The 56,010-nt window shown below is 49.6% G+C and overlaps 2 protein-coding genes across 5 annotated transcripts in view; both read right to left on the bottom strand.

The window, feature by feature from the left end:
* Positions 1-5,900: 5,900 nt before the first annotated feature.
* Positions 5,901-43,710, bottom strand: tmem131l (transmembrane 131 like; the record flags this gene model as incomplete). 3 transcript variants are annotated; one of them, XM_084454291.1, is made up of 34 exons in its annotated part: positions 5,901-6,311; positions 7,078-7,232; positions 7,430-7,506; positions 7,706-7,838; positions 8,166-8,272; positions 8,529-8,607; positions 8,760-8,978; positions 9,402-9,571; positions 9,808-9,923; positions 10,208-10,853; positions 11,017-11,166; positions 11,505-11,690; positions 11,849-12,035; positions 12,243-12,385; positions 12,571-12,698; positions 12,877-12,946; positions 13,355-13,464; positions 13,613-13,682; positions 13,814-13,937; positions 14,272-14,341; positions 14,664-14,837; positions 15,072-15,228; positions 17,189-17,291; positions 17,760-17,865; positions 17,972-18,030; positions 20,057-20,198; positions 21,354-21,431; positions 23,613-23,714; positions 23,967-24,083; positions 25,199-25,322; positions 27,551-27,616; positions 39,685-39,731; positions 42,771-42,844; positions 43,587-43,710. In XM_084454291.1, 34 exons carry the CDS (start codon positions 43,708-43,710, stop codon positions 6,003-6,005), a joined length of 4,722 nt encoding a protein of 1,573 aa, XP_084310417.1. In that variant the 3' UTR covers positions 5,901-6,002. The 3 variants fall into 3 exon arrangements, with proteins under 3 accessions (XP_084310417.1, XP_084310415.1, XP_084310416.1); XM_084454289.1 differs by having other exon boundaries at positions 7,096-7,232; XM_084454290.1 differs by having other exon boundaries at positions 7,769-7,838.
* Positions 43,711-45,778: 2,068 nt separating this feature from the next.
* The window catches only part of mnd1 (meiotic nuclear divisions 1 homolog), a 13,014-nt gene continuing 2,782 nt past the window's right edge, over positions 45,779-56,010 (bottom strand). Inside the window, exons 4-9 of one of the 2 annotated variants that reach the window (XR_014630920.1) lie at positions 54,709-54,857; positions 54,211-54,285; positions 53,732-53,846; positions 47,771-47,815; positions 46,515-46,681; positions 45,780-45,921 (exon numbers count right to left, since the gene is read on the bottom strand). Coding sequence is in view for 1 of the 2 variants with exons in the window: in XM_084454324.1 (XP_084310450.1) it covers positions 46,575-46,681; positions 47,771-47,815; positions 53,732-53,846; positions 54,211-54,285; positions 54,709-54,857 (491 nt within the window). In the remaining variant the exon portion in view is untranslated. Of the gene's footprint in view, positions 46,682-47,770; positions 47,816-53,731; positions 53,847-54,210; positions 54,286-54,708; positions 54,858-56,010 lie in introns of both variants that reach the window. The other variant, XM_084454324.1, reaches the window with a different exon arrangement.

Genomic DNA, 56,010 nt, shown 5'->3' with positions numbered 1-56,010 from the left:
TTCAGCTCTTCCCCCCGAAAAAATTTATCTCACTAAATCAAACAAGTGCATCCCACCCAGTGAGTATGCACCCACACTTATGCACATGTGCATTACAAAAACAGTATGGAAAAAAAAAACATAACTAATGTGTGGTTTAATTATAACAGATCATTCTCTACATACTACACATGTTCCCCCAGAATTCACCTCAGTAAAAAAGATATTGGGGATACCTCTTCAAAATACAGGAGAGTGCTCGGTGATATCCCTTGAGCATTTTCAGATATTAACCCCTTCATGTACGAAAATGCCAAAATCACACACAAAAATAGAGACTTATGATATTGCATGATGCATTATAGGATTAAATGCATCAACTGGAACTTGAGTTGTGTGTCGCAGCTAATAACTCCTGCTACAAAAGTTGTTTTACAGGCCTGGCTTGAAAGGGTTAATACTAGTCATTTGGAATGCAATACATTTCCCATCACCCCTTGTATGATAAATAAAAATCTATATAAATCTCTATTTTTGTGTGATTTTGGCTTTTTCAGGCATGAAGGGGTTAATATCTGAAAATGCTCAAGGGATATCACCGAGCACCCTCTTATATTTTGAAGAGGTACCCCCAAGCTAAAAGAAACAGCAAAGAAAAAAATTCCACCCGACAAAACAAGGTTCAACCCCATGGCTCCCGGACTACTTTACGAGTCTCTGTCTCCCTCCCCCTGTCTCCTTCTCTCTCTGTCTCCCTCTCCCTTTCTCCCTCTCTCTGTCTCCCTCCCCCTCTCTCGGTCTCTCTCCCTCTCTCCATGTCTTCCTCTCTCTGTCTGGGGGAGGGAGACAGGGAGAGAGGGGGAGGCGGACACAGAGAGGGGGAGGGAGGCAGGGAGAGAAGCAGACGGGGAGGGAGGCAGGGAGAGAGGGGGAGGCGGACACAGAGAGGGGGAGGGAGGCAGGGAGAGAAGCAGACGGGGAGGGAGGCAGGGAGAGAAGGAGACGGGGAGGGAGGCAGGGAGAGAAGGAGACGGGGAGAGGGAGACTCAGTTTTTTTCTTTTTTTCAACCTTGACATTTTTCCATATCCTTTTTGTCCCCCCATGTCACTTCAGGGGCTCCGTACTTTTTGATAGTCATTCAATAAAATATTTAGTAGTGTTCCTTGGCAAGGTAGAGTGGGAATGATACATCAGTCAACTTGATCGACAACAGTACAATGACACTAATTTCTGAAACCATTGTAGAAACATGTGTTACATCGCCCCTCTGCAAAGTGTGTGTGTGTATGTGGGATTGAGGGCAATTGATATGTACTTACATATCCTTCATTGTGTTCCTCGATTAAGACACTCAATGTCGGGAAGAGGGTGACAATATTCTTGGCAAGATGCATCTTGTCATCACTGGATGGGTAACTGAAAATAACAGACAACTGTTACCAAAGCTTTTCTGATGACAATTAACATGAATAAATCCTATCGCTAACTCCAACCTCGACATTGACCATAAAATACTCATTGCGCATGGTGCAGAGAACCAATTTCATTCCATCGTAAAGGGCCGTAGGCAGTGTTTTCTAGTGGTGACACTGAATATTACATTGAATTCAACATGGCAGCCTCCATGGAGGGACCCACTCCTATATATAAAGTGCTCATTCTAAGGTCAGGAAAATGCAATTTAGTTTCATGGGATTATACATACATAAATTCAATTTCTGCCAAATCCGTAAATATTATTTTCACCACTAGATGACGCAAAATACACACTGAACCTTTAACTCTACAAACACTTGATACAACAACTTACAATCCTCTTCTCACAACAACTTACAATCCTCTTCTCTCGACAAGATCGCTGACCGCAACCTTAACAAGAAGCATCCTGGTTTTTGTGCATATGGTGGCAGATTCTTGATATTCTTTGAGGATGTCTGGAGCCTTTGTTTGGACCAGTGATTTGAGTGCCTCCAATCCACTGCCACCCAGGCTCTGGTCAAGGGCAGGTAGGAGAGGATGGTGGGGAGTTGGCGCATGGTGGGCAGGCACAGAACTTGTCCGTCCTGTCTGGAGGTTTGGCAGGAGAGCAGGCTGGATTTAACACAAACAAAATAAAACATATAAAACATCAGTGCAGTTTAAAATCCCCAAACTGATAAAACTTTGTTAGATGCAAGACTGCACAATTATTTGAAAAATTAGGGAAACTGTTTACAATGATTCTCAACCTAATTGTCTGTCCCAAAACTGTATTAATTGAGAGCATTACCTGATATATCACTTCAGTCTGTGCATCCACTATCTCAGAACCAGACTTGAAAAATATATTGAATTTATCAAAGTCATTGACGTCTGTGTTTCGATCTGTATCTATAAATTCGTTAAAGTCTGCATGATACTTGCGAAATATATCTATCTCTACAGCTGAAGGTATTTCTGATGTACATGTCAATTAATTGTGCAGTATTGTGGAGTTGAAAGACTCTTTTGAAAATCTCTCGGCCATCCACCCAAACTGTCGCAAGGACTTTATTTTCATCCATTTGCTGAGAAAGAAAAAAAAAGGTTTCAGTTAATATACACCATGTTATGCGGAGCTAGGGCGCATTTTAGCATGTCCCCAAACTAGGATCCATTTTGCATTGAACGGTGACATGCAGAAAGATGATGAACTAACATTACCACTGGCCCCACGGGCCACCAAGCGCCTACATTTGCCTACCTGGCTCACTTAGTAATAATCTTATCCACCATTGGAAAATCATTCTTGTTATGTTACATTCTGAAAATAGTTAGTCTAGTACCTTTCTCTCAACATAGTTAGTCTAGTACCTTTCTCTCAACATAGTTAGTCTAGTACCTTTCTCTCAACATAGTTAGTCTAGTACCTTTCTCTCAACATAGTTAGTCTAGTACCTTTCTCTCAACATAGTTAGTCTAGTACCTTTCTCTCAACATAGTTAGTCTAGTAACTTTCTCTCAACATAGTTAGTCTAGTACCTTTCTCTCAACATAGTTAGTCTAGTACCTTTCTCTCAACATAGTCTAGTACCTTTCTCTCAACATAGTTAGTCTAGTACCTTTCTCTCAACATAGTTAGTCTAGTACCTTTCTCTCAACATAGTTAGTCTAGTACCTTTCTCTCAACATAGTTAGTCTAGTACCTTTCTCTCAACATAGTTAGTCTAGTACCTTTCTCTCAACATAGTTAGTCTAGTACCTTTCTCTCAACATAGTTAGTCTAGTACCTTTCTCTCAACATAGTTAGTCTAGTACCTTTCTCTCAACTCAACAGCCTTCCCGCCCTCGCGCTGCAACAACGATGACAAACCGTTTTAGATTTTCACACAAAAAAGTGACCGAATGCAAATGCTTCTGTCACGCCAAATAGTCCGGCTGCCAAAATATGTCCGGGCTAAGAAGTCCGATTGTCTTAACTAACATGAGCTATAACCAAATCTCTCCCACGGACGTTAACTACTTGGGAGCTGGTAGCTAGTGCTAGCTAACTTACGTTAGGACCTTGCTAGCTGGATAATGTTCGTGGACGAGACTAGCTACACATACCCATGACATGACGTTGCATTAGCTATGGTTCTCTATCGGCACAACTTGACCACAGCTAACACTACTAACGTACCATGTTAGCCAAAAAATTAACTGACACGGCAAAGTTAGTAGCTAGCTATCTAACGTTAGCAAGCCGGCCAGCTACCCGATGATATAGTCTGCATGAAAACGACAGACTGAAACAGGGTTACGTTAGCTAGCTAGCACTAACTAGCCTAACACGTTTCACAAGTCACTCTTAACCATCAAATCTGGAGGGTAACTAGCGAATTACTCCGGACAAGTCGACATTTTTGGTTGATGCCGCATTTCCTAACATCTCACGACTGTGAATGAACCATATAAAATATACAATAATTTTTTTTTTTATCTCAGCTCCGATTCTCCTCTCATCACCATCGGTTCGTCCTGCTGTCTCGTCGTTGTCGTCTAGATTGTGTGAGACGGGAGCGGGAGGCTACCTGCTACGTGATTGGCCAGTAATTTACACATGCGGGTGTGTTAAAGAGGAAACAGAAAAAATAGGCCTTACCTCATGGATGTATTATGGTGCATTCGTTTATAACTGGGAGGTGGCAAATTGCGACTTGCTACTAGGAATGATTAAATAAAACACCTCATGAACTCGCACTTCCTCGTCGCAAATTCGGATATGTTTTTCAGCCCCCAGTTGCTCGAATGCACTAGATATAACTAGATAACTGTGATATAATGGTATATAGATATAACTAGGTAACTGTGATATAATGGTATATAGATATAACTAGGTAACTGTGATATAATGGTATATAGCTCGAATGCACACAGGTCGGAGGTAGGTATTTTGCCACTTGCGACTTGCCACCTCCGACCACAAACGAATGCACCATTAATACCTAACCTACACATTGTTTTGCAGAAATTGACACAAAATGTGTTATTTCACTATCTTCATATTAATTGTATAATGAAACAACACACCACATGATTGACAATAATCTACACATGCGAGTGTGTTGAAGAGGATACAGAAAATAACACATCATTTGCAGTAATTGACACAAAATGTGCTATTTTGCTATCTACACATTAATTGTGTCAGAAAACAACACATCATTTCTAAGAGTGTACCAATATATTAACAGAATTACATTTTATTCATATTAATCCTTAAAAAAAATAAAATAAAAAATATGTATCCCATGGTTCACTATATTATTGTCCAATTGATTGGTTACGGGCTTCAGCCAATAAGTGATCAGCAGTCAGCCATCTTGTTTAATCATACCTATCCAGATGAGTTTGATCTAATGCAACAATCACCGAGATAGAAACAGTTAGCAGATCTAGCTCTAACATTGAGCCTATGGGGAACCAAGTTACCGAAATTGTAATAATGTTGAGCAATAATGTTAACAATTTAGCCTGGGTTCAAATCCTACTTTGCCCGTGAGTGCACTTATTATTATTAATAATGATAGCCTGAAATTATAATGTAATAAAACTCGATGTGTCTGAGTGAGTTGGCCGTTACTGTACACTGAAGCTTGTATTCAAATCCCCCTCAGTTGATGGACATAGTTTTTTTCATTATAACAATGATGTGTAATTGTGTTTGATTGTAATAGCCATGCCATTGTCGTGCAAAGCCATGGAGAGCTCACAGGATAAGAGCTTGATTTGTCAATTGAGACTAGGTACCTTTAGGGCGATAGGTAGCCCAGTGGTTAGTGTCCGACCACAAGTGAATGTAACTTTGCTGGTTCAAGACAGGACCAGGCTGCTTGGCAATCATTGTCTACCATTGTGCCCTTTAGCAAGCTACTGTCCTGACATTAGGTGAAATCATTGTAACTGATAAATTAATGAGTTAGAACTGTGAGTGGAAAGTACAATTTGCGCCACAAAGGCTCTAATTCTGCTCAAATGACCTTGTAAATCAAATACCAAGGTTTTAATGGAGGGCATGCTAAATCTGGTCATATGTTGTATTTTGACACCCTACTGTGACAGGCCAACTATGCCAGATGCAGTGCATACTGGTTATTCCCATAACTACCTTTTCATAACCAATACTGCAATTACTGCTGACTGGTTGTAGTCTTTTTCAGACTTTTTTTCTTCTTTTTTTTCTCCATATTTTTTTAATCTCCATTTATCCAATCAAGGTTTAATACTACATTAAGTAGAAAAGTATATTATGGAAAAAGGCAACAGAAACGTTATCAAGTACAAAACTTTTTTTTTATTTTCTATGATCAAAACTGCAAAACATCTAGAAAAATATACAACAAATGCTGAACCTTTCACAACATTGAACGTTTGAAAAAAAGGAACATAAAAGAAAAGGAATATTCACATTTTTTTCCCCCATTGTCGATAAAAACACATTCATTTTGTTTCCTTTCTTTTATATAGCATTGTTTTGTTTTTGTTTAGTTTTTTTGTCGTCGCCGCGGTTTCACGCCGTTCTTCACACGTCTCCGCAGTAGCCCGAGTCGCTGGAGAGCTGCGAGTTGGAGCTGCGGTTGGATGAGGAGTTCCAGATGTCCAGGTTCATGTGGGGGCCGAAGGGGTTGAAGCTGGAGTACTGCTTGACCCGGCAGCTGCCGCCCGGCTCCCTGCTGAAGGGGGTGTGAGCGGGGGCCACGGGCGACACCGGGGAGATGGGCGCCGAGCGCTCGGGCTGGAAGTGGTTCTGGTAGGGCTCGCTCTGTGGGGTCCAGATGGATCCGAACAGGCTGGACATAGGGGAGAGGCTTCTGGTACCGGGGAAGTATGGCTGAGAGAGACAGAGATCGAGAGAGAGAGAGAAACATGTAAGACCAAAATGCTGAGATGTACAGAATGCTCTGTGATACATGTGATGTGTACTTCTGATTGGAATCATACAAATGGTAAATGGACTGCACTTATATAGCGCCTTTCCACCTTAGCGGCACTCAAAGCGCTTTACAATGGCCTCTCATTCACCCATTCACACACACGTTCACACACCAATGGCGGTAGCTGCCATGCAAGGTGCTAACTGCAATTGAGCAGCGCCAATGACAGTCTTATCTCTAACACCTAAATCCTGTGAGCCAGACTAAGCTAACCCTAGTCTTGAAGGGGACTTTGAAAACGGTAACACACAGATAGCAGAAGGGGAGGAGTCTGGATTGAATCTGATTGGGCCAATCAGGAGAATCTCCCGTTGCCACTGATTGAGGCAGTGAGATTCTCCCACCTCCTGATGACAAGGCTTTCTGTATCACCAAAATCTACATCCGGTAAGTCAGACAAGGCTAACCCCAACCTCATTAAACCACTGAAGTTGCCGTTTCTCCTTCCTGCCCTGCCTTATTTGCATCATTTGCATTCTCCATTTGCATGGAAGGCAAAAACATATATTTTGATCCTGTTCAATTGAAAATGTATAAAATCATTTAAAAAAAACAAAAAAAAACATGTCAATATAAAGTAGAGCTGTGAAATATTTCTTTACAGTAAATTTGACAACGGGTCTAGCAGTGATCCTTTAAACGCTATGTAGTCCCGTGGGTCACCTGCAGGGGGCAGCTCACCTTGCTGCCCACGCAGCCGGCAGTGTCCCAGGCCGAGGGCCCCTCTTGGGGACACTCCTCACTCCAGCTGGCCTGGTGGCTGTAGGCGGGGCTCTGGCTCTCCTGGCACGGGAAACTGCTCTGGAAATTGGCATTACCTGAGGGGGAGGGGGGGTCAAATATTAACTTTGCGACAACGGTGAAAACGCACACTTTCTTTATTTTAACCCGCCAGCTACTCGAATTCCTAAGGTCGGCCCTTAGCTTTGACCAGAATGACGCATAGTTAGAGGCCATTGTAGATAATGCCGGGATGCCTGCTGCTAAAATTAGTTTGACGCGCAGAGACGCCCACCTCCTGGCATGTAGTTGCCCTGGTTACAGTAGTCGTAGGGGCTGTTGCATTGGCTGTTGGCGTTGCTCCAAGGAAACCTGTCAGATAAACGAGGGACAACACAAACAAACAACGCGTGTTAACAAAACGGTGCGTCAAGCACTCTGAAGAAAGATCTGAATTCAGTCAAAAGCTCCCGACGGTAGCAGAGCAACCACTCCTCACCACCAAACATCAAAGCCGTAACCACACAGGTGGCATAAGTGTCACCCTGTGGGTAGAGGTGGAGAGGCGTACCCGTTGTAGGGCGCGGGGACGGCGGCCTGAGGTACGTAGGGGAGGGCCTCGCTGGCATTGTACCTGAACTCATTGGTGAGGGGGACCGAGGGGGCGGACCAGGTCTCCTCAGGAAGGTACTGACCCGCAAGGTCTACAGGACGGAGAGAGGGAGGGAAAGAGAGAGGAGGAGGGAGGGAGGGAGAGGGAGAGAGGGAGAGATAGAGAGGGAGAGAGGAGGAGGGAGGGAGGGAGAGAGGAGGAGGAGGGAGGGAGGGAGGGAGAGAGAGAGAGAGAGAGAGAGAGAGAGAGAGAAAGACTGCTTAATATTTACCTAGCTACCAGTAGGTAGACAACAACTAGTTAGTTAGGAAGCACACATATAAATCCTGCTTTAAACCTTCTCAGAGCACAACCATTTTCCATATCGATTCTAAATAGTGTGTGTGTGTGTGATGCTCTCCTGGTGACCCCTCCTCACCCATGTTCCTGTCCACTCCCGCGGCCACGGCGGCGAAGCTGGGGGTGAAGCTGGGCAGCGGGGGGTCGGGGCTTTGGCACGGCTCTTTACGGCACAGGCTGTTCACACTGCAGGAAGACACACGCACGCATGCACGCACACACACACACACACGCACACGCACACGCACGCATGCACGCACACAGCTGGAGAGTCAGTCATAATAAAACAATATAAAACTGTCAAAGTTTGTTTCATATACTTGGATTTTTCAACACTGAAGATTAGATCGAATATTCAGTATGATTTAATATAATATTTGAAAATCTGTTCAGTGTGTGTGTGTGTGTGTGTGTGTGTGTGTGTGTGTGAGTGCGTGCATACCTCTGGGCCTTGTAGGTGGAGTTCATGTTCTGGTAGCAGTCCCGCTCTGCTGGGTAGAGGCTGTACTGCATGGAGTCCCCTGACACACAAACCAGGCTAAACGTCACACTCCCCCTCATAACTCTCACACCAGCCGGCAGAGTATTCTACAGTATTAACAGTGTATTAACAGTGTATTAACAGTGTATTAACAGTGTATTAACAGTGTGTAGACCGGTGTGGCGTCCATACTTTTCCTGGCTGTGGCAGTGCAGTGATGCGCGCGTCCGCTGGCGTCCTTGTCCCCCTCCACGCTGCTGGCGCTGCTCCAGCTGCCCCAGCTGCCCCGGCTTGCCCGCACGCTGCCCGACGAGCTGCCCGAGTCCGAGCCCGACTCACACACGCCCGGGGCCCCGCCCCCGCAGCGGCGCTCCGCCGCGCATTTCCTCCTGGGCCTCGCCTGGCACGCGCCTGGGGGCAGACACCCGGGAGAGAGGCGTTAAAGCACGGGTCCGGACGCTCATGATTCGGGTTTCCGGTAGTCCGGCGAGAAGCAGTGCACTGACTTTGCCTGCGTTAAAATGCAATTATTGTGAGTCGCTTTTGATAAGAGCGTCAGCTAAATGACTGTGATGTAATGTAGTTCAACACACTAAATGACTGGTAATGTCATATCCATACATATTTTTGCCATCTGGCGCCATCTTGTGACTACTAAGAGTAAACACATGCTCTAATGGCCCAGCACTTTGGGGACAGTTCCTAGTGGGAGGCTTGTGACTGAAAGAGAACTGAATTTAGATTAAAGGTGTATAGGGATTTTTAAAAATTTGGGTTAGGTTCAGTCTGGGTCAGGGCCCAGTGCGGAACCTGGGAGGCTGAGGGGGTACCCACCGTTCTGTTGGAGGGGGCTGTCGGGGTCGGGGCCCGGCTTCGGCGCCTCCGGTTTCCAGTTGGCGCAGCGGCTCCTGGCAGCGCGGTTCCCGTTCACGTTCCGTTCCCCGGTTCTCCACTCGGGCTCCTTCTCCCTCTCCGACATCACTACCACGCTGTGCTCAGGCGCTCTGCGGCGACCGGGGGAGAAAGTGACACCTTTAAACGCCTTAATTAGCTCAGCGGGAAATACTCTGGGTTATATTATATGGTGACCTCTATCGCTTCAAGCTGAAGGGTTATTAGTTAGTATCGTAACCATGCTGTACGGCGAAATGGACAGAATGGCGTGTTATGACAGAATGGCGTGTTATGACAGAATGGCGTGTTATGACAGAATGGCGTGTTATGACGTTATGACGCCTACCCAGGAACGCTCTCTGAGGTCTTTCTGCGGCTCTTCTTCCCCTTGGCTGTCCCAGCTGGGGTGGCCGGCTCCGTTTTCTCTGGCTTCTTCCGCTGGGCTTTCCCCTCTTCTCTGGGCTGAGGACAGGAGAGAGAGAGAGTGAGAGAGTGAGAGAGAGAGAGAGTGAGAGAGTGAGAGAGAGAGAGAGAGAGAGAGAGACACAGGGAGACACAGAGTGAGCTTCAAGAGGAGTCCAATACAAGGAGGCCACTGTTGGATATTTGTGAGTAATAACTAGATATGCCGTTTAGGACACATCAGACACAACCGTCTAATCAGATCAGGCGTTAAACCAATCAAGCTGAACTCAAGTGAATGGATGAGTGGTGAGTAAAGACACGAGCGCTGACTCGTCCCTCACCTCCAGCTCAGGGATGTCGTCCGTCTTCCCCGCCGTGTCCCGTGGACAGGCCTTCTCCGCGGGGCTGCACGCCAGCAGGCCTGGCCTGGGGCCCGGACCCACCGTCATGTTGTCGGGGAAGCCGACGGGCGTTTCCACGGGAAACATAACCGCGGCCAGCCCCTTGTCCTCCCTGGCGGTCTGCGGGGCTTCCTTAAAGTGCACTGGCGCTGCTGCTGCTGTTGTTGCTGTTGTTGTTATTGTTGTTGTTATTGTTGTGGCCGTCGGCTTTTTATCCGCCGGGCTGGTAAACGCGTGCTCGTTGTTGTTGTTGTTGTTGACGCACACGTCCGGGTCGGGGGCGTGGTCATCGGGGCTCAGGTCCTCGCGTTCCTCCGCGGCGGCGGCGGCGGAGACGGTCGCCACGGTGACGGAGGAGGAGCTGGACTTGCTGTACTTGGTGTAGTAGACGGAGACCTTGTGTTTTTTCTGGGGCTGGGAGGAGGAGGAGGTGGACGAGGAGGAAGGGGAGCCGGAGGAGCCCTTCTTGGAGGAGGACTGAGGACGGGGGGCGGGGCCGTTGGCGACCGCCGGCGAGCCACGCCCCTTGCCTTTATCGGACGTGTGGCAGGTGTCCACGTACGTCTTGCAGCTGCCCTTCATTTTGCTGTACCGAGGTGAGCAACGACAGAACAATAACAGATTACACTCCGCACCCTTTCTCACCAAGTATACTACTAGTACTGGTAGATCAAACACTATTTTGAGGGCACTTTGTCCACCAACTAATCCAAAAGTGCACTACGCATCTGGCAGCGAACAGCCCTTACTTGACTCCGTTGGGTGTGATGTTGACGGGGGGTCCGTTGTCCCGGGACAGGACCGAGTTGTGGTTGCCGCGGGGGGCGGGGCTGGAGAACTCGGTCAGGATGAACTGGGCCTGGTGGAACGCCATCAGACACACGCCCAGCAGAGAGAAACTGGGGGGAGGGGGGAGGGACGGTTACTCACAGCGACGCCATCACCACAACAAACACACGGTTTGGGGAATAACGCTGCAGATGAATGAATCAGTGGTGTTTCACTGCGGCTCTATGGTTTTGTTAGCATGGCTTGCTGGGTGATGAATGGCTCGCTTGAGGTGGGGTGGGGGGGGAGGTGGGGGTGGGCGTGTCCACAGACAATATCCCGACTCTGAGGGCAGTAGGTGTAGGTGTGGCGGTAGTAGCCGACGATAGGCGGCGTAGCTAAGTGACTGGTGAGGGTGAGTGTGATGGCGGCACGCCTGGAGGGGTCGGGGTGGGTCGTGTGCCCGTACCAGGTGAGGACCAGCGTGACCACCCAGAAGGTCTCCTCCCAGCTGGGGCCAGGCACCGCCTGGGCGCAGAGGGGCAGCATGTGGTGCGGCAGCGTCACGTTGAGGGTGAAGGGGAACGAGGAGCCGCGCGACGTCACCAGCGTCAGGTCCCGGATCACCCAGGAGGAGGTGAAGTCCGGGGTGAACCTGAGAGAGGGAGGGAGAGAGAGAGAGAGATGGGAGAGAGAGAGAGAGAGAGAGAGAGAGAGACTTGAGTCATCACGGCACATATAAAAACACTGTACCCGAAACCGACCGCTGTGTTTTTTTCCCGCCAAACGGCACTGGGCGGAGTCGCCACTCACGCGATGGTGATCTCGGAGGAGGAGTTGTGGTCCAGGCTGAAGGAGCGGCATTGCAGCACCTCGAAGCCGAAGCCCTGGCACTTGTAGCCGTTGATGTTCATGGAGATGACAGTTAGGGGCAGCTCGCCGGCGTTCTCCACCTTGAAGCTCTTCCGGATGGCGAACAGGGGCTTGTTGGTGCGCAGCCCTGGAGGGAGGACGGGGTGAAAGGTTAGCGTTGGCGGGCGGTGACCCGTGGATGACCTACTGAGTTATAAAGAGGTCCTTTATATTGGGTAAGGGGGGGGGGGGGCTCGTTAGTTGATCGTGGAGAACACAGCCCATGATCGTGAACCTTCTCTCGGGTTCGACGCCCGGGGGGGGGGGGGAAAGGGTCTACTAGCGGGCGCCTCACCGTCACGACACTCCATGAGGGTGGACTGGGGGACGTTGAAGCGCAGCGAGGCCCCGGGCCCCGGAAGCTTCCCCCCGACCCTCAGCAGCTCCTTGGCCCCGTGGCCCTGCACCGTCACCATGTCAAACACCGTCAGGTTGTTCCTGAGACACACACACACACACACACACACACACACACACACACACAGTCACAAAACGCTATCAAACACAGGACCGGTCGTATTCTAATATTATATGGTACTATTATACACTATATTGCAAGGCATTGTGGTGCATCATTGGCAGGTGTTACTCCTGTGTGTGTGTGTGTGTGTGTGTGTGTGTACCTGATGAGCAGGATGGTGGTGGTGGGCTTGTGTTCAGAGGGGGTGAAGACCACCGCCACGTCTCTGGTCTCCCAGGGCTGCAGCAGCAGACGCAGGACCCCCTCTCCCCTGGAGACCCCCTCACTGTCCTGATGGAGGAAAACACACACACACACACACACACACACACACACACACACGCACACACACACAGGTGCTTCAGATTTATTTTGATCATGCCAACACAGTACTTTAGGATAACATCAGAGCTGCCACCCATCGTGTACTAACAGGACTTCATTCCCCAGAGTGCAGTGCGCCCCTCACCTTGGGGTGTGCTGCCAGCAGAGTGAACTCGGTGGTGCTGATGTTGACGGAGAGCGGGCTGATATTGAACCTGACAAACGGGAGAGGGGAGTTGAAGTGGCGAGTCAATAACAACGACTAAAGCCTCTGGAGGCTAAGTGGCTCCAGACATAGATGATAAGTAGGAGACTGATGCCAAATAATGTCTCATTCTAATACGTGGAGATTCGTGCTGTCAGCAGTTCTCTCCTCTTATTGATTCCTCATCATTTATTGCATTCACATCACATCGGCAACATAAAGACACTTAAAGCAATATGGTGATTTCAATGGAGGCCCTCGGGGGCCGACCTGCTTTCGCAATAGACGTTAATACACATCATCTTTTCATACGCAGATGAAGGGAAGTCGGTGAGGGAAGGAGGCCAACGCAGCCTATTGAGATGCAGCCAAGGTGCACCCTGCATCGCGTATTCAGCAGAGGGGCGGGTCGGGTTACCATTTGGTGAGGATGTCCAGGGCGTCCAAGGGGGCGGGGTATAAGGAGAGGGCGCGGATCTCCACGGAAACCACGGAGGAGGAGGGGTTCTTCAGAACGAGCCTCTTCACCTGAGGGACACACACACACACACGCGGTCCCCAAACGGTCAAACCACAACCGGACTGAAGCAGAAGCAGGAGCGGTTATCAGCGGTCTTCAGGTCCGGACCGCGGTGGGCGTGAGCTGTGGCGTGCGCGTGGCCGCGGTGTCTCTTACTTTGCTCTCGTTCACGGGAGTAGCGCCGAACTCCAGAGCCGACGACGTCTCCACCGGGAGCCTGGGCCATCTGCAACGAGGACAGCACAGACGACAATGACCTCCATGTGTATGCGTGTCTAGCGCGCTGTAATCGAATTCAGAGTACATGATGCGATTACTGACTAAATATGATTATGTATATGAGGGTGTGAGTGTCACCTGCAGGGCAGCTGGTCTTTTCGGCTCTGCCATCGCGAGCAGAGCTCTCTGGCCAGTTGGCTGTCCACAGCCCAGGAGGAGGGGAGGGAGTCTGGGAAGAGCGAGCGCTGCCACTGGGCACGGCCTGGACGACACATAACGCAACCGTTAAGTACACACACAGGACAAGGCAGCTACATCTACCACAACAGAGACAAAATACTGAAATGTGTAGGCTAGCGAAGCACGCTATGCACATAATGATCGATCGTTGCACGCACGCACGCACGCATGCACACACACACACACACACACACACGCACACACACACAGGACAAGGCAGCTACATCTACCACAACAGAGACAAAATACTGAAATGTGTAGGCTAGCGAAGCACGCTATGCACATAATGATCGATCGTCGCACGCACACACACACACACACACGCACACACACACCACTAAGATTGACAGACGTACCTGCTTCTGACAGTCTGAGTGGACAGGGTCGTCCACACACCCCGTCCGCCCCGCCGAACACCACCTCCCCCTGTTGGTGGACAAACACACACACTCACACACTGTTGTATGTTCTATAGTTCATCCTTCCAACTCTATATTCTGTTTTAATATGCTGCATAAAAAACAAACTTGTCACCGATCCTTTCATGACCAGATTGGTCGTCTTTAAAATAAAATAAAAAGTCAGATTTTTACATTTTTTCTTCAGCGGATGCTTCTGCTAAATAAACTTGTCACTCTCAAAAATAACAGCATCAGAGTGGCACAGCAGGGGGGAAGGAGGGGGCTGTAACCCTCGTTTTAAGAGTTTGAGTTCCGATGGGGCCCGACAACGTCCGTCCTCTACCTACCTTGGCCGGGGTTGAGTAAAGGTGGAGAGGCAGGCGCAGGGCCGGGCCCAGGCTGCTGGTCAGCGTCAGGGTGGTCAGCAGGTTGACCGGCACGCTCTTGTTGAGCAGCTGGAGGGAGACGATGGGCCAGCAGCCGGCGCGCGGGACGCTCACGGGCCCGCTGAAGTTCACCACCTGGCACACAGGGGGCAGCGGTGAGCGACAGGGTAGGACACCCCAGAGCAAAGGTACTTCAACTCAACCGCTACTACCAGTTCAACTGCAAGATTGTCTTTGTATGCGCACGCCGTGCACGTAGCAGTCCCCTAGCCAGACATGCTACATCCGCCGCGGTCAATAGCGGTTTTAACCTCCTGCGGGGATTTGACCGTCCACGTGTAACGTTGAGCGTCTGAACGTCGGGGGTACCTTGAGCATTCCCTGGGAGTCCTGGGCGAGGGAGGCGTGGGTGAGGGTGAGCGGGAGGCGGAGGGGGTTGGTGAGCCACACCTCCACGTCGTCTCCACCCCTCTGTCTCTGCCTCAGCTGGAGGACGGCGGACAGCTCCGGACCAGAGCCCCGCCCCCTACGCAGAGAGCAGGGAATACGAAGCGCTGAGTAAGGCTGATGGTGACTGATGGCTACGTCATGAGTTACAGCAGGCTTCTCTTTTCTTATTAGTCAATGGTCACACATTTCATTGCTACTTTGTTATCGGTTTGTAAAACTCTTGAAAGCTTCAAAATGATATAGATAACATTTTTATGTAGACTAATGAAAAAAAAAAGTAGGAACCCTATTGTTAGTTAGTATTTTCGACTATTATTCTTTTCCTAAAAATGGTCAAATAACTCAAAAAGTCCTTGACCAAAAAAGCTCAGGATTTGCATGTTGAAACTAGAGTAAAGTAGTGCATGTTTCCATATACTGTAGGTTAACAGTTAAGAGATTGTCATTTTTGTACAAAAAAAAAAAAAAAAAGGACATTTTGACCATGTACTGTAAACTCATTTCTTCCTCTCTTATTATGGAATGTTCAGTTTTTATAGTGGTGGCAGTTGGTGATTTGAAAATATTCACACATTTTGTAAACTGCTGTCACTTACAGTTATAACAGTTCATACACATACATAGAAATGTTCACAAGATTGTGCTGATTCGTACAATGTAAATATCTAAGATGTCCGATTTATAGTTTTCGTGGTATGACCATCTGTTTGACAACCATGCCTCCCATTCAATAGAATGGTGCTCTGAATGTGATACTCAAGTGCATCATTGCTGCTAATGATAGCCTAAGGTGATGGCCTCATGTGACGGGATGATGGCGCCTCAGTCTGTATGGCTTGATGGTGGGTAGGGTTTATTTCAAAAGGGGGCCTCCACAGAAAATTTGCCTAGGGCCTCAAAAAGCCTAGAGCCCTGACTCTACTGTTAACTCTTAACACTACTGTTCATTCTTCCACTAGTTGACTAACACTACTGTTAACCCTTATACTACTGTTAACTCTTATACTACTGTTAACTCTATGGTTTTCTTATATCTCTATATATTTAACTATAAAAAAGTTCTCATGCAGCTGCACGGATAAGCCTAGCAGTAGGTTTATGAGTTGTAGTAGCAGTGGTACTTGTACTTACAGTATAGGTGTTTTATATTGATATTCAGGCAATTCATGTGAAAATGGCAGAACTAGAAGCTGAACTGCATTACCTAAAAAAGTTAATAAGAAAGCTTTACATTCTGAGCTTCTTTAGGTAATGAAGTTCAGCTTCCAATTCTGCCATTTTCACATTTTGGCCATCAGGTTTTTTAGCCTCCAGATTTTTCAGCTGTGCAGTTTGAGGTTTTAGACTTTTCACATTTAATGCATTTTCAGCAATGCTTTTGCGATTTCTTTCAGTTGCTCAGCATTCACACACATTTTCTGCAGGAAATGCAATGTTCTAGTTATTTCTTGCTTAAAGAGTGAAGAGACATTACAGTACATACATTTTTACTCATATTTAGATGCCATTTATACTGTTCATACTTTATTCTCATTAGATACCATTCATACTTAAGTTAGTTATTTTTGATGTATTTGTATTAATATTAGTATCTAGTACTATTAAACCTATCTAAACTACGTATTATGCCTGCTGTCAAGCACACACATTTTCGTAAGAAAATGTATCTTTTCTAGTTATTATTAGGGGCCCTATGCTATGGTAATAGGAGCCGTATAGTAAATTTTTCCTGAAAGTGCTCAAATAACTAACAAATAAAAATGTGAATTTCTGCCATTTGGTGCGTAGTCCAAAATCTGTCTGTTACTCTGTCCTCCTGTCTGTCAGTACTTCTCCCTGTCTCTCAGTCTGATCACGGTTACGGGGGCGTGTCTGCAGGACCACGCCCCATCACCACTTGCGCTTATATTTATTTTTATGATTCGTCTACATAAAAATGTTATCTACAGTACATCACCTTAAAGATACAAAGAACCCAGCTGAAGACTTCCCCCAGGAGCAAAAGGAGCCGCGCTCAGACAGGCGTGCCGTCTTACCAGGGAGACGTGTGGAGTCCAGGGAGGCTGTGGACGCTGTGGCTGCCCAGGACCTGCAGACTGATATGACTGGAGCACCTTCTCCCCTGGCCAGGCATCGACCCTGGTCACACACACACGCACGCGCGCACACACACGCACGCGCGCACACACACACACGCGCGCACACACACGCACACACACACACACACACACACACACACACACAGCGGCCTGGGTTAACCACCAGCGTTGGCTCTCCCTTCTTTTATATTTTATAAGATGAATGTCACCCTCCTCCACCCCACCCATCTCCAACTTGCAGAGTGTGAAACGGGAACTTCAGTTAAACCACGCTCCTTCTGGTAAGCTCAGGATGCTGCTGTTGCTATGCTAACATTGTGTACTATTTTTGCTGGCTGGTTGTAAACCACTTGAACTGGGGTACCAGTGGGTGCCAGTTGCTACCAAGGAGCTTTTACAACACGCCATTCCAAGCTGTGGACTAAATCAAACTGTGATGGCCGTGCGTGGAGATGTAACGCTGCAGTCTGAGGGAACGCGTTTCTGCGGCCGCGCCCGTTGGACCGACCTCTGCAGGCGAGCGTGGCCACCTGGGTGAAGTTCCTGGTCTCGGCTCTCGGGAGAGCCTGGGTCATCTCCAGACTGGCGTCCACCTTCGATAGCACCTGCATGTCCTGGACACACACACACACACACACACATCAGGTTAGGCTGATTTATAGACCCAATATGTGAGGGAATAAAACTATTGGAAGATTTTTTTTTTTTGCATCAATGTACCTTCACATACAGCTTCTTGCCTCCAGAATTTAACATATAAACTGCTATTTTTGGCTCCCCTGTTAAAAACAATATAGATTGTAATATTAGACAACAGAAATATAATGTAGTTCACCAACACTGCAATACACTCTCCCACCAGCAGATGTCCTATACGTGAATTAATTCAATAACTGAGCAATAGGTTGAAATGAAACAACAACAATCTTATCATAGCCACCCCATAACTGGAGAGCATGAAGCCCATGACAACCCCATATGGCTTTACCTTCGACCCCCCCTCTCCCCACACACACACACACACACACACACACACACACACACACACACACACATGTACGCGCACGCACACCACAAGACGAGGAGCATCCAGGAGCCAACACTACAAACAGAGTGTCTCAGATTTCCTGTCAACTGGAAGAATGAGCTACCTTTAAATACCTGCAGAGCAGCAAAACGGCACTGAACTTGATTGCAATCAGTTATGTACTGTAGTGTATGCCGTCATAAAAGACCCACCGGCCCCCAGCAGCACTGCAGCAGTTATTGAGATGAAAATGCCGAGTTGACACTCCAGACGGGCTGGTTTCTTTGGCTCGGTGCTTTTCCTTTCAACCTCCCTGTTGCTCTGCAAGTGGGACCGGGGAGGGGGGGGGGTGAAGTGCCTGCTCCAATTCCCCCCCTTCCTCCTCACATTGATTATACCGTGCTCTGCGGCTTGCCAGTTTTGGCAGGAAGATCACCTAATCGTCCCGGGCCATCAGGTTCATCTGTGTGCAGTGCCTGACGTCTGACTACTTTTTTAAACCGAATAACCGCTCCAAATCAAGACCTCCTTTGTTCTGCTTCCTTGTCTGAAGTAGCGAACTGACATCTGCTTCACACAACGGCTTAAAGCTTTAATACAGTACATGCTCTAAGGAAAACACACATTTCTCAAAAATGTGACTTTATATGAAAGGACTTTTATCTTTTTTTTAAGCCCAAAGGCCTGCAGATATTTCCCTGCCTGTGTGAAAAAGAACCATGGAAACGCTCCCGGCCCAACCTCATTTAGATATGGAAAGTTGTGGGGGGGGGGGGGGGGGGGGGTTGCGGAGTAGAGAGGAACACAGAGCTCGCTATGTCAAATGTCTACCCTCTTCGCTCTCCAGCACAAACAATGTTTATCTGATCCCCAATGCACCCATGTCTGGTCAGCCTGGGATCTGGAACAAGGAACACAGTCTGAGCTCGATATGGGGGAGACACGCTCCGTGTGGTTACAAGAGGTTTAGGGTCAACCAGCCCCTGTGAGCTGGGCCAACACTGGAGCTAGCCAACACTGGAGCTAGCCAACACTGGAGCTAGCCAACACTGGAGCTAGCCAACTGTTTTCCTTCTGTCTGACGGTAATATTAGGGATTAAAGGAACTATAAAATCATCCTAGAGACAGGAGGACCCGTAGCAGCTATCTTTCCGGATCAGTATTTCCTGTTCCAGAAGGCAAACCCTAAAGAAGCCAGTCACGCGAACGTGCCGTGCGGCTGACATCATGATCCTCGTTGGAGAAGAGGCTGGACATCATCGGGGGGGCGGAGCTGGACTGGAGGAGGGTCGAGCTGAGTCATGGTGGCAAAGGACGAGCTGAGCCTGTCTCTAATGACACCCAGTGCCAACGCAAGGCAACTCCTGGCGAACTCCTACTACTGTGGTGCCACTACAACCACTACTGCTGCTGCTACTACAGAAGCTAAGTTATAGTCTACAGAAGCTAGGTTTAGCAAATTTAGGTTTGGCTAACGTTAAACTGGGTTCGGTTAAGCTGAGCTAAGTTCAGGATTTGAGGTAATGCTAACTTTAGCTAACGCATTTGGCAAGGAGGCAACGTTAAGACAAACCGTTTTTTTCAGCTCTTTTGAGTGTCTCCCAAAGAAAAGTGCTCTATTATGAATTATTTTTTAGAATTATTAACGCTCCTCTCTTACTTCACACACACACACACACACACACACACACACACACACGCGCACACACGCGCGCACACACACACACACACACACACACACACACACACAGACACACACACACCCCATGATTCTTACCCGCCGTGTCGGGCGCCGCCAGCAGCACCAGGATGTGCTCGGTGACGTACGGCTTGAGCTTGTCCAGGCCGGCGGGCGTCTGGGAGCGCTCGGCCAGGCTGATCTGGAGGCTGAGGCGCTCGCCGCCCTGGAGACAGGAGCCCTGAGGGGGGGGGGGGGGCAGGACAGACACACCGGTCACACACCGCCAGAGAGAGAGAGAGAGAGAAAAGGAGAGAGAGAAAGAAAGAGAAAAGGAAAGAGAGAGAAAGAGTGTGCCGTAAAGGTTATAGTGAAGGGGGAGCGAGATGACGGCTGGGTGAATTCAGGGTGTGTGTGTGTGTGTGTGTGTGTGTGTGTGTGTGTACACACCATGCACGCATACTGTACGGTGTGTGCGTAAATGTAAAGGCGGAGGCAGACAGGCAGCCTCTTCCCCCTCTCCTCCCCTCTTTCTCTCATCCACCCCTCCTCTCTCCCCCTCTCCTCCCTCCCCCTCCTCTCTCCCCCTCCCCTCTCCCTGTCTGTGACGCTCTCTCCGTCAGACCGGCATGCGAGCGGCGCCGAGGCCCGAATAGACGCTGATCTCCGGTCGCTTTCTGGATGACCGAGGTTAACGCGTGAGTGAGGGGGAACTGATTCTAGATCAGCTTCAGTCCAACACCCCCCCTCCCCCCCCCCCCCCCCTACCACCGAGGCCGGGCGATAAACAACCAAGCAAAAACGGGAGGTTGATGTCATCATCAGCGCCGCGGCGGTGGGGGCGGGTACTGGCGCCCTGCCGAGCCTCTCTTGCATCATCCCTGTTGCTCCACCTGTGAGCCGGGGCCAATTACGGAGAACGCAATTAGAGACGCGCCGAGAGGTCTTCCGATATGTCGCAGCAAGCCCCTTATACCCCCCCCCTCCCCCCCCCCTCTCCACTGTAATAACTCTTACAGCAGCGTAACTAGAGAGCGCTGCCTATATAGACTTGTAGAGAGGACACCTATAACTCTACATGGCCGTGTAATTACATGCGGCAGGCTAGAAGTCGTTTCGCTGTCTGTCCAAATCTGCGCTGCGTCTGTCACTTAAGAGGAGCCTAGCGAACGACAGAGCCGATCGTCTGCGCCTCGCGTGGCTGCGCTGTAAACATCCCCGACAGTGAGGTAAGCGTCAACTGGGACGTCACCGTGTTGAGATACGCACCTGACGCGCCTAAACCTGCAGCCCGGACACGTTAAGCGGTCGCTAGCGTGCCGTTTTCGCAACGACTGCGGGAGTGAGTGAAGCGGAGGTGGGAGGAGTGTTGGGATGAGTGTTGAGTGGTGATTACCTGAGCGCTGCTGAACAAACTCTTGGGCAGGCTGCACTCCAGCAGCAGGCCCAGTATGGTGATGTTTGACGCATCTTCCTGTGGTGGGCAGACAATACACAATAATAATCAAACAAAACAGGCCATTTAGAGCCGTGTGAGGCTGTTAACAATGTCCTTTTGATGAAATGAGCAGCTGGTTGAACAAGCCTTAATGACAGTTTAATGACAACATGATGCGAGTTAAAAATAGCAATCAAAATAGCTCCCCTGCACTTGCGCGACTTCAGTGGCATATTTCCACTCTGAGAAAACGCTACTAAATGACAACAACACATGGAGCTCAACGGCAGAACACAGTCGTGTACGAAAAAATGTACCCCAGTAAAACCAAAAGAAAACATAACGTAGTTCCAGCTGTCCGTTGTGGGATTTAACCCTGTGACCTGAGAGTCATTCAAAAGGGAGCACTAGATCTCACAGAGTCCATCCTGGCACTAGCAGACTACTGATGGTGTTGGACCTCGTGTTGCCCTAAGCCTCTCCGCTCAGCTCTGGTGACAGTATTTATACAGCAGTGCATTTAGTGCATGTGTGCTATTTAAAGGTGCTAAAGATGAACATTTTTATGTAAACCAATCAGAAATAATAAAGCAAATAAAAATTAACAAGGATCGTGAGCCAATAGTGTTAACAACTCCTGATGGCTCCTGACAGAGATAGTGCACGGTGCCAACGTCGTAATACTATTGGCTCACGAGCCTTGCTAGAGGTGGGAACCAAACCTCATCTCAGACAGAGATAAAAACAGCATTCATTTAGGACTCAATCATTTTAAAATGATAAATTCATAATAAAAAATAACAAAAAATGGAAGGGGGGGGGGTGCAGTACGTACTTATTCAGCAGCTTTCTAAAAGTTCTGTGGTTGTGTCCCCCCCCCCCCCCCCCAATGATTCGTCAACATTGAAATGTTATCTGTAGCGCCTTAAATATCAAACGTGGCGTGATCATCACCGCGTGCCACGAAACGACCGTGACCTCGCGGCGAAGCGCATGGCGACGGAGCGTGCGTGCGAGAGAGAAAGTGAGAGGAAGAGATCAAACTCTAATTCGAATCTCACCGCTAACGCGCCCTTGTCTATATTTAAACCCGTTTATGTGTTGGCCGGCTCAACGGGGATGCCATTACAGCGGCCCCGGGACCACGGGCGCCACCCGTGACATCCGCACGTGCTAAGTAACGGCAAATCTCCTCATAAAAGTGTCCGTCAACAGGTAGAACCGGCGATGTGAGATGTTTGTGTGTGTGTGTGTGTGTGTGTGTGGGGGGTGTCAAAGACGACGCATTTTGACCTTTGACTACGATGCATAAAACAAAATCCTTCTTGCGGCCTCCAGCGCTGGAACCAAACATGAGCCGTCAGGCTGTGTGACTAGGATAGCAGACCGAGCTCTTGAGTTAAGGGTCTAATCTGTCCAACAGGCCTCGCCGCCTCCTCTCCACTGTTCTGTCAGAGGTGGAGGACGGTGTTAAGCGGCGCACGCTGAAATAATGCCAACCCCCCCCCCCCCCCCCCCTTCCGGAGAGGGGAAAGGGGTGCGCTCTGGGGAAAGGAGTCTTGCGGATCTGTGAGAAGTGTCGCTTGCTCTCGGCTGCGGCTGACATTTTGCAAATGTCGCCCCACTTCCTGTTGCGTTGGCCAGCCTTCCTCTGAGCCAGCCTTCCTCGCACACGCTTTCACTACCGCACTTGTTTGTTTTTGAATGTGGGTGCGAGTGTGTGTGTGTGCGCGCATCTGTGTGTCTTTGCATATCCCTAGAGACGTACGCAAGTGCTGCCAGTGTGTCAGGAATGTAAAAGTGAATTTGGTGAGAATGTCACACAAGTCAACAAGTGTGTGTATAGTGGGATTAATTGTAAGTGTGTGTATATAGACTGCAGTTCTATATATGTGACTGTGTGCAAGTGTGAATGCATGTGTGTGGTGTGTATTATGCTGTGTATATGTGTGTGTGTGTGTGTTTATGTGTTGTGCTATCTCACTATCATGGCTGGCAGTGGAGGGGGAGGTCAACTGATCCTTGCCATCAGATGTCACTGCATGGTCTCACAACAGAGACACACACACACACACACACACACACACACACACACACACACACACACACACACACACACACACACACACACACACACACACACACACACACACACACACACACACACACAAACACACACACACACACACACACACACACACACGCAAACAAACCTACCTGAGTTTGGGTCAGCTTAATGCTCTGGATGTGAGGAAATAAAAGCCGGCTGTCCTTCCTCTGGGCCTTTAAGGAGCCCTGGCGGACGCCCACACCAAATACCTGAGACAGGGACAACACCATTTAAAGGGATACTCGTACTCGGAAAAACACGCAGAGCATTTAAAAGCTGGCTGTCTTTAAAGCTACTGAGCAAACGCTGTCCTGGGTGTTTACATTTAAGCCAGGGGTTACAGCGCATATCGAGCTGTGGTGGACCATCTTAACACAACACGACTGGTTCTTTATCCTAGAGTTACGTAACGGCCCTGACGTGTGGGTCATGTGACTGACCCGGTGTGACGCGTGACTGACCTGGTATGACAGCACGCCATGGGCTGACGTGTTTATAAATAAAGAGTTTTCTACGTCGCCCTCCTCCGTGGGGAGAAAGACCAGTTTAAACGAGGCCTTCCCTCGGGGCGGGATCACCTGGAGCAGGGGGAGACGCAGGGTCAAAGGTTAGGCTTCCCCAGTTCCACCAATCAGACGAGATCCCAATCGGATGTCCGACACGTCAGATGTGAGGGGAAAAAAAACTTTAGAATGTAGGGGTTCAATTCAGTTCAGAATAGAAAAGAACAGAGCGTTTATTTGCCATGAGTAACACGTACAGGTACAAGAACATTGGAATTCTTGTTATAGCTTGTCCTTACAGTACCTTATCAGTGCAAATCAGTTCTTCATTCCAGTCCTAAGTACTCAGCTAGACATTTAAAGGTTCCCGTTTTAAAGGTGTAGTACTGGCTGGTGTGAGGCACCAGTGATATCACTGATTACCACTGATTATCATAACACACATGCACACATAAGCCAACATACATTAAGATGAGAGGAATCGTGCACAGACATGCATTCATTTAGACCATACGGCACACACACACATGCACACAGACACACACACACATATACCTACAAACACAGATGTGGTGTAATGTAATGTAGATATTGTATTGTATTGTGTGATATGTATTGCGTGAAGTATTTTAATTCTTGTTTATGTGCCATCCTTTATATTTTTTATTTTCGTAATGATGATGTCATGACTATTTTAGAGTAGAAAAGTCTAACCAGGGACAGGGATTGCAAATTAGCCTTGGCTAGAAATCCTTTATGCATCTGTTTCAAGTTTCTAACCTGCTACAATGTTGTTTGCATCGTCCCTGACAAATAAACTAAAACATGTTTTTTTTTTTTTTTTTTAAATCATCATATGAGGTATTTAGAGAGGAAGAGGCAGGTATTGTTGTGTCTGGTTTCCTTTTAAGACAGAGAGCAGAAATGCTGTGGGTTTCAATTGTGGTGTGAAAGACGTACGGGTGACCCAAGGGACTGACATGAGAAGGAGAAAGGAGGGGGGAGAGAGAGAGAGAGAGAGAGAGAGAGAGAGAGAGAGAAAGATAAGAAAAGAGCAAAAGACTGCTGACCGACACTAGCAAGGTGGGGGGGGGGGTTTGAAGGTTGACCGGGCGAGAATTGGGGGGGGGGTGGGTGGTTGTAATCGAGTTAGAGAGAAGGCGCACACACACACACACGCACACACTTACCCTTCTGTGGAAGGAAGGCATGTGAAAATGTCTGCTGGATGTAAACATTGCCAGCAGCGTGACTGGGAGTTCCTGACTAGGGTTGTGTATGTATATGGTTTCAGCTCTTGGCAGCCCCAGTGGCCTACAGAGACAGGACACACGCACAGAGACACATTCAGCATGAGCACCTAGCATTCCTCCCCCAACATAGCGCACATACAGTATTCCTGGAGTTGCTAAAGTAGGCAGCTGCTCGCTAAGAATTAAACCTCAGTAAGATGACACTAACCAACCATAGTAATTGTACAGGTTGAAAAGTTACATATTTTAGATGATGTTGGGCGGAACAGACAAGCAATGCCTATGAACACTGGGGGATAAATAAAAACTTGAATCAAGATAACATGAAAGATAGTCATCATCCGACATGGCGAAGTATTTTGTTTGAGCACACTAGCACTTCTTTTTCACCTACAGAAACAAGTTGGGACAGGGATACAAAATCATTCCCATCTGACAGTAACCTGGCTTTTCATCAGAGCCAGACAAACACACAGGCCTACGTCCCATGATCCACAAAAGACTAAAGGGAGACAAGTCGGCCATTGAAAGGCGCGAGCTGACCTTTAGCGCTGCGCTTAGCGCCTTAGCGTCGTGAGTGTAGCCTTTCTTTCTGAACCCTTTGCGGTATCAAAAAGGGCCTGAGATGAAAGTTGGGGGTCGAGGCCTACAAAATGTCACTCTCCACACGAGATCCCTCACCGATAACTACATCAAAACCAGCAGGTCAAAGAGGAGAGCGTGGAACACGGCAGGTGCCGGTTCCTTCAAATGAGCGACGTTAACGACCCTAGTGATGTAATAACCACAAGAATGGAACTCATATGGCCAATGTGTAACCCCTATTTCCTGCTTTTCCTGCAATAGCCATAAACTGTGACACGCGTTGTGGGTATGACTTAGAAATATTTAGCGTACGACCCTAACCAAGGTGGCAGCAGTGAGCGGAGCGCTCCGTTTCAATAAACTTGAAAATTGTCACAGTCACTCCATCAGCTGTTCTGTTTCAACATTATGTTTTTTTTGTACCGGTGTTGGGGACAAGTTTTCTACAGGGCATTTTGGGCTGGGGGCGGGGGGATGTGTGTCTGTTGACAGTTGGGAGGAGAGGGGGGGTCCAGGGAGGCACGTGGACTGGACTGTGAGCCTGCAGGCCAGCAAACCCTGATGTCATTAAACAGCCAGAGTCAATAGGAGTGTGTTTGTGCATGCCTGCCCCCGGCCTGCTCAGGACAGCCCCACCGGGTCCAGATAGCGTTGCAAAACAACACCCTGGTCAGGTGTGTGACTGCTGCCGTGCTCTGAGGGCATTGTGGTTTTGGGCGCTGCGAGTGTCGGCGCCAGCCGCTAAACCAGGGCGTGGGACTCGACGCTGTAATCGTGAATGCTGTTTTTAGTGATAAGCTTCGGGAGACCACACTAAAGGATCCTATTGTTGTTTTTTTTGTCGGGTACTGTATATCCACAAACGCACTGTGCATCTTGTATGAGGGAAAAAAATTATCATTAAAAAAGTATTTATTTATTATAATTATTTCAAATGTCATTTAAGAATACTTGTCTTGACATAATATGCAAACAAGATGCAATGGTCATTGCACTTCAAAAACAATAATAATTGTAAAACTTTCACTTGTTCTGTAAAACAAACTGCGTGTGGAGTCAAAATGTGAACGGGTCTCAGAGTCCACAAACAATGTCACGCAAACACGAGCGGCCTCCATGTTTCCCCTCCCGATAGCGGCCCTGGGAGCGGGCCGTCCAAGCACAACAAAGCGCCTGCTATTCTGGTCGCTGGCGAAGCCGGGAGGCTAAACGAAGGAGTTCTTAACCTTTGGGCTGAGGGCAGGCCCTCCCCCAGCCAGCCCCACTCTGCTGGGAAAAACAGAGAGAGACTGAGAGAGACTGCCATATTTGGTCATCTCTCGTCTGTCCCCCTGATTCCCAGTGATGAGGAGTGTTTTAGGGGTCTTCCGCTCTACACGAAGAAGCCCCCCCCCCCGGTGCTGTTCGCCGTCCGCGGGGCGACGAGTCACTGTCTAGCGAGGTGTTTCTGAGGGGCTCTGGGTGACGCTAACCAGAGTCGGGGTGAAACGGAGGTTGTGGGCTATATACTGTGCTTCTGCCTCAGACCGTGTTTTTCCACATCACTCTTCCGAGGTGGACGCCCGGCGCTGCCGGGTCCGTTTAGGCCCCGTGAGGCGGCAGGCTGGGGCGGGGCTCAGAGTGAGAGCACATCGCCTGGTGTTCATGAGACCTGGACCTGGGGGGGGGGGTGAACCAGGAAGTGAGAGAGAGAGAGGTACTTACTGCGTCCCGAACTCCAGAGCTGGGGGCTGGAAGCGCAGCGGCCTTCCGTTCTCCCATGGAGAGGAGCTGAGAGAGAGAGAGAGAGAGGGAGAGAGAGGGAGAGGGAGAGGGAGAGAGAGAGAGAGAGATGACATATAAACGTCTGGGCCCCGAGGACATCGGCTAGATGGGTTACAAAGGGTCTTTGATACGGAGCGGTGAGCCGAGAGATTAAGTGTTTTGGCGTCGTCGGAACGTTAAAGAACGCGCCCCTCTCGTCCGCGGCTAAACCTCCCGCTGCTCGGCCGCGACGAGGCGCCTCGGGCGACCGTAGCAAAATGCCGACTTTCCTGCTCGACGACGCGGACGGCGGCGATGTCGGCGCGTTCGAGCGCTCGCTCGTGAAAGACAAAAAAACAAAAGAAGGAAGGAGAAAATGGAGTTCTCAAAAAGATAAGGGAGAGTGACAGTGTCAGAGATGATGAATTATGGAGATTAAATGGACGCCATCGTTCCCCGGGCCCATTTCACACCCTGTTGGCACGGGATCTCCAGCTGAAACGAGGAGAAGAAGAAGAACAATGGCCGTGCTTCATTAAGAGCGTCCTCTCAGATGTCTCGTGTTCGGATGAAAACGTGCTCTCCACACCCTTTCTGAAACCCATTACAGGAGTATTCAATTTCCAAACAAGAGGTTACAAAGTCTATTGTCGAGCCGGTCTTTGGGCCGAGCTTTCGGCGAGGCTATTCAGTTTCAGATGGAGGAGCAGTCATTTGGCCGGCAGCGTCCTGTTGCGGACAGGGCATCCTTTTGTATTGTGTTCACTGTCCTCAAAACACACACTCAAGACAAAACAACATCCAACACAATGGTTTGGGCACTAAAAACTCATATAGAGGTGGGAGGTGGCCAGGTATAAAATGTTCCTGGTCCATTGAAATACTGGGTACAGAAAACAGGTTGCTTGTTTTGCACCCTGCACTGCACGCAAGCCCTCCGAAAGAAAAACAGCCAATCACACGCTACACCGTTTCAACAGGATGCTGTGGGATCTCGAGCGTCTCACTCGGAGAGAGACGCTGTCAGAGATGTGAAACTAATGGGCGTCTCACTCGGTTGCAGTTCTTAAATAAGTTATGACGCTAAATGAAACAAATAAAACAGCCCAGGTTCTACCCTAGCGTGAGAAAAGGGGGCGGCTTACGGAATGGAAAGACCGTGTTCCGACGTTGGAGACCATGAGAGACACGATGTGAGACGGATCAGTGTAATTACTGAGAAAGACGGTCAGCCAGATGCTCTCAACAACCCCCCACCCCCGCCCGCCACACAGAAACATCCACGCACACACACACACACATTAAAGTGCAATCTACAGTAGCAAAACAACACCACACAGAAACATCCACACGCACCCACACACACACACACACACACAATCTGCAATACAGTAGCAAAACAAATAACACCACACAGAAACATGCACGCACACACACATTAATGTTGCAATCTACAGTAGCAAAACAAATAACACCACACACACACACTCTCCTGTGTGTCTGATGGCTGGTGTGAGGAGCGAGGTCATCGCTGGCCCTCGGCTGCTGCTATGGTTGGTCATGGTGGCCGAGTGCGACGTCCTGTCCTAATGAGCCCTCTGAAGGGGGCCGCACTGCATGGAGGTGGCAGCTGCACGGAGGTGTGTGTGTGTGTGTGTGTGTGTGTGGGAATGTGATCTGATCCTGTCGACAGACGGCTCACACAGCTGTTGGCCAGGTTGATGATGGCAGAGGTCAGAGAAAAGCCAGCGATTCTCTCCTCAGGACTCTGAAACCAAGACCCAGCAATCGGGAGCTCAAAGTTCATTGGTCAATCTGTGAAATCTGCTGACACCAATCGTCGTCCTGCAGACGCGGGGGGAAACGGCCCTTAAACCAAGTCAGAACGAAAGCAGACTTCGCAATGACAGGCTTGTGGGATATTCCTTGTGGGGGGGAAACGCAATTACAACACCCGGCATGTGTAGCGGTTGCAAGGAAGGTTTCCAAACCCTCGGATAGGGCGGTTCAGACAGTACAGGACGCGCTGTTGCGCCCACCGCCTTCCTGGAGGGCGGTGATGCACCGCGCGTCCTATCCAGGTGTCTCGCGCGCTGGACCTGGAACACCGGTTGTCTATCATCACTTCCTGTTTCTGTTCTCATCGCTGTCCTCCAGGAAGTCGACTTTAGATACCTTCAACAGACACTCTCTCTCTCTCGTTGCTGAAGTCAGATCGAGGCCTGCCACCACACCGCCCTTGGGCCAAAACGAAGTGACGAAAGTCTGAATTTAGTCCGACGTTCGAAGGACGCTTTGGCTTCGAGCGGTTGTGCGCGGGGCGTGAACTGTGTGCCTGGCAGCTTCCCTCCCGCGGTCATTAGCAGAGGGGTAAAACAGCCGCGCGGCTATATACCCCCCTCTAACCCCCACCCCCCGGGCACGATTTTTCACATTATACAAACGTCTCCTCACAGCCAGTCGCCGCCGCCAGCCAACTGTCCAAGCTACTTTTGGCATCCTGGGCCAGCTAGCGGACGAGCAGCGGTGTAAACAGAGAACAGAGGGGGGAGAGGGATATGGAGGTGTGTGGGGGGGGGGGTGGGTAGGAAGGAAGAGGGTTCACACTCTGGCCACGGGGCTGGGCACAGGGGCGGGGCGGGGGTCGGGAGTTAGGGGAGGCTATTAGCGAGGAATGGCATCGGGGCTGTGTGTTGACCGCGCGATTACGCCGGCCCATTAGGGGCGGGGGAAACCTCCTCTCTCCCCCCCGCCGGCTCCCGTGCCGTCGCGCTGACGCTGGAAAGAAAAAAAAACGAGCGGTACGCAAAAGCGCGGCGCCGGGGCTATCCGCCCTCGATCTGGGAAATAAACCGGAACGAAGCCTGCCTCTGAGCAGAACGGGCGTTTTTTGTGCTTGCGCTTGCAGACACATTCCGAGACACATTGGTAGATAGGTACCCCGGTGACTCACAGCCTGTCAGCGTATTAATAAAGAGCGTAGCCTAGGGCCTTCATTTAGCCAGCGCTGGTCCTGAGAGAGACTGAGGTAATATGATGATTAAACCTTAGTTCTTAATAACTCTCTCTCTCCAGACCAGCCACAGCTAGTCCTAGTCTGCACCAAGCAAGCCAAGGGCTGCAGCAAAGTGAAATATCACCAGGGGCCTCGGCTGAAGTCTTATCTGTGGTTCTTATCTGTGGGCAAGACAAGACTTTGCATTCGGTGGTTTCACATTGTTTTCCTGGGCAGAGACGAGATACACTGGCACGTCCTCGAGGACTTATGAGAGAAGAGTTTTTGTTTTACCGACGATAAATAAAAAAAAGCTGCCTCCAAGATATCTCTGCAGAGGCCGCCGTCGGTCAGATAAGAAAGAGGAAACGAGGAGAGAGTGGGTTGGGCGCCCTCCCAGCTTCTACAGATACCGTCTCCGTGAGGGGAGTGTCTGACACACTCTCGTTGCTAGAACACGTTCTAGCGTTGCTGGAACACGTTCCCCCCATAGGTGAAAACATTTGCATTTGTGCTGCGGGGGGGGGGGGGGGGGGGGGGGCACAATGAACACAGTGCGTCTTTCGTTTTCATACGAGCTACATTTTCACGAGAAAAGGTTCGAGGGAGGTTCGCCAGACAGATTTAACAGCTCGCTACCGCCGAAGTGATGGAGGGGTCTGCCAGAAAGAGACGTATTTACACGACTGCAAATTGAATTCTCATTGGATACTGAGCTGCATTGTGCATTCACATCTCTACCGCACGCCACGTCTCCGCCACTCAAATGTCACAGAATCACCGAACGGAGTCGAGAGAGAGATAAAAGGAGAAAGGAAGAGAGAGAGAATGAGGAGGAGAGAGAGAGATAAAAGGAGAAAGGAAGAGAGAGAGAGAATGAGGAAGTGAGAGTGAGAGAGATAGGGAGAGAGGAAAAGAGAGAGGAAGAGATAGAGCGAGCTTCACACACTAGGCTACACAAGCACACAAAGGGCTGAGCAGGAGATCAAAGAATCAGAACATATCAAGATCACCTCTACTTCCCCTCCAGACAGAAGCAAGTCGGAGGTGATTTGAATTTTGAGCGCCCCCTCCTTCCTGATGCTGTGATCTGTGTGTGAACCACAGGGGGTCTTATAACAGGCGAGCTGGCAGTGATAAACCTCATATGCTGTGCCCTCCTCAAGGTCCGAATAGGGCCAATGCTGTTGACGGTGGCATGGTTTTATTCAAGCCTTTGACAGCCCTTGTTTCGTCCATCAAAAGTCATGAAATTGACGTGTTAGAGTAACACTACATCACAGTCATTTAGCAGACCTAAGCGACTTACAGCTTGACTTACTTGTAAGGGCATCTCCATTGACCTTTCTAAGCAAGCGACCCCAAGCGTAATCTAGCGCCAACGTCAAAGCGCGAGGGCAGCTACTACAAATACTGGAACGAAACTCAGGCCCGGTTTTGACAGCGGGGGAACAAACACACTGAAGCAGAGACGAGTTGCCGAACCCGACCGCGGTAACCGTCCACAAACCTCCAGGCATTATCAGGCTGACACGGATGGCTGCAAGAAGCCATTTTCGGGGAAGGGTTCCCTCGAGCGACCGCTCCCTCCCCAAGCCCGCTCTGAGACGGGCGAGCTACGGAGTGACGACGAGGTGTGAATACAGAGACGGGGAGCGAGGCGGGGAGATAGTGCTCGGAGGCCGGCGGCCGCGACGGTTTTACTTAATTGCGCAGCGAGTCTTGTACCCAGCTCCCCTCGCCCGGGCGAGCTCAGTGATTGGGTGTCTGGTTTCAAAGCTCCAACGACCAGCCTGTAGAGGGGAAGATAGCTCTGGCGTTAGCACGGTCTGCGCTAGCTAATTAGCCCAGCGGCGAGTCCCAGGGAGGGGGGCGCACGGAGAGAAAGACAGAGAGAAGAGGGAGAGAAAGAGAGAAGAGAAAGATAAGAGGAGAGAAAGATGGCAGGAGAGAAAGGGAAATATATCCAGGGGTAAACAAAGAAGCTAGCCTAAGTACACATTATAATATGAAAGCCTCGGCCCAGCGCACTTAATTATTAGCCTCCTGGCTCCCTCTGTTCTTGCTGATTGAGCGCGTGTTGTGGCGAGATAAAGGGTTTTCGGGGGCTCTAGACGACGACGTGACGCTGGGGGAACAGAAGGCCAGAAAGTGCTTATTACATCCAGGAGGGCCAGACTGTTCGCGTCTCCTAGTTCTTTGTTGTAAGATCGTTACAATAAGTCGACATGGGTCTAATGGATGAAACGGAACGAAGCGTAAGGGCCAAACGGGAAGTGAATAACAATAATTGACGGACGCTGACAAACAATCAATCGGTGAACACATTTAACACGGCAACGCTGCTACTACACCTGGGGACCTGCAGCCTAATCCAGAGGAAACTGCTTTGTGACACAAATACTAACGCAAACACGAACGTGACCGCAAATGAGATATCCGCCGTAATAACCACTTCTTCGTTTAAGCCCTGCGCCTCTGCCCGCCGGGATTAAGTAAACACTGGGAGCGCTGTTGTTGGTGATCATGGTGGTTCAAGTCTATTTGCAGAGGGCTGAACAGCATTACGTGACTTGGCCGGCGACAAGGAAGCTGGAGAGGAGAAAGGGGAGGGAGGGGAGAGGATGGAGGGAGAGAGAGGGAGGGAGAGAGGGTGGATGGAGGGAGAGGATGGAGGTAGAGAGATGGAGGGGATGGAGGGAGGGAGGGAGAGAGGAAGGGAGGGAGAGAGAGAGGGTGGATGGAGGGAGAGGATGGAGGTAGAGAGAGGGAGGGGATGTAGGGAGAGGGAGGGAGGGAGGGAGGGAGGGAGAGAGAGAGGGTGGATGGAGGGAGAGGATGGAGGTAGAGAGAGGGAGGGGATGTAGGGAGAGGGAAGGAGGGAGGGAGAGAGAGAGGGTGGATGGAGAGAGAGGGAGTGAGGGAGAGAGAGAGGGGGGATGGAGGGACTGAGAGGGAGGGGATGGAGGGAGAGAGAGGGAGAGGATGGAGGGAGAGAGATGAGAGAGGGAGGGGAGAGAGGGAGAGAGAGGAGAAAGGGAGGGGACGGAGGGAGAGAGCAGGGGAGTGGGTGGAGGACAGGCAGGAGGTGTGAAAATTAGCACCTCCCCCTCATCTGTCAGCTTCGCACTGGGCCATCTCTGTCGGAGAGGAGAGAACAGAGGAGGAGGAGAAAGAATAAGTGAAGGAGCGTGAGAGAGAGAGGAAAGATATGGAGCTACGGAGCGAGAGAAGAAATAGGAGGGAAGAGAAAATGGAGAACATAAAGGCAGAAAACGTCACGCCCGCCCTCGCATAAGAAAGGCTTAACACCTCCTACACAGCCTTAGAAAGGTTCAAACATGGCTCTTTATCCATCTTTCATAAGAGACGAGGAGGAAGAGAGAGAGAGAGAGAGCAGGGAACATTTAGGCTGATGTTTTTTAGGCCACTATGAAAAAGCTGTGCTGGGTCTCTTGGAACCTGAGGTAACTCGTCATTCAATATTAATCATATCTTATTCGCTGGCTGTCAGCAGCGCATCTCGGCGACGCGTCGTTGACCGAGGAGACCGTTCGTTTTGGTTACGCGGTGCCCCCCCCCACCATCACCCTCCCCCTTAGTCAGAAACCAGCTTGGACTCGGGGATGTTAGCGTTCCTTTTTGTTTGCAGGTTGGTTTAGCATGGCTCAGTCAGGCCACAAACCAGTCAGCCAACCACAGAATGACCTCACTCTTCATCCGGGCGAAGACGAGGGAGTTTGCTTCGCTCGATCAGTGCTAAGTGCCTGTGTGTGTGTATCTGTGTGTGTGTGTGTGTGTGTGTGTGCGTGTGTGTATGCCAGAGTCTGACTCAGCAGCTATATGCGGAGACTTCACACACGGCTGTGCCCTCTCCGCTGTGGCGGGCGGGGCAATAAAAAAGAAAAAAAGACTGCAGCGAGAGGGGGATGGGCGTTCACCTGCCCCGAGGCCGGCTGACTGACGCCTGGTCATACGGAGCGCGGCGTCCAGGCGCCGTCATCCGCCCTATTTAGAGGCAGCTCATTCAGACGGGATTTAACGTCCATCTTGTGACGTAATGTTCAAAGATCGCACTCAAGGTCCATGTTCATAGTTCGAAAGGAGAGATGATAACGTGCGTTCATATCGCTGAGGTCTTAATACCGTTCCGCATAGGTTTATGCCTGCAGTTTGCCATAAAAATAAAAATAAAACTTGATCGGGCTAGTTGGTAGTAGTAGTAGTAGGCTACTTGATCCCCGGGAGGGGGGGGGGGGTGAGGGTGCAACTTTTGGAGCAACTGTGAAGAAGAAAGAGGGACAATCTGGTCATCAACACGCAACATATCCTGGTCATTTGTGCAATGTTCTTCGTGAACACGTGAACAAGTTTAGCCAACAGCTAAAAAAGCCAATAGAGAAACGCCTCGGCGAGTCAGTCTTTGCACAAACATGCCATGTAAGGTAAGAATAATCATGTTGAGAAACCAGAATCCAGCAACATCCCCAAGCTTCCTCATTGTTAAATCACTTCCCCTGAAACGGTTCCTTTCTGGTAAAGTCAAACATGTTAAATATTATAAAAATGTGCCCTTGAACCCTCTTTCCCACCAGATGATTCATTTAAGCCTCCACAGACTTCAAATGAACCGAGCAGAAACCCCATTCAGAACATCTTGCAACCATTCCAGAAGCACTGCGCTCCAGACTCCAATGTTGGCCGCTCTTCCTCTGTGAGAATGTGTGACACGCCATCTGCTATCTCAGCACTGGACGGACCAATGAACCGTGCCTGAATACAGAAGAGAGACTCTACTGTACGTTCACATACTCGTCAGTGACCCTAGCAGCCCGAGGACCGACAATGTCTCCATTACGTAACATTTGCTTTCTCTCTCTGACCCCGCTCGCGGCCGCCAGTTAATTCCTACCTTGTCAGATAGCGTTACGCCTTGCGCTGCTCGCCGAGGTGGAAGGGGGGCCGTGTGTTGAGTTTGCGGACGCGTGAGTGTGTGTGTTTGTAAGGGGAAGGGGTCAAAGGTGAAAGGTCAACGAGCACCCCCCCCCCCCCCCCCCTGCACCCTCTTCACTCCTAGTCTGAGGAAACCGCCGTGACGTGGGCCATCTGGAGCTTGACTCGCGACGGTGGTTGACAAGACGATGAGACGTGATTCTGAAAAGGATGTTGGGACGGATCAAACTCACGTTATTGTTGTGTGGTGACGGTGGGCTACTGAACGGAAGAACTCAAATGACACCCCCCCCCAACCCTCTTCCCCACTTCGCTTCATTCAGGTCCACACTGGCAATTCATCTGTAATGGCTTAGTGCTGGCTAAGTAAGAACTATCATCATTCCACAGTGCTGAGCGTTGAATGCGATAATGATTTGTAAAAGAGGCCGAAGGTTTGTTGAGTGACCCTGGCGTGTTGTGTGACGCCGGGTTCGCAACATGTTGGCTGAATGGGGAGGCATATGCAAACTCAGCATTTTCCTACGTGGTTATAACAACGGTCGAATGTTGCCCGGCACACAAGCAAAAACGTGATAACGTCAGTGATCAAACGCATGCATGCATGGTGTTTTAAAACTCTTTGCAGGCGGAGATCGGTGTTTCGTACGAGCCGCGTATCCGTGTTCAACAGAGCGCCGCCACACGGAGCTGATCACGGGACCATCTCTTGAGGTTTCTGTAACCCCAATAACAAGTCGCGCCTCTGCCGTCGTCATCTGACCCGCTTTGGATCTTCAGCCCGATAAGGTAAACATCGGCGGTGGCCTCGTTTTACCCAGCAGACGGCGTGCTCTGGGGGAGAGGTTAGGAGGGCCGGCGCCGGGAGGAAATAGGTCAGCCGCTCTTCGGAACAGAGACGCCGCGTCTCCGGCGTCCCGATAGCGCGCCATGGTTACGTGAACGCTAACGCTATCGCTGGGTCAATCATGTCAGGCCTATTGTGCAGGTTGGTCCTCGGGCCCAGATGAATTCCCAGGCCTGTCCTGACTGGCCCGGGCGCAGATACGAGCCGCGCTGCGCGTCAACAATGTTGCGTCTCTCTTAGGCGGCTGTGTGAGAGACTTAAGAAGAGTCTTACTTTTGAGGTCAAACGAACGGAAAGCTGCTGAAAAACTGCGATGCCTCTCGTCATGGTACCATGCCACTGATGTGACACCTGTGTCTCTATACAGAGAAATGTGTGTGTGTGTGTGTGTGTGTGTGTGTTGCCACACATTAACCACTATGCGTGTCCTCTTGGTGCATTTTCCTATAATGCATACTGTACAGGCAGACACCCACGCACACACACACACACGCAGCAAACTGAACAAACACAGCCAGAAAAACAGAAACACACACACACACACAGCTCAACTGTCTGACGCTGCTCACCGCAGTGCATCTGCTGTAAGAAGATAGCAGGCAGCTTGTCTACGCACCAAGCCTCCAGCTCCGACCGGGGTCTCAAACTGAAAACACTGGCCTTAAAGTGCAAAAGTGAAACTCTGCAGATGTGCAGGTGTCCCATTTAGGCTCCCGTACTCGAATTTAGCACGTAAGATAGTCGTACTTGAGAGAGCGCGTCGTCTCAGACGTTTCTTAGCACTGTTGTCTCGGTACACCAGCCTGATAGCAGACCGTACCTGACCGCCATGTGTAGGCGCTGTCATAAGAAAGACAGGGCCCGTGCCATAATATGGCTTCCAGTGTGGATGATGACTCATTGCGTGTGTGTGTGTTTGTGTGTGCGTGTGTGTGTGTAGACTGGCGCGCGGTGCACCTGATCCGGTAAGGCCCGTCGGCGGAGCCTGCCTTTCCTGGGGGAGGACGATAAGTTTCGCCATGCGCCCGGACAGAGCCGGCTGGGTGAGTCATCGTAGCCAAACCCTCCCCGTCCCGAGACGCCTCCGGCGCTCTAGCGGGAATGAAGGCGGGATGGAGAAGGAAATGCGTGATGCGCTGCGGGGTTGTTGGGGGGGGGGGGCGGTCACTGGCCCAAATCCCGCTCCCTATCTCCAGGCTGCTGTGCTTTCCAAGGCGGGAGGAGAGTGGTGGCGGCCCGGCCAAGAGGCTGATAACCCAGGCACGAGAGGCCCGGCAGCCTGGGTGTCTGGAGGACCCGGGGGTGTGTGTGTGTGTGTGTGGGGGGGGGGGGGCGGGGGTCAACCAACCCTGCCAAGCCCCACTTCCCCTTCACCTCCCTGCGCTTGGAGACACTGTCACACTGGGCGACGGTGGGGGCCGTTGATCGATAACTAACCCGCAGCTAAATCAATGGAGCCCGCGCTAGCATCCAGCTAGCTCATAATAGCTGCTGATTAACCAAACAATGGGAGCCTACCGATGGGCGCATTGCTACTGAAGTGTTGAGGAGTGGCGCGCTAGATGAAGCTATTAAAATGTTAACCTCGAAGTTGCCATATCAGAACCTAGCTATAGGCTGTATTCAGGCCTCAATTTAGTACTGCGCCAAAATGAGTCAGTACTGTTGTACTGTAGTTGAAGTGGCTAGTCAAAGCCAAACAATCCATCCACAATCTAACTTGAGATATAACAGATATGTAGTGTGCAGCTAAAAATGTCCAGAGGAATGGACAACGGTGTGTACAAGCTAGGAACTTGGTACTGGTCTCCAACACTGCAGACAAGCTCATCCATTTTAGGGCTTAGAGGAGAGTGCGAGTGTAGACAGTCACTGTGCTTTAGTGACAGGCTGTGTACACAGGGGGCTGGGCTGTGTATGTGTGCGTGTGTATGTGTGGGTGTGTGTGTGTGAGCGTGGGTGGGTGTTGAGGCTTTCGAAGAAAGCTGACACTGAACAGTAGCAGCAGCAGCTATGACAGCGTCAGATACATATTAGACCGGGGTTTAAAAAGAACCGAGACCGCTAAGACGAGAAGATCACCAGTTCTGACTTGTCAGTTGACGTCTCTGACATTGTTGGGGGAGTTATTTAAATACAAACACAGTTACAGTATACTCAAGGCCTACAGGCATTTAATGAAGCAGAAAAAACAAGAATAGGCATTGTGTATAGTGAGATTAATGTACTGTTGCTTTTGGTGCTAATTTTGTGAATGAACCGATAGGTCTTATGTGAATGGAAAAGATTGCCCAACTTGAGGGGGATACTTTTACATGTCCAGACCAACCACATATCACTCAGTTCTCCAAAGCTGCCTCTCTCTCTCTCTCTCCATCTTCTCCAATGGCTGCCAGGGAAATTTATCTTATCTCAACTACAAGCAGGGTCACTGTCAACACACGTGGGCTTCCGTTCTGTACATTCAGTTCCAACACTGTAATAACAGTTGCTCATGTGGAAATTAATTCTATTTTTTCTCGTATACGTTTTATATGTTTTTCTGGAGACCGGACTTTGTGTATATATTCTAGTGAAACACAAGCCAGGCCAGATAGACCTCCACTCCATTTTCTTACAAGGAGTTCTAAAATTAGTCTGGAATGTAGTACTGTGCCTCTCTCTCTCTCCTCTCTCTCTCTCCCCTCTCTCTCTCTCACTCTCACTCTCTCTCTCTCCCCTCTCTCTCTCTCGCTCTCTTTCCCCGCTCTCCTTCTCCGGTGCACGCCCCCACACTCATACACCGACATAAACAACACTGGTATGGTCGGAGACATTCGAAAGCCTTCTGCGGGGCTCAAATCCCCCATCAGCCATCGGCCTGCGAATACACGACGTGCAAAAAAAAAACTTGACTGATGAGTAGGCCTGAACGCGTACGCCTCGCTCCGCAACACACACCCTTTTCTTGCCTGTCCTCCGCTCGCTTCTCATCTATAACACACACACACACACACACACGCACCACAGTTGACCACGCCTGCAGGACTTCTGGCGGAAGTATTTTTTCCTCAGAAGCAGCTGGCCTACCTGCCCACACCTCATCTGTTTTCCTCACACTCTTTTGTTTCTTTTATCCGTCAGGCAGTGGTCGGTTTCTCGCAAGGCGGCCGGGGGAGCGCGCTTTCTGATCACAGATGGCAATTAGTCGCCTCTTGTCGCCCGCGGTTGTTTGTCATGGCGGGAGATAACGTCAAGAAAAAAGAAAGAACAGAGACGCTTGTGGCTTTCCCCCGCGGGGGACCAGGTGGGACGTCTTACCCGTCTTCCAGCGGGACGCCGTCTCTGTTTCTCTGTTCTTCATCCACCTGTCAAAGAACAAACATGCGGACGTTAAATCTCCATAAACACTTCATCGATTAACACAGATGTTATGTCTTTCTATTGAGATTCTTCTTTTTTACAAAATGATATACATTTATTTTCAAGACCCCCCCCCCACCCCACACACACACATTTTCTCTGGTAGCCAATTCACCCGACCTAGTGTCCAATTATCCCCAGCCTTGCTAATGAGAATCTGTCACGCAACCCCGCTGGTCAGCTACCCGAAAGAGGGAGACTCCCTCAGCGCCTTGACCCCCCTCGGCGCCCGTTGCCGTAACTCCGACACCTGCTGAGGGGTCGCTGTGGCACGACGAGTCCCCAAGCAGAGTTAAACTAACCCCCCTCAGGGAGCGCCTGCCCAATGTGTCCCTCCCTAAGGGGACCTGGCGAGATCATGATTCGAGCCGTTGACGCCAACGCACTAGACCGCTACGCCACTGCGGACCTCACCTTTACTATTGAGATTCGATGTGTGTACAACAACACTCGTCTTGAAGTCTTGAAGCAGCTTAGCCTAAAGCTTGTCATGAGGTTTAGCCTAGGTAAAAGCCACAATTGTCTGTAAAGTAGACGTTTTTTAACCCAAGTGTGTCTCCTGTTTAGGCCTTGAAACGGAATGGAACAGGAAATGGAGCCAGGGTCAGTAATGTAGGCTCAGTAATGTACTTGTGTAGTCTTTCTATTTATCAATTGATCGATAAATATTAGCCCTGGGGTTAGGGCGTCCGACCAGTGACCCAAACATCGCTGGTTCGAGAGCCGTGACAAGTGATTGCCCATCAATCATTGCCTACCGTTGTGCCCTTGAGCAAAGCACTTAAATCCCAACATTAGCTGACAGTTGTAAATTGTTTTAAAAGCATATACACATCAACAATGTGGGGGGGGGGCGTAATCTGGAGCTTCAGTTTTGCTGAAGGAGGAGGATGCATACGGTTAGCATGCTCAAGGAGCATACGGTTTCCATAGGAACTATCTGAGGGCCTTCTGGCTAGAACATGACTTCATGAAACAGTCACATTGGTGGTGGTGGTGGTGGGGGGGGGGGGGGGGTCTGCTTGGGAGTACATTGGCTTTTCTGTGTAGAGGGAGAGTCCATTAGGAGCAGAGGGGTGTGGATATCTGAAAGATGGGGCGAGCAAATGGGAGTTAAGTACAGCAATTACTTGTGCAGGGAGATACCCCCCCCCCCCAACCCCATCCCCCAATGGAGGCTGGCGCTGGCTGACAGGTTGTGAAGATGTGATTGTGCCGTTTCATTTTCCATTTCCTGTTCGCAGGGGTCCTGTTTAATGTCCCCCGGCATGGAACGCTGTGCCTAGAACAACTGTAATATTGCAGAAGGGAGAGACTTTACATTCGCACCCCTCCCAGAAGACTGGCACTCGGCCAAAAACGAAAGCTCTTCAAAATCAACAAAAGAGTCTGCGGCATCCCTATCAACCAGTTTTACATGTTACCACAGACGTGGAGACTTGGGGCCAATGGACTACACAGAAGAACAAATCCATATCTTTACCATGAGTCAACTCAATCGGTTGTTAAAATCCTCCACCCAACAATATCTGCACCAGTCTTGGGAGTATTACCCAATCACTGCCATCGCTGCAAACACCTCACGCACGCACGCGCGTGCACGCACACACACTGTACAACCCTGGTCCAATCAAAGTGTAGAAAAATTCTACCTGATCCTGACAAAACACACCCAGGAATGTCAACAATTCCTGCGTCTGTCCGTCGCTGAAGAACGTGATGCATGCACTTCTTTCAAACCACATGGAAATTTCCATAACTTAAACTGCATAGTTGCCAACCAATAGGTTGCAATAGCCTGCAATACTAACTAGTGTCACTTACTGTATTTACTTTTGCATTGTACACACTAGTGATACATACTACACCTTTGAATGCATGCATACTAACAGGCCTATAACACTACAACTTCCAAAACTGCAACTTTTCTGTTTTAAATTTTTAAAATGCTATTTTTTTTTAAATACATTTATGCTTCAATGTTTTAGGTAGACTTCTTGGGACCCAAATGTGCAGATTGGGTTTGCTAAAATAGTGTATGCCATTTACAATATGTAGAGGGCAATATGACTGTAGACACACTGTAAATATATATTGCCACTCCTCCTGGTAACAGGAGTCAGCTGATGACTTCACCGACAGATAATGAAGATAAACAGTATGCTGTTGCTGTACATAGCGTCTTGTGTTCTCGGGTTACATAACTCAGCTGCAGTAGCCTATACAGCCCTTCCTCCCAAAAATGCAAAGGACTCTGCAGCACTGACAAAGCACTGCTTTAAATTCACAGAATCTAGGAACTTTTGGGCTATGGCACACTATCGAAGTGTGCCGGTGGGGTGAGACAATAATATGCAAAATGCAATTGTATTTACATGGATATGCAAATAAAATATCCATGCAAATACAATTGCATGAAATATCCTCCCAGGGCTGGTTTGAACAGAATGTGCATACTAACTGTAGCAACATCTTACGCGGTTGTTCACAGTATACATCCTGTATAGTATACATCCTGTATAGCCTACATCCCAACTTCTGAAGTTAGAATGCAGCCTATAGGCTGCTGTTCAGACTGTTGAATGGACATCATGTACGGGACATCGAACAACGGGCCACATGGCATCTATCTAGCAGGTGGCTCGTGGTGTGGCCCTTGGCAGATCCTTCCCGCCTCGGTTTTGAACAGCTCGGTGCACGGGTAATACATCCACACGTTACGGGCAAAATGCAATCTATGTGCTAGATTTGCACAACACAATGCGAAATGTCCATTTCGTTGCGTTCACGATATAGCTGTCTGATATGGGTTCACGGGCACGTGGGAAACTGGAGCCAAAACCATAAACAATAGGGCGACCCGAAACATGCACGCGTGGTGCCTGATGTGGTTTTCTGCTGATCGGAAAAGGATGGATGGAGATAAGACGAGTGACATTTCAGACAAGTCCCAAACCCGATGTGTTTTTCTTTGTTTAGCCTACCTGAGCTGGGACTAACGGATCAGCATCTTCTGCCTGCCAGACTTCGACCACGCTGGTGGACATTTGGCTCAGAGCTTGGTGGGGAGGAAGAGAAGGAGGGCGGTGTAAACATGTGAAAGAGTAGAGAAAGCACAGTCAAAAACATCACATTTGCTTGCTGTCATTGATACCGATAGCCCCAATCGTTCTGCCCTTTGATTACATCGGTTTTGTAAAACTGATGTATTGCGCAAACGAGTGTTTTTCAACGCTCGGCAACGTAAACTTGGAGAAAGGCTGACAAAGACGTGCATTGGACTAAATGGGGAGCTGGAGCCAGAATAGCTTACCAAGATCGAAACACATCCTCACAATGTACACAGAGGAATCCTAACCGATTGCCAGACAGTAACTGTACATCTAAAGCCCTTTAAAATGTGTGTTCCTCTTTCAAATAAAGACAAGTGTAAAACGTTACGCATTTGGAGAAGTTGCTTTTGTAACGCGACACTTCTCTGAAATATGGCTTTGGTTTATGAACAGGAAACTGAACTGTAGGAAAAAGGGCTCGATGTAGGGCGACACACAAAAAAGCTCTCGGACAGTGTAGGAATGTACATTAACACCAACATCCAAAGAAAATAACTAACATTTATGATAAATCGTCTCTCCACAATGCACTGGCACCATGATACAGTAGCATAGCGGTATTCGCATAGCCACATAGCGACTTGTCCACTGTCAACTCGCGGTAAATGTACTGGCAGTTCTACCCGACATTTTTCGCAAATGAGTGGCGAAATAACGTTATTAGATGAAAAATGCACTTCTCCAGACCTTGCATCTGAGCCCCTCCGTGCTGAACGCAGGGCAAAAGTAGCTGTAGGATTCCGAGTAGTATATTAATCCAGGTTTTCCTGTGACAGTGGCTGCCTTGCTGGAAGTCCCGTAGCCCCGCCATGCTGCCCTGTTCAGCTAGCAGCCTGGCTGTCTTGTGTTGGTTAGCTGAGGCTTTCTCTTTCTCTTGCAAAGCAGCCGAGCCCTCCCTCTCTCTCCCTCCCCGTTCCTCGCCCTCTTCCTCGCTGTAGTGTGTGTGCGTGTGTGTGGAGAGTATGCGCCGACTACAGCCTGCAGTTACATTCGTCTGCCTGCGTTTGTGTTGGCCTTGACACAATGAAAATGACATTCACGTGAAGAAACCGCTGAAGATGATTAAACCCACGGGGATCCATCCCGCCTGGACCAGCCTCAACAGACATGCAGAGGGGATCATGTATTCTGTCTGTACCTCGGGGGCTCCCGGCCCACCTGTGAAACAAACACGGTCATGACGAGCAAATTCATGCTTTATGTTTAAATGCGAGCTTGATTATGTTTTTAGTCAGAATGATCAACGTTTATGTCAACCGAAGGCTTGTAGTGCCATTTGCATCCACTAAAGTGTTAACAGTCTGTTTCTGATGTAGGCCTAAACAGTATCATGCCAACCAAATAATATTGTTATAACCCTTTGATGTCACTGCAAACAAAAATCAGTCATATAATGTTAGTTCTAGAATAGACCATGTATTTAACTTCAAAACATCAACTTTAACGGCAAGCAAATAAGGCAGGGCAGCACTGGACCAACCAGCTGTCCAGCAAATCTATGGTAGCTATCATAGTGCAGGTATGTTACTATATGGATGCAAAATGCAGTACCTATGCATGAATTTTTTATTTTTTTTTACAGAATATAATTTCTACATTGCACTGTACTTTGTTTCTTTTTGTATTTTGTATATTTTGCACTATTTTTTGTACTGTTTTGCACTGTCCTGTCCTGCACCAGGTCCTATGTCATCTACAAAAGTGTGTGCCTAAACCCTAGTTAAATTCCTAGTATGTGTGAACCATATACATGACCAATAAACAGATCTTGAATCTTGAATTAATAATTTATATATGGTAACACGGTGCAGTCACTAATTCCCTATAACCCACAATCTTATTGTGAATTTCAGTTTGTGTGAAATCTTGGTAGTTGCCACAATCAAATAACATCAAAGAGAAGCATTTGTCTGTACAAGCTGAGCAAGTCTGCACATGAACACTACACCCCATACCCTGTGGGTGTGTCTCACCCTTCCTTCAAACAACTTTCACGAGCGGCCAGGCGTGGCAAATGTTTACTCTAGTGCTCTCATGGATACTGCAGCATGTTTTTTTGATGGTATTGACTACATGGTTCTCTGTGAAAACCTTGGGGAGATCTGAGCATGTAAGGTTCATGTGATTCTATGGAATGCTTAGATGTTAAATAAGAGACAGTTGGGCTCGTTAAACCTCACTGGACAGAGAATATTTTTCCCTTACATTGGGACACCACACCTGTCTGGAATAATTCTAATCAAGGACATATAGCCAGCGGGTGCATGTTTATGTATTATGAGCCTATATATCGTGTCATCACACAGCAGTAGAGCTCAGTGGTGTGTGTTATTCCATAATGCACCGACAGTGATCAGTAGATTCTTGTAGTCCAACATGTAGCCTACTCTCACCCAGCAAAACAAAGGAATGCATGCCATGTAAATCATGTTCATGCTCCTTATTTTGTGACGAATGGCATCGAAAACTAACAGAACAGGAAAGGACGTTTGAACCTGGTGCAGTACTGTAGTTTCTAGAAGGACCAATGGCCCTTTTGACTCCCTCTGACAGGGCATTGAGCAAACACAGAAATGCTTAAAATGTGGCCTATTGTGTTCGGTTCTATGAAAAACAGACAAATCCTTCACAACACGGCAAAAAAACACAATTCTGTCTCTGCAGCCCTTGTGTTTCTCATTTTCAGTGTATCGTAGGGAAATAGTTTTTCCCTTTTGTATTTAGAAAGTCTTTTTCTACATTTCAGTGCCAGTATAGAATAAAATCCCCCCCTCGCCCCAATACCCTTTTGCCCTCAAAGGCGGCAACAATTAGACAATTCAAGACAGGGAATAACATAACATGCTTTTACTGAAATTAACTTTTTTTCCATTAGCGACTCCAAGCTTGCCCTCTCTACTCCATTGTCAGTCCCAGCTGATTGTCCCGGAGGGGGTCCCCGTGTTGATTTAACTGTCAGATGAGGCCTGTGGTTCTGGGAGCCACAGTGACAGACCCAGCATGCCCAGGAGCTCTTCCCTGCCTATGATGGGGTGGACGAGAAAAAAAGATAAGGGAATAATAACTGGAGTGGCTGTTTTCATCAGCATCTGGTTAGACCAGGTAAATGGGATCTTTGGCAATGTACACTGGCGCTTTATGCCTTTGTTCCTTTAGGGAAGAGGTGTGTGTGTGTGTGTCAGAGAGACAATGAGAGAAAGCAAGCGTTTGTGTAACAGTACTGCCTGTTTGTGCGTGCCAGTAAATTTGTCAGTGAGCGTGTTGGCGTGTGGGTAACCTTGTCTCTGCATGTGTGTGTGTGTGTGTGTGTGTATGTGAGCGGGGTCGCCCCATGTTTCCGTCAACGGGCCGAGCTCGGTTTTCATGGAAACAGGTGTCCAGAAAGCCAGGCAGCGTGTGCGTGTCCGTCAAAGGGCCTCCCGGGAGGAGATGCCAAACGTTCGCCCAGGACCTTCTCTGGTTCCACAGGAGCAGCATTTCCACCTGCCCAAAACTGATACGGAACCCAGGGCCGCGCTTGTTGGAGGGCCTATCAGCCTGCCTGTTTGAAAGTCTTCATAACATCCCCATGCGTGTAACACCCCTTAAACACTTAACTTTTTCAACATTAATTACTTTTTGCGGCTTTTGGGCTATGGCTTATAAATATAATAAGCCGGGGTTAAGCGGAGGGGGTCAGTCCATGTAGTCAAAGTCCTCGGGTATCCCAAAGCTTTTGTCGATGCGTCTGTCGTCAAAGCTGAATTTCCTCTTGGTCCACGACTTGATAGCGAAGACGTTATCTGGGGGACGGATAAGCAGTTCACACGTCAGCATTTCATGAACATTTAATGTTATCAGTCAGCTGGCCGCAGGTGGATGTGACGGAATGGGCCCTTTATTGTCAAAAAGAAGTTTGACTCGCACCCTTAAAATAGATCAGAGAAAGCAGAACAATGGGGTCATCTGAGCTGGGCTGTCACATCAAAACTACACAGGATCAAACGAAAAACGATGATAGCAGCAAACCCGTGAAGAGAAGTAAATTAAAAACCTTCAGGTTACGTGACACTCTTGATGGAGAAGTGAAAGTGTCAGCTAAGCTCGCTCACTGGAGAGGTGGGGGGGGGGGTGGGATCAATGGGGAAGCTTTAAGTGACGGTCATCAGGACCGACAATAAACCACAGCGGGGGCACTCTCATTTACAAGCCCACGTAATGACACGGCAACGACACTGTATTTACAGAGAGGGGGGTGGGGGCGTGAGGTATACCTGTGTGTGTGTGTGTGTGTGTGTGTGTGTGAGAGCGAGAGGTGTCTGCGTGAGAGACAGACAAAAAAAGAGTGAAAGACGAGACATTGTGTGTGTGTGAGCGCACAAGAGTAAAGGGAGTGTGTGTGTACGTGTGTGTGTGCTCTCTTTGTGAGAGAGCTTCTAGATTAGCCTCCAGATTACGGTGCGCTATCTGCTGAAACGGGATAGTCGGTATGTAAACACTAACCCCGCCCCCCTCCACCCAACAGCGCATAGCAACCTCCTGACCCCCACGGGACCAAATCACCCTCTGTGAGCGCCTAGAGGTCAGGGCACGGAGCGAGCCTGGTTAGTGTACGCTGGGAATTGACACGCGTGAGAGCGAGTGCTGTAGCTAGGTGGTGTTGCGTGTGTGTGTGGGGGGGGGGTAACATGGGATATGAGGCCTGGTTTGTATTTCACTAGAACAAAGGCTTTGTTGGAGGAAAGCAGTGTGTGTGTGTGTGTTTGTGTGCTTTTTTGTCCTTTGACCTCCGACTCATCCTAACCTATATAATTTACCACCTCAGATTACATACTTGTGTGTGTGTGTGTGTGTGTGTGTGTGGAGTCACGTTTGTCTCCGAGTTGACTCACCTGTCCATCTAGAAACGGCCTCCTTTGCTGTGATGTTGGACCTCTCTGCAAGACACAACAGACGATCATCAGTCCGTCATACAGTAGTCAGTGTGTCCGTCGTCTTGCATGCGTGGGTGTGTGTCTGCAACACCCCTCGCTGCAGATCTCGCTGCCACCCACCCACACACTCAGCCCCCCCCCCCACACACACAACACCCACCCACACACCCACGCTCATAGCACTTCAATAACAAAGTGGAGCATAACCCACCCATAACAACCTTTCTGAATAGCTCCGGCTTGGGAGATGGCAGGTCAAACTGCTCTGTCAGTGTAACACAGTACCCAGTGTGTGTGTGTGTGTGTGTGTGACAGACCGAGACACAGACAGAGAGAGAGTTGGTCCTGGACCAGGGAGTTGGTATATACATGGTAACCATGGCTCTGGAGAAAGCGCTGCGTGGGAGTAATTTTAAGTTCAATGTAGTCAACGTTAAGCCTGTGCTGTTTTGTGTGTGTGTGTGTGTGTGTGTGCGTTTCTTCCTCTTAAAGCAGGTTGCAGGACAGAAAATCGATCCCCAAGCTTAAGGCGATACGGGTAAATAAGGTTTATGTAACAGAATCAGGCTAGCGTTCCCTGAACTCACTCATGTCAGTATTAGTGTCGACTGACTCGTTAGCAAGTTGACGGACATCAGTACTGTCTGCTGGCCTGGGGTCGCCATCCTGATCACGTGAGCTCACATTCCCTCTCTCTCCACAGGTCAGTCAGTCTGGACACCCAGGCCCTTCTGACTGATCTCCACCCAACCAGATATTGGTCGCAGCCAATCACAATGATCTAACATGGGGGCAGGTTTGATAATGATGACTGTACCCACTTGATACGGATGACTAACGTTTCGTTGATCTGATTGGCTGCTTTGATCGCTTGTAGGTCTACCCAAATGGGTCCAGAGGCATTTTGATCTGCGCCCATTGACAATGCCCCTTGGAAATCGAAAATGAACTGAAAATGTCCAGACTGTTCGCATATTTGCAAACTGGGTTACTATCTGCGTGTATCAAAATGGTATCAAATGTTATGACATATCCGAGTCAAGGAAATGGATGAGAAAATGTCTGACGTTCTCTATGGATAAGGAAACGTCTTGACATTATTTGAATTGTAAATCGACCAATTGAATTTCAAATGGACTGGCAGCCCAAATTCACAGTAAATACGCTGCACATGCCTGTACATGCATGAACAGCCTAGGCGATCGAAAGTTTCTGCGTGTAAGTTGACACGACGACGACCTAACGAGACCGCCGCTGAACACGCTGAACACGCTGAACACACCGAACACGACCACAACCACGGGGTCCTGTTGCCATGACGATCACAGCACACCTGCTGGAGGAGTTCAGCTGCATATGGGCTACCTCCCCAGAGGGGATGAACACTACAACAGTGACACAAAGAGCAAAGAAACATAAGGTGCTTATATGGTTTGCAAACATTCGCTAAAAGATGGGCCTCTGTGTGTGTGTGTGTGTGTGTGTGTGTGTGTGTACCTGGGAGAGAGTAAACATTGTCCCCAGCCATAACGGCAAGCGTTGCTGTGCTTTCAGGGAGAGCTTTGTTTAGTGGTGCCTGGTTTCTAGAGCAGCCTGAAGCAGGGCAAGTTAAGACAAGCAGGAGTGCGTAGATCAATAAATCAACAAGAATGGTTGCGGGCTTGTTGACTGACGCAGGCGTACAAAGGAAGAAGGTCCAATGAAGATAATCCGCCCGGGCAGATAGAATATGAGGGTCGATCGGGAGGGGAGAATTTTTTTCCAGGTCAAAGTCAAACTTTCCCAAGTTCTGTACTTCTCGGATATGTCCCCCGTCAGTTTGTACGTTACGCTTCTCTGGCGATTTGTTTTCTCAAACTTCTCACTCCCAAACACGCGTACCTCCCCGACACGCAACCACCCCCCAGAATTCCTCTAAAACCGTTTGACCGGTCGTCTATTAACACTAACACGCACACTGCCCATCAACCCTAAAGGTCCTCCAGGTCACCCTACATAAACTTTATTTAAACTGTATCATTAATTCCCAGCGTCAGAGAGCCTGTCTTTCTGGCTTATCTAGGCCTTCCAGCAGGTGCTTCATTAGCCCCCGTGTTCTCCATGTCCTGCTAGACTGGAACACCAGGCCCCAGGGAGAACAGGCCTTAGAACACTCTGACTGGGTCCACAAACCCCCCCCCCCTCCCCCGCCCAGTCAGACCTAGACGCAACATGGTGTCCTGTACCACCATACTCAGCATCTGAGACTGCAATTAACTTTTCTTGATGGGAGTACTGGATATGATTATCTAATCTGTTTAACTGTCTTTCCAGAGCACAGACATACACACACACGGACAGACACACACACACACACACACAGTCAAACAGCTAGACACACAGACAGCTAGACAGACACACACACACACTCAGACTCACAGGGATATGGCCCATTTCCACCAGACCATGAAGCCCCTACTCAACTCAACTAGCTTTTTGGGGCTTTCCACGTCGAGGGGAGGTGAGGAGAACCATTTTCAATTAACAGAACGATTGTAGTGAGTTAACTCAACGTCATAATGCTCCGTGTTGATGCCAATTTTCGTAGCTCGCTAGAGCGTTTTCCATCAACAATGTAGCGAATGGAGTACAAATATTATAGATTACGCGAGCCAGAAATCATTTTGTGCAAACTTTATAGATACATTCTGATCACCTGTAACATTCATATCGCTCCAGCCTTTTCTCATCACACGAATGTCCAATCAACTCTCTCTAATCCACCCCTAGAGAGCGTATTAAATTAGCGAGTCAAAGTTGGTGTTCACTCGATGAAATTCTTTTTCATCGATCGTGTCAGCAGTAACTTCTAGGCGTGCATCTATTTCGAGCGAATTACCTTCTTTATGGAAAAAGGGTCATAGCTTGCACGTTACAAGAGAAAACCCCTCTTTATGATGTCACGCGGCGTTGCCATGACGGCCGCTTACATTTACGGGGGCTAGTATTTCGGTGGAAAGCGCAGTGAAAAAGAGTAAAGCAAGTAAAGTCGAATGACGAAATCGAGTAAAGTTCACCTGGTTCCGTGCCATGGAAATGGGGCTATAGTAGAGATAGCTGTGGGTAGAGCGAGAGAGAAAGAGAGAGAGAGAGAGAGAGAGAGAGAGAGAGAGAGAAAGAGAGAGAGAGAGGTAGAGCTGGGTGAAATCAGTGAGAAAAAGAGAGAATGAGTGTGTGACAGAGAGACAGAGAGAGAGAGAGGGAATGAAAGAGGGAGAGAGAGAGTGGGAAACGGAGGGAGCGGGGGAGGAGAAAGAGAAGGGTGTTGAGGCTGATGGGTCGGGGCGAGGCAGGATGCGATCCTTGGCGTCGCCCAGGGAAGGGGGTATCTCCTCCTCACATGGCCGTCAACGCTGTCACCAGAGTCAATCACAGCCCAGGGGACCGGTGTGGGTAAGCCCCCCGGGAGGAGGCGGGGTTCTCTCTCTATCCTTCCCTCCTTCCCTCTCTCCGACCATCGGTGGAATGTGGGGGGGGGGGGGGCGGGGCGCGCCCGGGGTACGTCTTTGGGCCGGTCCACTTTCACGGCCCATCGTTTTGGCAGAACGCAGGGGGGCGAGGGGCTGACAGGACTCACATGTGGGCGGGGGGGGTAAGGGGGCGAGGGAGAGGGTGACATTTCACCGCCGACTCATCTTTCAGCGCCCGGTGGAGGGATGGGGGGGGGGCATCCACTTTCAGCAGGCGGGGGGTCGCGATCATCTACTGCCACATTTAGAAGGAGCTCCTAAGTGCCATTTGGAGCAGTTAAGATGCCAGTCAAGACGATTAAGGGATACTAGGGGTATGGCAAGTAAGCTCGCTCACACACACACACACACACACACACACACACACACACACACACACACACACACACACACACACACACACACACACACACACACACACACACACACACACACACACACACACACATCGGACAGCTGAAATAATATGGAATGTGGCATCTCAAAAAACTGTCCTATATATATGGTTAGATAACCGTCATATATTTATATAATAGAAAGACTTCTATGAACTCGCACAGCTGGTTTAGCGGCGACCCCGGGCGTTGCCGTGGAAAATGGACCTCCGGGCGAGTACCCGAGCGCCCCGAGCCGTAGCCGTAGCGAGTCAGGTCTGCGGAGTCGCTCTCTGGGCGGCGTTAATGGCTCCGGTCTTGAGAGCGGAGTGGCAGGGGCCGGTGGAAACGATAGCGGCGTACGGGGGTGGGGCGGGCGTGTGTGTGTGTGTGTGTGTGTGTAGCTCAATAGTGGCGCCGCGTCCGATGGTTCGGCCACGCGATAGAAAGACACCTGTGGCTTCACCGTCACTTGAAACCCGCAGGCCCTCGAAGGGAGAATTTCACACACTTTAAAATAATCAACCTACAGTATCAAAAAGAGACACATATAAAGTGCCCGCACGTACGCTAACCACAAACACATGCCGAAATCTAAGCACGCACTCGTGACATGTAACACAAGTTACAACCCCCCGCCCCCCCCCCCGCCGCACACACACACACACACACACACACACACACACACACACACACACACACACACACACACACACACACAGCACACGCACATACACACACACACACTGAAGCCATTACAACAACTTCTCTTGTACCCTTGCCCTCCTAATAGCCGATTGGCTCGCTGCGCCCATACCGGAGGAGAGGTGTGTGAAAATAAACAGTCTATAAATCTGACTGGGGCGGAGGGCCCGGCGACCCGCCCCGCCGTTGCGCTCGTTAAAAGCTGTTAATCTGGCCCGTTCTGGGCCGGGCGGGGCCCTGGGGGAGGGGGTCCGCTGTCCTGTACTACCGCAGGAGGGGGGGGTGGAGAGGAGAGAGAGGGAGAGAGGAGGAGAGGAGAGAGGGAGAGGAGGAGAGGAGAGAGGAGGAGAGAGGGAGAGGAGAGGGAGAGAGAAGGAGAGGAGAGAGGGAGAGGGAGAGAGAGGGAGAGAGGAAGATACAGAGAGAGGGAGAGAGAGGGAGAAAGGAAAGGGAGAGAGGAGAGGGAGACAGGAGAGAAGAGAGACGAGGGAGAGAGGAAGACAAGAGAGGGAGAGGGGGGGAGAGGGAAGATGGCGGATTTGACCGTTGGCAGCCATTTTGGTGTACTGATCATGAACTGGGAGTTTTCTGCCCTTCTCTGCAGTCTGGCTGTATATTCCGGGTCAGTGCAGACTAGGGGCACCAGGACGCTAGGCGTGAACACAAGACCCACAACGCTGATCCAATTCCCTCTACAAGAACCCCGCGCTTTTCTTTGGACGCTACTGTATGTCGAAACAAAATTCAAAAAGAGGGGCCCGGGGCCCTCTCGCCTGATTGGTTTGTGTCTCTCGGAGGCGGCCCCCAGCCCTCTCTCCTCAGTCTGGGTGATTTTAGTGAGACTCCCCGGCCGGCCGCCGCGGTGCACGCCATCTGTCGCGACGACACGACGCCCGGCGTTCCCCGATTCAGCGGAGCGGCACTCGATTTAATTTCTGTTTTTAGCGATCGCCTCGTCGTCTATTAATCCTGTGAGAGTGTGAACGCGTGAGAGACGCCAACGCTAATTATCAAAGGTATCATCAACGAGTTCACGCCTCCAATTCCACTGGGAAAATGAGCTCATACTTCAGAAACGGCCAATAAAACATTTGATTGCCTCTCAATAAAGAGCCCGAAAGTTAGGAATGAAATGTAATAAGTGAAAAGGATCAAAAGGTTGAGGTTTACCCCGATGCCTTCTCAAGTGATATTTGATGATGAACGGTAAATGACATTCGATGATAAATGATATTTGAGAAGGCATCTGGGTTAAACCTCAATCCTTTGATCTTTAGAGAGGCAGGCAGGCAGGTGTGTGTGTGTGTGTGTGTGTGTGTGTGTGTACTCACTCATCTCCTCGATCACGCCCGGGTCACACTCCCTGTACTTCTCCAGTTCGGCCTTCAGCAGGGTGCGCTCCTCTCTCAGAGTCTGCAGTTCCTTCAACAGGGACGCCCGCTCGTCCTACACACACACACACACGCACACACAAACACACGCACGCGCACACACACGCACGCTTTAAGTTATCTACAAACACCACGACGACCCCAGAAATTGCCGAGATCAAAACGCGAGCCCACCCCCGAATGATAGATAAGGGCGTCCGTCCGATCTCTGAACCCTTTCTCGTGCGCTACGAGATGCGCGCCAGATAACTCGACTCAAATGTCGACCTGCATCTCGCTTCCGAGGATAAACGTCTTTGCTCTTGGGAGACGGATTCTCAATTTCAGAGATAAGACGGAGCCTGATGAATTGATGCTTTATGGCGGGCGTGTGTCGTGCGCGCGTGTGTGTGTGTGTGTGTGTGTGTGAACGCACTCACGGTGTCCTGCCGTCCAACTTTCCCCTTCGCCACAGCCTGCTGAAGAGACACTTTCCGCTGCTTGGCTTCGGAATGCTGCGACAACAGAAAAAAAACACAATAACGACAAATTGAGTTTTTAAAATCAGCCTCTGGTTGTCTTGAACGAGAAAACTAGGCCACATGAAGTTGCACACGACCGACTGATTACGTACCGATGCTGGGCACACAAAACATGTGGAAGCGCTAGCGCAATCAGCAGCTTCCCCGTCACTTTATTGTTGCTGCCAACCCAACGCTCAATCATCCTTGGAGCCGATTCTCCTAAAATGTATTTCTGATTGTATCCAGTTTTCCTCCAATCTGGTGGCCAATCACACCTGACCTATTATCCAATCGTTGCGTCGCTGCTGTGCCGGGCCCGTCGCACAACCCCGCGGTCGGAGGAATACCGTCCGTCCTTACCAGACGGTGTCTGAGAGGGCTCACAGTCCAGCAGGTGGGCCCCTGACCAGTCACCTGCTTGTCCAGCTCCTCCAGGCGGCGTTTGCGTGCGTGCAGGGCCTTGCTGGGGAAGGCCCAGTAGTAGTTGGAGGTGCCCACCCTCTCCGTGTCCACCATGCTGTCGTCCACCAGGCTCTGTAGCACATCCTTCACTGACATGGGGGCTGGGGGGGGGGAGAGTGAGGGGGGGGGGGGGGATAGACGTGTGTTCAACTTAATTGCCACACACTACCTTCTTATGCGAAGGGCCACACTCGAGTATCGTTGGATAGCGTGCATGGAGACCCGCGCTAGCTCACACACTTGTCGATCTGATTACACACACACCTCTCTCCATGACCGACTGCCAATAGTTAATTTATAATAGTTAATCACCAGTCTATACCCACACAGTTACAGACTGTGGTCCAGAGACACACCCTGCTCGAAACTCGGCTGACAACTGCGCTAATTTACCCTTTTGACATCTTTGTGGGCGATTATTACAGAAAGCCCAGACTCAATCTGCCGACTCCCAGGGTCCCTTCAGCCTGATCTCTCTCTCTATCTCTCTCCTCTCTCTCTCCTCTCTCTCTCTCTCTCAACTAATCTCAGTCCAGCGGAGGTAGGCTTGTAAACCAATGTTTACTCCTACATCTGGAGGGATGGAGTAACGTGATACTCCCTCATGCCAGCCCCCGGTGTCCCCCGGATTGGAGAACATGATGGAGCGGCTCTGTTGTGTTTGGGTTAGGGTTTGGGCCCCAAGCTGGACCGTGTGGAGCGGAGGGACCCACGCACGCACGCCCACAAACACACACGGGGTTTTGAACGGCAGGGAGCGTCAAAATGACTCAGCCTCAGGATTCGGCCCCTCCCTCCCTCCTTCTCTCGAACCTTCTTATTGTACAGATCTTCATCTCTCTCTCTCTCTCTCCAGTGGCTACATCATGGGGGTAGGGTTTGGGGGGATGGGGGCGATGGTAGGTTTCAAAACATGTGTTCCCAATCAGTGCCGTGAGCAGCCCGATCCAGTCCCCCCCCCCCCCCCCCCCCTAAATGAATGTTAGGTCCACTGTATGAGAGGTCCCATTTGGGCGCGTCCCAACACAGCGCCGCTCTGTTCCTCTGCGCGCAGGGCCTTGCACTTAGAAAACCCTGCGTGTGCTCCTGCAAAGGTTTTACACCCGCCCCGCCCTCCGCTCCCAACCAAAACTCTAGAGCCATATGGCGTTACGACAAGAAAAGGCGCTTTGGTGTCAGTTGGAAGCGTTTCAAAGGGGAAGAGAAAATGGCATATATTGCAGGTTTCGCTCGTAAAACGATCCATCTGGTTTG

This window comes from Borostomias antarcticus (assembly GCF_949987555.1).
Source record: "Borostomias antarcticus genome assembly, chromosome: 20".
In the NCBI taxonomy this organism is placed as follows: Eukaryota; Metazoa; Chordata; class Actinopteri; order Stomiiformes; family Stomiidae; genus Borostomias; species Borostomias antarcticus.
The sequence above is the reverse complement of the archived record's forward strand: the minus strand, read 5'-3'. Positions and strand labels throughout refer to the sequence as shown.